General features: G+C 41.4%; 1 protein-coding gene across 1 annotated transcript; it reads right to left on the reverse strand.

Annotated features, from left to right (window-relative positions):
• Positions 1–12789: 12789 nt before the first annotated feature.
• Positions 12790–59100, reverse strand: LOC132891501 (interferon alpha/beta receptor 1a-like). The gene is made up of 7 exons (XM_060929137.1): positions 58843–59100; positions 42530–42665; positions 37661–37851; positions 35228–35388; positions 29347–29491; positions 20831–20988; positions 12790–14697 (listed from the first exon to the last, which is right to left on the reverse strand). Exons 1-7 carry the CDS (start codon positions 58901–58903, stop codon positions 14470–14472), a joined length of 1080 nt encoding a protein of 359 aa, XP_060785120.1. The 5' UTR covers positions 58904–59100; the 3' UTR covers positions 12790–14469.
• Between the last annotated feature and the right edge of the window lie 12989 nt (positions 59101–72089).

Raw genomic sequence — 72089 nt, forward strand, 5'->3', positions numbered from 1 at the left:
CTAGACAGGGACACTCTAACGAGTGCAAACCCCGCCTTTTCCCTATTAAAATACATTGGGCGAAAATTTCGAAGTTCTGCCATGACCTTGACCTTTGACCTCCAAAATTTAATGGTTTCCTTCCTGGATGATTGGCAACACATGTACAAAATTTGGTCCAAATCGATCCATTGGTTCTTGAGATATCTTGCAGACACACAGACAGACAGACAGATACACACACACACAGACTGACGCAGGTGAAAATAATAACCCCTCCGACTACTGTCGGCGGGGTTAACTATAAGGGACCATGAAAAGTCAAATGCACACATCGGTAATATAACATCAAAACCGGCAAAGACGGCTGGTTCACTACAGGACAGCATTGCTTTCAGTCCCTGGCTGTCATGAAGTCAGCTGAGCTGGAGAGGATGGAGCTGCTGTTTAGAAACATTCATGTGATTGGAAAGAAGTTGATCCGCCCCAGCTATCAACTTATGGCCTGCTGGAAGCCTCAGGTCACGAAGACCATTTTTCATGGACCATTCAGACTCATCTGATGATGAATGTAATGAGGACATTTCATGTCTCTCTCTACACATGTTCGTTCACACACACACACACACACACACACTATTAATAGATAATACATAATAATACTTGATAATACACGTAATACTTGCATATCAAAACATCAAATGTTTTTCAATGATAAATGTTTTGAATTGGACTTTTAATATTAGAATCAGTTCAGTTGTACTGAATGTTATTTTTCATATTATACGATATTTCATATTGTAAGGGGCTTGAATTTGAGTTCAATAAACCGAATACTCTGTTTATATTTTTGTCTGAATTGGTTGCATGTTTTCATATAGGGAGCTCCCTTAACAGCACTGAATACTTGAGTGCTACTGTACATTATATGCTGCCATTCATTATTAAATCTAGATCTTCTGAACTTTAACGTATCATGGTGAAGAAAAAACTGCGATTTCCTGGCAACAAAATTGTGGCTAGTGAAAAGGCTGAATGGCTAGTGACTCAGGAAAACCACTAGCCACAGTGGCCAGTGAGCAAAAAAGTTAATGTAAAGCCCTGGTGTGTGTGTGTGTGTGTGTGTGTGTGTGTGTGTATACAGTTAGGTCCATATATATTTGGACACTGACACAAATTTTGGTTTTTTACCTGTTTACTGAAACATATTCAAGTTATAGTTATATAATGGACATAAAGTCCAGAGTTTCAGCTTTCATTTGAGGGTATCCACATTAAAATTGGATGAAGGGTTTAGGAGTTTCAGCTCCTTAACATGTGCCACCCTGTTTTTAAAGGGACCAAAAGTAATTGGACAGTTGACTCAAAGGCTATTTCATGGGCAGGTGTGGGCAATTCCTTCGTTATGTCATTCTCAATTAAGCAGATAAAAGGCCTGGAGTTGATTTGAGGTGTGGTGCTTGCATTTGGAAGATTTTGCTGTGAAGAAAACATGCGGTCAAAGGAGCTCTCCATGCAGGTGAAACAAGCCATCCTTAAGCTGCGAAAACAGAAAAAAAAAACATCCGAGAAATTGCTACAATATTAAGAGTGGCAAAATCTACAGTTTGGTACATCCTGAGAAAGAAAGAAAGCACTGGTGAACTCATCAATGCAAAAAGACCTGGACACCCACAGAAGACAACAGTAGTGGATGATCACAGAATATTTCCATGGTGAAGAGAAACCCCTTCACAACAGCCAACCAAGTGAACAACACTCTCCAGGAGGTAGGCGTATCAATATCCAAATCTACCATAAAGAGAAGACTGTATGAAAGTAAATACAGAGGGTTCACTGCATGGTGCAAGCCACTCATAAGCCTCAAGAATGTCTGTGAAGATTCTCAGTCATCCAGGTCATAGTAAACTGTGGGTAGTAAAAGAGAGCAACTGGACTTGCTTGAAGATTCTTGAAGATGTTTCACCTCTCATCCGAAAGGCTTCTTCAGTTCTGTCTGACTGGTAGGGAGCATCAGGTATTTATCCTCTCATGGATGAAAAGCTCATCTAAGGGGTCATTCACTACGTTTACATGCACATAGAGAGAATTGAATTTCTGCCGTTGCTCGACTGAAATCGAAGTTCAAAATGCCATGTATACACCTTAATTCGGCTGAAATTGAACCGACCTTGATTTCTCGGAATCGAGCTACACGACCTAGTTTATACGATTTCTGCCGAGCTACTTTGTGCATGTATACCCTATCGAGCTAGTTGTCAAGCTACTTCCGGAAGTGACGAGTGACGAGACCACAAGCGGGAAACACAACAGCCTCGGTCGGCATGACAACGAATCATGACAACGGCATGAATCTTTTCTTTTTGTGGCATTGTTTGCACTGTTAAAATTTAGCTCACTTACTGTATCACCAAATATATCTGTACAGCTGTTGCATAGCTGTGAATTGTGTACATAAACAAGTCATTGTATTTGTGTGTGTGTATATATCCAACATCTGAAGAATGTCAATAAAAACAAAACAATTGAACTTTTTGTGTGTTTATTAAGACATAATTTAATTGTAAGCAAAAAAAATATTTTTTTGTAAGCAAAAAATGGACTTTAGAAAAATATTATTGTGCAAAATAAGTTGTCTTACAAAACAGTGGTCTGCGCCGGACAGTTTGTAGCCATAGTCTGTTAGAGCAAGCCTAACAGCTTGAACACGGAACTGCTAGTGTTGCCAGATTGGGGGTTTTAAGTGCATTTTAGCGGATTTGAACATGTTTTGGGCTGGAAAACGTCAGCAGTATCTGGCAATACTATAGCTCTTCTTCATGACGACAACCGGAAGTGTACCAACACGATGGGGCGTGTAGCGCCACGTGTGGCTCAGGTGCACAATGCACCTTGCACAATAGCCCGATTTCACTTGTGCATGTAGGATTGGATTTCTCTGGCACCCCTGCTGGGACCCTTTGCTCGATTACCAACAGCAGCTCGATTTGGACGTGCATGTAAACGTAGTCATTGAGTCATCCTGTTGGTGTGGGTCACTGGGGGCTGGTTGTGAACGGCCTCGAGAGTCGTTAGGATGATCAATGATTTGCCTGTTAGGGTGATCAATGGAATGCTGATTCTCTCTGTCCTCCTGTGAGTCACTGAAAACAGCTGGGTTTTGGTGTGCATTCAGTTGTCTGGGAAGTGTGCCAAGGACTGAATTGTAGGTGGCTGATAAATGATGTCTTAGACCCCCACCTCTGTTCAGTGATGGCCATTCCAGGTTGACAAAAATGGCTTCTTTAACTCCTCGCTCATACCAACGATCCTCTCTGGCTAAAATGTGTACGTTGCAATCCTGAAATGAGTGTCCTTTGTTGTTAAGATGAAGGTAGACAGCAGAGTCCTGGCCTGAGGAACTGTCTCTCCTGTGTTGAGCCATGTGCCTGTGAAGCAGTTGTTTTGCCTCCCCAATATACGAGTCTGTGCATTCCTCACTGTACTGAATGGCATACACTACGTTGTCCTGTTTGTGTCTGGGTATTTTGTCCTTAGGGTGGACCAGTTTCTGCTTCAGAGTGTTACTGGGTCTGAAATGTACTGGAATATTGTGTTTGTAGAAGATCCTCCTGAGTTTCTCAGATAGACCTGAAATGAGTGTCCTTTGTTGTTAAGATGAAGGTAGACAGCAGAGTCCTGGCCTGAGGAACTGTCTCTCCTGTGTTGAGCCATGTGCCTGTGAAGCAGTTGTTTTGTCTCCCCAATATACGAGTCCATGCAACCCTCACTGCATTGAATGGCATACACTACGTTGTCCTGTTTGTGTCTGGGTAAGCACCCCCCTCCAACCTCACCATCCAAGAAAGGAGGGCTCTTACATTGCTTCAAAGAGACCGGAACATCACCATCCTTCCTGCTGACAAAGGGAGATGCACAGTGTTGCTAAACACAGCGGACTACCACTCCAGGTTTACCAGTCTCCTCAGCAACACTACCACCTATGAAACCTTGAGGCAGGACCCCACAAGTTGTTACAAAAAGAAAGTTGTTAGCTGCCTGCAACAACTAGAAAAGGACCAAGCCATCAACCGATCTCTGTACTACAGATTGTACCCTGGGGAAGCCGTTCCTCTCATATACGGACTCCCCAAGATTCACAAGGAAGGAGCTCCACTCAGACCTATCATCAGCAGTATAAACTCTGTTACTTACAACATTGCCAAACACCTAGCCACCATCCTGGCTCCTCTCATTGGGAATACGCCACATCACATCAAAAACTCCCAAGATTTTGCTACTAAAGTTGCAGACCTCAAACTAGACTCAGGTGAAACCATGGTTTCCTATGATGTCACTTCTCTTTTCACCTGCATTCCCACCACAGAAGCAGTTGAATCTGTTAGAAAACGACTCCTTCGAGACAGCACTTTATTGGATAGAACGAACCTCACCACGGACCAGATTTGTACCCTGCTTGACCTATGCCTGACTACCACTTATTTCCAGTTTAAAGAAAGTTTCTACAGACAGAAGCATGGATGCGTCATGGGCTCACCGGTATCCCCTATTGTGGCCAATCTTTTCATGGAGGAAGTGGAACATAAAGCTTTGACCACTTTTTCAGGAGTTGCTCCCAGCCACTGGTTCAGATATGTGGATGACACCTGGGTTAAAATCAAAGCCCATGAGGTGGAAGCCTTCTCTAAGCACATCAATGCAGTGGATATTAACATCAACTTCACTCGGGAGGACGTCAGTGGGAATAATCTAGCCTTCTTGGATTGTGATGTACACATTAGACAAGACAGAAGCCTGAGCATCGAGGTCTACCGGAAACCCCCCCACACACAGACCAGTACCTACTCTTTGACTCTCACCACCCACTGGAACACAAATTGGGGGTCATTAGGACCTTGCAACACAGGGCTCAGAATATCCCTACAATGATAGAGGGAAAAGAGAAGGAGCAGAATCACATCAAGAAAGCACTTCAGAACTGCGGGTATCCCAACTGGTCTTTCCTCAAGAGCAGAAAAAGGAACAGAACAGACAAGGAGGACAACAGGAACAAACGCAAGAACATTGTCATTCCCTACATTTCTGGTCTATCTGAGAAACTCAGGAGGATCTTCTACAAACACAACCTTCTGGTACATTTCAGACCCAGTAACACTCTGAAGCAGAAACTGGTCCACCCTAAGGACAAAATACCTAGACACAAACAGGACAACGTAGTGTATGCCATTTAGTGCAGTGAGGTATGCACGGACTCCTATATTGTGGAGACAAAACAACCGCTTCACAGGTGCATGGCTCAACACAGGAGAGCCAGTTCCTCAGGCCAGGACTCTGCTGTCTACCTTCATCTTAACAACAAAGGACACTCATTTCAGGATTGCAACGTATGCATTTTAGCCAGAGAGGATTGTTGGTATGAGCGAGGAGTTAAAGAAGCAATTTTTGTCAACCTGGAATGGCCATCACTGAACAGAGGTGGGGGTCTAAGACATCATTTATCAGCCACCTACAATTCAGTCCTTGGCACACTTCCCAGACAACTGAATGCACACCAAAACCCAGCTGTTTTCAGTCACTACGCTTACATGCACATAGAGAGAATCGAATTTCTGCCGTTGCTCGACTGAAATCGAAGTTCAAAATGCCATGTATACACCTTAATTCGGCTGAAATTGAACCGAACTTGATTTCTCGGAATCGAGCTACACGACCTAGTTTATGTGATTTCTGCCGAGCTACTTTATGCATGTATACCCTATCGAGCTAGTTGTCGAGCTACTTCCGGAAGTGACGAGTGACGAGACCACAAGCGGGAAACACAACAGCCTCGGTCGGCATGACAACGAATCATGACAACGGCATGAATCTTTTCTTTTCGTGGCATTGTTTGCACTGTTAAAATTTAGCTCACTTACTGTATCACCAAATACATCTGTACAGCTGTTGCATAGCTGTGAATTGTGTACATAAACAAGTCATTGTATTTGTGTGTGTATATATATATATATATATATATATATATATATATATATATATATATATAGATGTCCAACATCTGAAGAATGTCAATAAAAACAAAACAATTGAACTTTTTGTGTGTTTATTAAGACATAAGTTAAATTGTAAGCAAAAAAAAAATATTTTTTTGTAAGCAAAAAATGGACTTTAGAAAAATATTATTGTGCAAAATAAGTTGTCTTACAAAACAGTGGTCTGCGCCGGACAGTTTGTAGCCATAGTCTGTTAGAGCAAGCCTAACAGCTTGAACACGGAACTGCTAGTGTTGCCAGATTGGGAGTTTTAAGTGCATTTTAGCGGATTTGAACATGTTTTGGGCTGGAAAACGTCAGCAGTATCTGGCAACACTATAGCTCTTCTTCATGACGACAACCGGAAGTGTACCAACATGATGGGGCGTGTAGCGCCACGTGTGGCTCGGGTGCACAATGCACCTTGCACAATAGCCCGATTTCACTTGTGCATGTAGGATTGGATTTCTCTGGCACCCCTGCTGGGACCCTTTGCTCGATTACCAACAGCAGCTCGATTTGGACGTGCATGTAAACGTAGTCACTGACTCACAGGAGGACAGAGAGAATCAGCATTCCATTGATCACCCTAATGGGCAATCCATTGATTATCCTAACGACTCTCGAGGCCGTTCACAACCAGCCCCCAGTGACCCACACCAACAGGATGACTCAATGACCCCTTAGATGAGCTTTTCATCCATGAGAGGATAAATACCTGATGCTCCCTACCAGTCAGACAGAACTGAAGAAGCCTTTCGTCTTCAAGAATCTTCAAGCAAGTCCAGTTGCTCTCTTTTACCACCCACAGTAAAGCCTCAAGAATGAAAAGGCTAGATTGGACTTTGCTAAAAAACATCTAAAAAAGCCAGCACAGTTCTGGAAGAACATTCTTTGGACAGATGAAACCAAGATCAACCTCGACCAGAATGAGAAAGAAAAAAGTATGGCAAAGGTGTGGTACAGCTCATGATCCATAGCATACCACATCATCTGTAAAACACGGTGGAGGCAGTGTGATGGCTTGGGCATGCATGGCTGCCAGTGGCACTGGGTCACTAGTGTTTATTGATGATGTGACACAGGACAGAAGCAGCCGGATGAATTCTGAGGTATTCAGAGACATACTGTGTGCTCAAATCCAGCCAAATTCAGCCAAACTGATTGGTCGGCGTTTCATAATACAGATGGACAATGACCCAAAACATAAAGCCAAAGCAACTCAGGAGTTTATTAAAGCAAAGAAATGGAATATTCTTGAATGGCCAAGTCAGTCACCTGATCTCAACCCAATTGAGCATGCATTTCACTTGTTAAAGACTAAACTTCAGACAGAAAGGCCCACAAACAAACAGCAACTGAAAACCGCTGCAGTAAAGGCCTGGCAGAGCATTAAAAAGGAGGAAACACAGTGTCTGGTGATGTCCATGAGTTCAAGACTTCAGGCAGTCATTGCCAACAAAGGGGTTTCAACCAAGTATTAGAAATGAACATTTTATTTACAATTATTTAATTTGTCCAATTACTTTTGAGCCCCAGAAATGAAGGGATTGTGTTTAAAAAATGCTTTAGTTCCTCACATTTTTATGCAATCATTTTGTTCAACCCACTGAATTAAAGCTGAAAGTCTGAAGTTCAACTGCATCTGAATTGTTTTGTTCAAAATTCATTGTGGGCGGCACGGTGGTGTAGTGGTTAGCGCTGTCGCCTCCCAGCAAGAAGGTCCTGGGTTCGAGCCCCGGGGCCAGCGAGGGCCTTTCTGTGCGGAGTTTGCATGTTCTCCCCGTGTCCGCGTGGGTTTCCTCCGGGTGCTCCGGTTTCCCCCACAGTCCAAAGACATGCAGGTTAGGTTAACTGGTGACTCTAAATTGACCGTAGGTGTGAATGGTTGTCTGTGTCTATGTGTCAGCCCTGTGATGACCTGGCGACTTCTCCAGGGTGTACCCTGCCTTTCGCCCGTAGTCAGCTGGGATAGGCTCCAGCTTGCCTGCGACCCTGTAGAAGGATAAAGCGGCTAGAGATAATGAGATGAGATGAAAATTCATTGTGGTAATGTACAGAACCAAAATTAGAAAAATGTCTCTGTCCAAATATTTATGGACCTAACTGTGTGTATATATATATATATATATATACATACAGTTAGGTCCATATATATTTGGACACTGACACAAATTTAGTTTTTTTGCCTGTTTACTGAAACATTCAAGTTATAGTTATATAATGGACATGGACATAAAGTCCAGAGTTTCAGCTTTCATTTGAGGGTATCCACATTAAAATTGGATGAAGGGTTTAGGAGTTTCAGCTCCTTAACATGTGCCACCCTGTTTTTAAAGGGACCAAAAGTAATTGGACAGTTGACTCAAAGGCTATTTCATGGGCAGGTGTGGGCAATTCCTTCGTTATGTCATTCTCAATTAAGCAGATAAAAGGCCTGGAGTTGATTTGAGGTGTGGTGCTTGCATTTGGAAGATTTTGCTGTGAAGAAAACATGCGGTCAAAGGAGCTCTCCATGCAGGTGAAACAAGCCATCCTTAAGCTGCGAAAACAGAAAAAACCCATCCGAGAAATTGCTATAATATTAGGAGTGGCAAAATCTACAGTTTGGTACATCCTGAGAAAGAAAGAAAGCACTGGTGAACTCATCAATGCAAAAAGACCTGGACACTCACAGAAGACAACAGTAGTGGATGATCGCAGAATAATTTCCATGGTGAAGAGAAACCCCTTCACAACAGCCAACCAAGTGAACAACACTCTCCAGGAGGTAGGCCTATCAATATCCAAATCTACCATAAAGAGAAGACTGCATGAAAGTAAATGCAGAGGGTTCACTGCACAGTGCAAGCCACTCATAAGCCTCAAGAATAAAAAGGCTAGATTGGACTTTGCTAAAAAACATCTAAAAAAGCCAGCACAGTTCTGGAAGGACATTCTTTGGACAGATGAAACCAAGATCAACCTCTACCAGAATGATGGAAATAAAAAAGTATGGCAAAGGCGTGGTACAGCTCATGATCCAAAGCATACCACATCATCTGTAAAACATGGCGGAGGCAGCGTGATGGCTTGGGCATGCATGGCTGCCAGTGGCACTGGGTCACTAGTGTTTATTGATGATGTGACACAGGACAGAAGCAGCCGGATGAATTCTGAGGTATTCAGAGACATACTGTGTGCTCAAATCCAGCCAAATTCAGCCAAACTGATTGGTCGGCATTTCATAATACAGATGGACAATGACCCAAAACATAAAGCCAAAGCAACTCAGGAGTTTATTAAAGCAAAGAAATGGAATATTCTTGAATGGCCAAGTCAGTCACCTGATCTCAACCCAATTGAGCATGCATTTCACTTGTTAAAGACTAAACTTCAGACAGAAAGGCCTACAAACAAACAGCAACTGAAAACCGCTGCAGTAAAGGCCTGGCAGAGCATTAAAAAGGAGGAAACACAGTGTCTGGTGATGTCCATGAGTTCAAGACTTCAGGCAGTCATTGCCAACAAAGGGTTTTCAACTAAGTATTAGAAATGAACATTTTATTTACAATTATTTAATTTGTCCAATTACTTTTGAGCCCCAGAAATGAAGGGATTGTGTTTAAAAAATGCTTTAGTTCCTCACATTTTTATGCAATCATTTTGTTCAACCCACTGAATTAAAGCTGAAAGTCTGAACTTCAACTGCATCTGAATTTTGTTCACAATTCATTGTGGTAATGTACAGAACCAAAATTAGAAAAATGTTGCCTCTGTCCAAATATTTATGGACCTAACTGTATATATATTTTGTGTGTGTGTATACAGACATACACTGGTGCTTGAAAGTTTGTGAACCCTTTAGAATTTTCTATATTTCTGCATAAATATGACCTAAAACAACATCAGGTTTTCACACAAGTCCTAAAAGTAGATAAAGAGAACCCAGTTAAACAAATGCGACAAAAATATTATACTTGTTCATTTATTTATTGATCATTTATTGGTCATTTACATATCTGAGTGGCAAAAGTATGTGAACCTTGAGGATTAGCAGTTAATTTGAAGGTGAAATTGGAGTCAGGTGTTTTCAATCAATGGGATGACAATCAGGTGTGAGTGGGCACCCTGTTTTATTTAAAGAACAGGGATCTATCAAAGTCTGATCTTCACAACACGTTTGTGGAAGTGTATCATGGAACGAACAAAGGAGATTTTTGAGGACTTCAGAAAAAGCATTGTTGATGCTCATCAGGCTGGAAAAGGTTACAAAACCATCTCTAAAGAGTTTGGACTCCACCAATCCACAGTCAGACAGATTGTGTAGAAATGGAGGAAATTCAAGACCATTGTTACCCACCCCAGGAGTGGTCGACCAACAAAGGTCACTCCAAGAGCAAGGCGTGTAGTAGTCAGCAAGGTCACAAAGGACCCCAGGGTAACTTCTAAACAACTGAAGGCCTCTCTCACATTGGCTAATGTTAATGTTCAGGAGTCCACCATCAGGAGAACACTGAACAACAATGGTGTGCATGGAAGGGTTGCAAGGAGAAAGCCATTGCTCTCCAAAAAAAGAATATTACTGTTCGTCTGCAGATTGCTAAAGATCACATCGACAAGGCAGAAGGCTATTAGAATAATTCTGTACATCGATGAGACCAAAATAGAACTTTTTGGTTTACATGAGAAGCATTATGTTTGGAGAAAGGAAAACACTGCATTCTAGCATAAGAACCTTATCCCATCTGTGAAACATGGTGGTGGTAGTATCATGGTTTGGGCCTGTTTTGCTGCATCTGGGCCAGGACAGCTTGCCATCATTGATGGAACAATGAATTCTGAATTATACCAGTGAATTCTAAAGGAAAATGTCAGGGCATCTGTCCATGAACTGAATCTCAAGAGAAGGTGGGTCATGCAGCAAGACAACGACCCTAAGCACACAAGTCGTTCTACCAAAGAATGGTTAAAGAAGAATAAAAGTTAATGTTTTGGAATGGCCAAGTCAAAGTCCTGACCTTAATCCAATCAAAATGTTGTGGAAGGACCTGAAGCGAGCAGTTCATGTGAGGAAACCCACCAACATCCCAGAGTTGAAGCTGTTCTGTACGGAGGAATGGGCTAAAATTCCTCCAAGCTGGTGTGCGGGACTGATCAACAGTTACCGCAAACGTTTAGCTGCAGTTATTGCTGCACAAGGGGGTCACACCAGATACTGAAAGCAAAGGTTCACATACTTTTGCCACTCACAGATATGTAATATTGGATCATTTTCCTCAATAAATAAATGGCCAAGTATAATAATTTTGTCTCATTTGTTTAACTGGGTTCTCTTTATCTACTTTTAGGCCTTCTGTGAAAATCTGATGTTTTAGGTCATATTTATGCAGAAATATAGAAAATTCTAAAGGGTTCACACACTTTCAAGCACCACTGTATACACACACGTACACGAGAGTTTGTATATACAGTATATGTGCATCAAATTCAGAATGAGTGCATGTTTACAAAAACATTAAAAACAACTATGAAGTTTATCAGTTTGAGCATGTCTTTGGACTGTATTCAATTGAATATAGGTCGAAAAGGATTTGCAAATCATTGCATTGTTTTTTTTACATTTCATAATTTCACAGCATCCCAACTTTTTTGGAATCGGTGATGTCCATCAGGACTGATTTAAGACTTCATGAGATGTGAAGTCATAGTCACGTCTTAACATTTCTGAAGAATAGGATAGCTTTGTGACCTGAAGTTGAAATGAAGTCATTCTCACAGTCCTAGCATGACATCAGTTTTCCCCCATATACTGTATGTATTTCTTTTTCTGTTGCTTATGTAATTATGATAATTCATGTTCATTTTTCTTTATTTGACCAATAAGCATGAAGTTCTCCATTGACATGTAACCAATCACTAAACACCCATCTTGTGTAGTGTACTTCTACATTTAATTTCATGGAACACTTTGGTAGTTGGAGTTTTCTCCCCGGCTGTGAACAAGAACAAACCTCTTACTCTGGAGTCAACGGTGTCTCTGCGACTCACTCTTTACCCGTCTTCAGAAGGTAACTACTATTTTCCACCACACTCAATATTCTTGAACTTGGAGCACAGAATAAACCCATACTCCAGGGATCACTAACTGGTGGAACATGGTCTGGATGCAAATCCAGCTAAGTATCTCAATGGACTAAACCAAGTATTCAGAAATTACTGTTGCAGAACTGACCAATGTTTGGAGAAAAGAAAAAGAAAAACTGGTTGTATCTTCAATATAAAAGAGTTTGGCTTCTGTAGCAGGTCCTCTGTTGTGGTTTATCCAATCTCATACATTTATGTAAATGTTTTAGCTGAAGACAACTCATCAGACCAGAGATTGGGTACAGAGAGAGAAACAGAGGTCTAATACAAGGAAATTTCTAATTTAATTCACCTTTGTGATCTGATCAGTGAAGTCATAGGATTTGTTGAAAAAAAGTCAACAGTGAAAACAAATCATTTCACTTCAGAAATCAGACCACAGAGGCTAAATGTACATTAAATGCATGCTGATCGGATAAACTGCAACCGAGGATCTACAACAGAAGAGAAACTGGTTAGTTGAGAAGAGTCTCTGAACTACAGCCCACCAATTAATGATCACTGTTCTAATAAAGCAGGTGTTCAAGTGCCATCACTCTGTGGATCAAATGTTCACAGTTTGAATGGATGCCAAACAGAAAGCAGTTGTTCCTCTATGAATCCTTTTTCTGCACTTTAATTTTACATCCCAGGAAAAAGAAAATGACCTCAGTGCTTGGCACAGTGAAAAAAAGTATTTATTGATTATATTGTTTTTGCATGTTAGAGAAAAAAAATGGAACCTTTACATCAGTCAGTCTAACAGCTTTCAACAAGACACATAATAAAACAAGATTTTTTTTTTATATTAAAAAAAAAAAAGAAAAAAAAAAGCGCTACACAGGTGATTATAGGAAATTGCGTGTGCGGATTGAGAAATTTGGACCATTTCTCAATAATCACCTCAAGCGACTCAGCAGTCAGCCAATCGCTTCCTCACCGTGAGGAAGAATTACAATGATGAAAGAAAATGCTGTTCCTAAAAGCACTAAAGATGCTACGAAGTTTGGTCTAAAACTATTCAAAGGTAAGGTGGAATTGTGACTTATTTTATCGATTTCCAAAGTATTTTATGTGAGTCGGCATAGATAAGTGACAAGTCTGCACCGTTATTACATTTGCATGCTGCTTTTGAAGTGTGAAATGATTTTTAAAAAATATATTTATATGTGTATTTATACTAAATCAATTATCTGCTTCAAGCTAAGTGAATAATAACCTCAACTTCATCTTGATTATTATTCACTGATATTCACTTCATCTTCGGTGAGTAATTGTTAAATATCACAACTCAACTCAAAGTTTTGGCCTGTCTTGGCATTTCACCTGTTATTATTACCTCCGCCAAGGAGGTTATGTTTTTGGTAGCGTTGGTTTGTTTGTCTGTTAGCAACATTACAGAAAAAGTAATGAACGGCTTGCTCTGAAATTTTTTCCAGGAGGTGTGACTGGGCACAAGTAACAATCCATTAAATTTTGGCGGTGATCCGGATCACCTTCTGGATCCCGGAATTTTTTAAAGGATTCTTGGTGGAGGTCTGTGCTCTCCGAGTGCTTTTCTCGTTCCATATAATTTCAAAAGTCTTAATTGTATGTATGTATGTATGTATGTATGTATGTATGTATGTACACAAGTTGTCCTCCATTTTTACATCACCTTTGAAACATGATTAAAGGAAAGTAAATGAAGTAAGCTATGATGCTAATAATATCAGATTCTACACGAATCATATTAAAATGAGACTTAACAATTGTGAAACACAATGATTAAATCGAGCTATGAATACACAAAAACCTGAGAAATATTGACAATGTTCATCTCAAAGTGAACATTTTTTATAAAAGCCTATAGTTTATAAACAGTTTCGAAACATACAGTTTGACATCGTGGCTCCAACAGATTTAACAGTTTATAAGCAGCAAACAGTTCCGTCCTTCATATTACACATTCCCTTCTGGGATTTTAATGCCATTTTTCTGCCACATGTTCCATCTATTTCATCAGCCATGTATTGGAAAGTAATACAAGTAACTGCTGGAAGAAAATGTTTTAAACTGGTATGAAATTCAGAATGGGTGGCATAAGTACCTGTTCTTCCAACTTCATATGGAAGAGTTTGATGTAATTGCTCTTAATCCACAGGAAGTGTACAGAGATCAGCTCGTCCTTCTAACAAGGAATTTCTTTGAGTCTTTTTATGTCTCTGTAGGAAGCAGGTGGGGAAGAGATTGCAGTGCAAACCAGTTCGAGGCCGTTCAAACTTCAGCCAGGCTAGACGCTCACGTCCTGCACGCCTTCGTCTAGCTCCTCAATTTGGATCTTCCTTCCCAGTTTTTCCACCGTCACTTCTCCGAGCTAGTTCTGCATCGTACCCGATCCCTCTGTGGAATAAACACCGGAATCACAGCTGCTCTGACGGCTATGTGTTCTGCCCTTTTGCTCCCAGGTCTCAGGTGGCAGGTGAACTTCCAAAATTACTTCAGTGACCGGGGGAAGAAGATCCAGCTTGTCAGAGCAGATCTCCAGCTCCGGATCAGTCCTCAACAAGAATGGCACGTCTGAGCTGCCCGAGTCACACAAGTACTGATGAGACAAAAATAGTAGAACGGACAACAATTAAATCCAAATCCACAAAAGCAGCAGTAAGTGTTTGTTTGAGGCACTGAATATTTTATAAAATAATATATCTTTAGGAGTATAAAGATTCCCACAGACATCCACTGCATAATGATAATCAGCTGGATGCACCAGCGTTATTTTAGCCCAATCTGAATGTTCATGGCTGCTGCTTTCAAACTTGCAGATTATGTCCAGGTCACTAAGTGACATGGTTTCAATGTAAAACTTACACCTACCCTGCAACATTCACCACAACTAAATCTACTCTGTGATTCTGTTCAAATCAACAATATCACCAGGAGCAAACTAAAAAGAGCATTTACTACATGTAATATATGTTTAGTCACTGTCTAAAATTAGAGCTCCCGATGTATGAGCAAAATATTTACAAGGGCAGAAAATTAACCTGAATAGAATAATAATATTAGAACACAATGAATTAGCCATCGAATTGTGTAGTGTTGTGTATTTCACATCAGTAAATTGCTGCATTGTCTTGTAACAGTCATGCCTATAATGAGACACACATCACAATTACAGATACATATTTATTCCCTTCTTTGATACCGCATGCCATACACCAGAAACAACACTACCACATTTATTATGGTGTGACTCTGCTGGGTGCCTGGTGGACAGCAGTGAGCCAGCGCTTTCACTTTACAGCATTACTGTTGAGTTACCATCCAATATCACACTTAATATGTCAAACAGTTTCTAGTTCCATCTGTCACATCCACATGCAGCACCATTAGGACTAATTACCATGCACCTGTTCCTGATTAGAGCGCAATCACAGCGCAGACATATAAGGACTCTCAATAACACACAGACTTTGCAAAAGCTTTGTATTTTGTACCACTTTTCTGGTTTTGACCCTGTTTGTGTTTTTGGACTGGGAGTATTCCATTACTTCTGATTACTTCTATTACTTCACAAACTTCTTGTTTGTGCCTCGTTCGACCACTGCCTGCTTTTTGACTCTGCCTTTGTCTCCATTTTGGATCAGTTTGCAAGCGTGTTTTCAATAACACTCTTCCTGCACTTATGTCCATCTATTGGCCTTACATGACAAGCTGTCAACTGTCCAACAAGCGAGTGAACTAATAAACTGTTTGAACTCGTTTTATATGAAACTGTCATGAATATTTTTCATAAAACATGTTAGTAAATAATCATGTAATTTTTTAAAAAGCAAATAAAAAATAAGCACTGGATTAAAACCCATCTATCTTATGGAAATAAAGATATACATTTTATTGCCCAGTGGTTAAGTGTTTGAGATATGCTGCCTTGCACTTATGATCCTGTGGTGGTACACGTTCGTATGGACGGACATCAAAAATCAGGTCAATGCATTACCATATTCTCTAAGGTATAGCACTCCGTTACAAATCCATGCTGTTTTCTTTGTATTTTTTAAAGAGGATTTCTTTGTGTAGAAATGTAGCCATGCTATATGATCACGGTACATGGACACTTTATAGTAATACAGTTTCTGTAGCATGACGAATAAACACGAGGGATGTGACAGCCAAGACAACAAGCCATTTCCTCAGGAATTGCAAAATTGCAGGTTTTAGTTTACTACCATTAAGAATTGCTGCCTTCAGCAGAACAGAACAAGAGCAGAACAGTCATTAGCCTGTGCTACTTGCTCTTGATAGCACTGGCTTGACGGATTTATTAGCATTTGCAAACACTACTGATGAACGCTACACCGGCTGGAAGGTGACTTCACTGCTGTGCTGACGGCACCAACTAGTGGTTAAGCTCGCGTTGGCCTTCGAGAAGGCTGAGGGTGATAAATTTTTGTTCCCTCCCACTATAAATCATAATCTGATTGGTTAATTCAGATGTCACTTCCTACATAAACATACACTGCCATGGCCTTCTGTCCTGGCAATGAGTGAGCAGCTCTAAACTCTTCTCAGCCCAGAGACAAGAAAAAAAAAAAAAAAAAAATCACTGGATAACTTGATTTTGATGTTTTCAGGACAGTAACCCTTTCATTTCTGAAGCAAATTTCATAGAAAATGAGGCCAAATTAGAATTAGAAGAGAATAATTATCATGAAATTATAAAAGAATGAAAGCAATTACAGATTGAGAGAAATTAAATAGAATATTTGAATTGCTGATATGTTTGGGCCTTCTCTGAAGGTCTAGAAGGCCCTGACGGTTCCCCTCTGGTTACTCTTAATGTATGGTTCAGGGGCGACTTTACATGATTTATGAATGAACTCATTTTCTGCGACAGTAGGCCTTCGGGATCAAAATGAAACCTCTGGTCAAACTGCTATACTTTTTTTTTTTTTCGTGATTTCACATAACGTTTTGTATTATTGTACATGATTATACATAACTGTCTGAATCACACCCTATTCTGAAGAAGAGAGGGTGTAACAGAAAGAATGGGTACATGCCTTTGGGTGGAAACAGTATAAGAGAATACACAGACTGTTCAGGCGATAGAACAGGTTAGAGATATACAGTCGTGTGCGAAAGTCTTAGGCACATGTAAAGAAATGCCGTGACCAAAATTGGCTTAAAGAATAACGAAATGAAATGTTTCAACATCTCATCTCATTATCTCTAGCTGCTTTATCCTGTTCTACAGGGTCGCAGGCAAGCTGGAGCCTATCCCAGCTGAGTATGGGCAAAAGGCAGGGTACACCCTGGACAAGTCGCCAGGTCATCACAGGGCTGACACATAGACACACAACCATTCACACTCATACCTATGGTCAATTTAGAGTCACCAGTTAACCTAACCTGCATGTCTTTGGACTGTGGGGGAAACCGGAGCACCCGGAGGAAACCCACGCAGACATGGGGAGAACATGCAAACTCTGCACAGAAAGGCCCTCGCCGGCCACGGGGCTCGAACCCGGACCTTCTTGCTGTGAGGCGACAGCGCTAACCACTACACCACCGTGTTGCCATGTTTCAACATTTAAAAAAAAAAAAAGTTAGCTATAATAAATGAAACAAAGTCAATGGTGTGAGATGACCCTTTGCTTAAAAAAAAAAAAAGAAAAAAGTCTCAGGTACAGTGAGAGCAGTTTTATAAGGAAATGAGCTGTAGGTTTTACTGAGCATCTTACAGAACCAGCCACAGTTCTTCTGGACACTTTGACCGTCACACTCACTTCTTCATTTGCACCAAAACCCAGTAGCCTTCATTATGTTTTCTTTTTTAAATCTGAAAAGTGCTCTCTTATAGAATATGCTGCTTAGATACAAACTTTTCTGTAATATTTAATTTTGTGCTGGAAAAGAAATGTATGGAACTCTACAATGTTTTTGTACTGACTCGATAATGCAGAAGTCATAAAACAGAAATCTATAACAGTTTGTATAAAAAAATAAAGGGGGCTAAGAGTTTTGCATAGTACTATACATCAATATCAATGTACAATGTGAACATGCAGGTTATTAAAGAATATTTACATCATATTCAGAAAAGGCAATGCTAATTTTTATTTTTTTTTTACCCGAGATGAATGACGCATTTGTTTTTCTATGAATGCATTAAAAATTTATGGTACAGTATTCTTGTTACTGTGATCATGAATATCTGTGGAACCTGACATAATTAATATCTTTAAAACAGATCCCTCACCGGCGGCACGGTGGTATAGTGGTTAGCGCTGTCGCCTCACAGCAAGAAGGTCCTGGGTTCGAGCCCCGGGGCTGGCGAGGGCCTTTCTGTGTGGAGTTTGCATGTTCGCCCCGTGTCCGGGTGCTCCGGTTTCCCCCACAGTCCAAAGACATGCAGGTTAGGTTAACTGGTGACTCTAAATTGACCGTAGGTGTGAATGGTTGTCTGTGTCTATGTGTCAGCCCTGTGATGACCTGGCGACTTGTCCAGGGTGTACCCCGCCTTTCGCCCGTAGTCAGCTGGGATAGGCTCCAGCTTGCCTGCGACCCTGTAGAAGGATAAAGCGGCTAGAGATAATGAGATGAGATCCCTCACCTTCATCTTGTGAGTTAATGGCAATTGATTTTTCTTACCGAATCATTTTAACGAACTAAATCGTTTGAAACATCCTTGAACTCTACACCTTTATGTATACTGTGAAACAGAGCTGCATTTGTGTACGAGAGCAGCTTTCCGATTTTCCTGTCATGCCACTGACTTTGATATTGTGGGTGCAACGTTTTATTCAATGCTTAGTTGCTAGAATAATAAACAGAAGGAATGGTTTTCTGAGAGTCTCGGTCATTTACAGACTCTCAGTGGTTCCAGGAAAAGGAAATACATAATCACCTCAATGCAATGCAGCTGCTTGATCCCCATCTGGTAACTCGGTAATCATAAAAACATTTGTTTGGAAGGTAATATGCTGGATTATACAGTAGTTAGTTGTTGGAGACAAGTCTAAATGACCGTGAGAAGTTCAGGATTTCTAGGAATCAGAATGCACGAGTGTGTTGGTGGTCCTCCAAAAAGAGTATACAGTGGTGCTTGAAAGTTTGTGAACCCTTTAGAATTTTCTATATGTCTGCATAAATATGACCTAAAACATCAAATTTTCACACAAGTCCTAAAAGTAGATGAAGAGAACCCAGTTAAACAAATGAGACAAAATTATTATACTTGGCCATTTATTTATCGAGGAAAATGATCCAATATTACATATCTGTGAGTGGCAAAAGTATGTGAACCTTTGCTTTCAGTATCTGGTGTGACCCCCTTGTACAGCAATAACTGCAACTAAACGTTTCCGATAACTGTTGATCAGTCTCGCACACCGGCTTGGAGGAATTTTAGCCCATTCCTCCATACAGAACAGCTTCAACTCTGGGATGTTGGTGGGTTTCCTCACATGAACTGCTCGCTTCAGGTCCTTCCACAACATTTTGATTGGATTAAGGTCAGGACTTTGACTTGGCCATTCCAAGACATTAACTTTATTCTTCTTTAACCATTCTTTGGTAGAATGACTTGTGTGCTTAGGGTTGTTGTCTTGCTGCATGACCCACCTTCTCTTGAGATTCAGTTCATGGAAAGATGTCCTGACATTTTCCTTTAGAATTCGCTGGTATAATTCAGAATTCATTGTTCCATCAATGATGGCAAGCCGTCCTGGCCCAGATGCAGCAAAATAGGCCCAAACCATGATACTACCACCATGTTTCACAGATGGGATAAGGTTCTTATGCTGGAATGCAGTGTTTTCCTTTCTCCAAACATAACGCTTCTCATTGAAACCAAAAAGTTCTATTTTGGTCTCATCCATCCACAAAACATTTTTCCAATAGCCTTCTGGCTTGTCCACGTGATCTTTAGCAAACTGCAGATGAGCAGCAATGTTCTTTTTGGAGAGCAGTGGCTTTCTCCTTGCAACCCTGCCATGCATACCATTGTTGTTCAGTGTTTTCCTGATGGTGGACTCATTAACATTAGCTAATGTGAGAGAGGCCTTCAGTTGCTTAGAAGTTACCCTGGGGTCCTTTGTGACCTCGCCGACAATTACACGCCTTGCTCTTGGAATGATCTTTGTTGGTCGACCACTCCTGGTCGGCTTTTCCAGCTTGATGAGCAGCAACGCTTTTTCTGAGGTTCTCAGAAATCTCCTTTGTTCATGCCATGATACACTTCCACAAACATGTGTTGTGAAGATCAGACTTTGATAGATCCCTGTTCTTTAAATAAAACAGGGTGCCCACTCACACCTGATTGTCATCCCAATTGATTGAAAACACCTGACTAATTTCACCTTCAAATTAACTGCTAATCCTAGAGGTTCACATACTTTTGCCACTCACAGATATGTAATAATTGTATCATTTTCCTCAATAAATAAATGACCAAGTAGAATATTTTTGTCTCATTTGTTTAACTGGGTTCTCTTTATCTACTTTTAGGACTTGTGTGAAAATCTGATGTTTTAGGTCATATTTATGCAGAAATACAGAAAATTCTAAAGGGTTCACAAACTTTCAAGTAACACTGTACTTCAATTTAGTTATTTTAGGTCTATACAGGTTAGTCATTTCCTCCAAAATAATATCCAGTACCCCAAGTACTCTGAAGCAGGATTATGTGAAAGCAAAATATGAATAAATTTTAATCTAAATTAAAACTGTACCTCTTGGATGGGTGCAGGCAGTGGTACAGAGGGGAAGAAGGTGTTCTTGATGAACTTCACTCCTCTGAAGCTGCATGTGAAAACCCCCAGGAGCACCAGGAAACACAGCATCAGTGACACCAGGAAGTACAGAACAATCTGCCAGTATGGGGTCAGACCTAAAACACAAATTTAATTTGTTGTAGGAAATTCTCTCAACAACACAACAGAAACTCCCAGAATACAAACGACTGAGGCTTATGATGTTGAGTCTGATACTAACTGACCTTTTATGATTCAGCCACACTGTGTTGTTCGAAAAAATCTCAGTATCATTTTAATGCTGTCTTTAATACTATTACAACTCTCATGTTATTATTCTTATTATTTTTTACTATACCAGTGTCTGATGTCTTACTGGTATGTGCAATTCAGGTCTAAACCAGACAGAACCGCTCCACCAGTCAGACTATAAAATCACATGTGAAGTTCATTCACAACTAGATTTTGCACACAAGTCTTTATAAATAGTCCAAATCTGGAAATATTCCTGAAGCATCTGAACTAATTAGTGTTTGTTCTCAGCACTTTGCCCAGTGCAGACTACTGTTGGATTTTAAACAGCACCGCCACCAGGGTACAGGTCTCATCAGACATCATGTTTAGTGTTTATGGTCATTACCGTCTCTTATACCACACTTTTAATATTAGTGCACTCACTCTTTATTGTTTCTATAGTAACAGCTCATTCTCAGGGACCAGGACTTGATATTAATGGTAGTCAGACTGTCTGGGATGACCGAATGTTTGGTCAAATCCGCATCTGCCTGTCTGATGGGAAGCTGAATATTAGTTGAAAATCACAATTTTTATAGTAATTATTCAAGAGTGACATCAATAAAATTCCAACAAAACCAGTTCAGTCCTGTCAGTGATACGGCCGTGTTATTGTTTATGAAATTCCGGGGAAGCCGAGTACAGCAGGTGCGTGTGTAAAAATAACAGTGTCGTAATATCCAATTATAGATTATTATACTCTGAATTCATCGAAATTGGAGAAATGGCGATCAAATACCTCAAGAAAATAAATATCTGTGGTGAATCTTCATTTCATTTGGACATTCATTGTATTTTTCTTTTGTTTGGCTCATGTTAACCATCACAAATATTGTAAAATATTTCGGGGGAATTTTACGACAGTGCAGAACTCACTTATGGTTTGTTTTCATTCACAATGCGATTCTGTCACCCTGATCATGTCCAACTCGTTTTCTATCAGTTTTATTTCTTTAATGTATACTTCAATTTTTACTGGATTAATCAAGATTTAACTTTATTTCCTTCAGAAGCTTTGAATTTGGGTGAGAGTTTACTCTTAAAACTGCAGATCAGGTAATGGGTTATAACACACACCATAATGGGGCATTGGATAGTTTCTGTTTATTGTTACAGTTTTACTGAAAAATTATAAAATCATGAAAGCATAATGATCATAACTATACCTGCTTTTTGATTAACAAAGTTTATCACTTTCCTTTAATTGAACTCGTAAATACATAGGAATAAAAACGTTATGGTCAGGACAAGTGAAAAAGCTTGATACTTGTCCGACTGGACGAGACAATTAAAAAAAAGTAATGCTGAGCCCTGGAGATCTGTATGAAGGATGTGCTACATAAATGGTGGTGTGGTAAAGTTTTATGTGAGGAGGAGAAGTTTAGTACAGGTATCTATAAAAAGAGCCTCCGGTGTCAGCACTTTAGTTTCTTGGTAACAAGACATTGTTTTTGTCTTAACATTAAGAGAGAGACAAAAAAAAAAAGAAACTGGTGAGGGAACGAATGCTTATAACAGCTATAACGCAAGTGATAACAGAAACTAATTAGGATATAGCACAAGATTAAATGTAACTACAAATTCGGGCTCGACTGATGAATCGGCATGCTGATATTATTGGCTGATATGGAGGCAATCAATCATTTATAACAGCTGATAAATGACAAATAAAAAGGAAACAGACAGATGGAAGACTGATAATTTAACCATGCTAAGAGTATCATTGTTGCATAGTTTGTCCACCAGAGAGCAAACTGCACTAACAAGCAGCTGCCCCAAGCAGAGCAGCAACAGCACGTCAAGCAGATGAAAGTGGTAAAATATTTTAAGTATTTTTTAATGGCTTATCTGTACACAATATTTTTTAGTTTTAATTGAAGTTGATTGACAGTTCTGATATAAACGATTTACATATGCTAAAATATTTCTGTTAAATTAACATTACACATATGCTATATTTGAGTGATGAAGATGGATGAAACTTTTTTCTAATTAAAGTAGACTATACCCTGAAAACATAACTAATAAATGTGCACATTTCCAGATGAGAACTTTTGTAATACAGTTAAAGTCTAAAGTCATTCTGTTGTGTACATAGTTCAAAATGTTTTTTCCCCCCCAAGCATGTGTAGGCCTGCTTGACTATTTTTGTAATGACTCACAATAGTTTAATATATTTCTATCTGAATGAAGACATGTTTGTTTCTTTGTTTTTTCAACTGGTGGATATGGGACAATAATGTCGTTATCAGAAATCAAAAGACCGTGACTGTTATCGGTGCCAAATATCCCTTATGAATCAGAACCTACTATAAATTAAAAGTATGACCTCTCATTCTTGAATTAATTATAATAATAATAATAATAAAATTTCTGCTGGGGCGGCATGGTGGTGTAGTGGGTAGCACTGTCGCCTCACAGCAAGAAGGTCCGGGTTCGAGCCCCGTGGCCGGCAAGGGCCTTTCTGTGCGGAGTTTGCATGTTCTCCCCATGTCCGCGTGGGTTTCCTCCGGGTGCTCCGGTTTCCCCCACAATCCAAAGACATGCAGGTTAGGTTAACTGGTGACTCTAAATTGACCGTAGGTGTGAATGTGAGTGTGAATGGTTGTCTGTGTCTATATGTCAGCCCTGTGATGACCTGGCGACTTGTCCAGGGTGTACCCCGCCTTTCGCCCATAGTCAGCTGGGATAGGCTCCAGCTTGCCTGCGACCCTGTAGAAGGATAAAGCGGCTAGAGATAATGAGATGAGATGAAATTTCTGCTGTCTAAGAATAATAAAGCACTTTGAGATGTGCTGTTACAGGAAAATAAATCAACAGTAACTTTGCTTTGTGTCGGGTCGCATCACTTAACCCTTCCATCCATCTTCTACCACTTATCCGGATCTGAGTCGGGGGGGTAGAAGCCTAAGCAGAGCAGCCCAGACTTCCCTCTCCCCAGCCACCTCCACTAGCTCTTCTGGGGGAATACCAAGGCATTCCCAGGCCAGACAAGAGATGTAATCTCTCCAGCATGTCCTGGGTCTGCCCTGGGGTCTCCTCCCGGTGAGGCATGCCCAGAAAACCTCCCTTGGGAGGCATCCGGGGGCATCCTAACAAGGTGCCCAAACCACCTCAACCGACTCCTTTCAATGTGGAGGGGCAGCGGTTCTACTCTGAATCTCTCCCAAATGACCAAGCTTCTCACCCTGTCTCCAAGGGAGAGCCCAGCCACCCTGTGGAAGAAACTCATTTCTACCGCCTGTATCCGCGATCTCATTCTTTCGGTCACTACCCATAGCTTGTGACCATAAGTGAGGTGATCACTTAACCCTGTCTTTGATTATTTTCCAATAACAGCACAATAAAGTGCGTGTTTGTGGATCTATCATGTGTCCTGTATCTAATTTGCATTTGTCCGCAAGTTCCTCCTTCACTGACTGGCAAAGGTGCCTCATGATTTATTTTATATAGAGCCACATGACAATCAGTTCTTGTTCTGAAACGTACCACTGAACATAAAAACGCAAATTGTCCATCATGCAAATCATTGCACAGACCTCCTCATTACACTCTCCAACTATTCACCAAAGCATCTCAGGTGTCTGTTAGTTTCCTCTCTTTATTCATCTGGTGTTCTTTTGATACCTATGGGATTACTGTAATTGTGTACAGTGTCTTGCAAAAGTATTCATCCCCATTCATATTTGTCCTGTTTTGCTGCATTACAAGATGGAATTAAAATGGATTTTTGGAGGGTTAGCGCCATTTCATTGACAACATGCTACCATTTTAAATGTGACAATTGTTGTTTTATTGTGGCACAAACAATAATTAAGATGAAAAAACAGAAATCTGGAGTGTGCATAGGTATCCCCCCCCCAAAGTCAATAGTTTGTAGAGCCACCTTTTGCTGCAATTACAGCTGCAAGTCTCTTGGGGTATGTCTCTATTAGCTTAGCACATCTAGCCACTGGGATTTTTGCCCATTCTTCAAGGCAAAACTGCCCCAACTCCTTCAAGTTAGATGGGTTGCGTTGATGTACAGCAATCTTCAAGTTATGCCACAGATTCTCAATTGGATTGAGGTCTGGGCTTTGATTAGGCCATTCCAAGGCATTTAAAATGTTTCCGTTTAAACCACTCCAGTGTAGCTTTAGCAGTATGTTTAGGGTCATTGTCCTGCTGGACCGTGAACCTTCGTCCCAGTCTCAAACCTCTAGCTGACTCAAAGAGGTTTTCCTCCAGAATTGCCTTGTATTTAGTGCCATCCATCTTTCCTTCAGTCATGACCAGCTTTCCTGTCTCTGCAGATGAAAAATATCCCCACAGCATGATGCTGCCACCACCATGCTTCACTGTAGGAATGATGTTCTCAGGGTGTTGGGTTTGCGGCACACATGGCATTTCCCATGATGGCCAAAAAGTTCGGTTTGAGTCTAATCTGATCAGAGAATCATCTTCCATGCGTTTGGGGAGTCTGCCACATGCTGGGCAAACTCCAAACATGTTTTCTTCAGCAATGGCTTTTTTCTGGCCACTCTTCCATAAAGCCCCACTCTGTGGAGTGTACAGCTTAAAGTGGTCCTATGGACAGATACTCCCATCTCCGCTATGGATCTCTGCAGCTCCTTCAGTGTTATCTTATCTTTGGTGTCTTTGTTGCATCTCTGATTAATGCCCTCCTTGCCCAGTCTGTGAGTTTTGGTGTGCAGCCTTCTCGTCAGGTTTGTAGTGGTGCCATATTCTTTCCATTTTGCTATAATGAATTTAATGGTGCTCCATTAAATTAAATGGGATATTTTTTATAACCCAACCCTGATCTATACTTCTCCACAACTTTGTCTCTGACCTGTTTGGAGGCTCCTTGGTTTTCATGTTGCTTGCTTTGTAGTGTTGCAGAGTCAGGGTCCTTCCAGAACAGGTTGATTTATACAGATATCATGTGACAGATCATGTGACACTTTGATTGCACACAGGTGGATCTTGATCAACCAATTATGTGACTTATGAAGTGAATTGGTTGGACCAGCTCTTATTTAGGGGTTTCATACGAAAGGGGGTGAATACCTATGCACACTTCAGATTTCTGTTTTTTCATCTTATTGTTTGTGTCACAATGTGCACCTTGAAAGTGGTAGGCATGTTGTGTAAATCAAATGGTGCCAACCCCCCCAAAAATCCATTTTAATTCCAGCTTGTAATGCGACAATACAGGACAATACTTTTGCAAGACACTGCATGTATTTGTACACAAGTTTCATAGACAAAAATGAGTCTTGTCCATTAACAGCAAGGTCTCATTGTGTAACAGGAAGCACACCTGAATGAAGCCAGGACACTGTGTCTAGGCAGAACACAAACACCGACATGCCCACATTCCAGGATGATGACTATGGTGCAAAGAGCCAACTGTGTGTGTGTGTGTGTGTGTGTGTGTGTGTGTGTGTGTGTGAGAGAGAGAGAGAGACTTCACTGGAGTCCCATAGAAGACTTGTGAAATATGGAATAGCAGGTGAAATGCCAAGACAGGCTAAAACTTGAGTAATGGATATTTAACAACTACTCACTAAAGGTGAAGTGAATATCAGCAAATAATAATCCAGACAAAGTCAAAGTTATTATTCACTGATATTCACCGAGCCTGAGAATTGTTTTAGTATAAATACACAGGTGATTTAAAAATAAATAAACTTTAAAAATATTATTTATTTCAGTCTTCAAAAGCAGCATGCAAATGTAATAACGGCACGGCGCAGACTTATCAGACCTGCACGCTTTGGCACATGCACCAGAAGGACTCTCGGGCGCGCTCTGGACTGTGCGTGTGCCAAGCGGAGTCTCACACGCACATGGTTAACAAGGCACACCTGCACAGGATCAAGACGCATCAGCGTGCCTATATAAAGACTGTGCCAATGCCCACTCAGTGCGAAGTATTGCATTACGTTTTGTACACATTATCGAGCCTTATTTTCCTGGTTTCCATTCCTGTTCCACGTTTCCGTTTTTTCTGTGCCTTTGACACTCAGTGTCTCGCCCGACCCTTTGCTTCTTCCACGTTTATTATTTTGCCTGCCGATTTGGATTACTTGCCTGTTGTCTCTTTTATAAATAAAATCATCTTCTGCACCTACATCCGTCTCCAACCCCATCCCTGACATTGTGTCACTTATCTATGCTGACTCACATAAAATATATTTTATCGATTTCAAAATAAAGTCACTCACAATTCCACCTTATCTTTGAATAGTTTTAGACCAAACTTCATAGCATCTTTAGTGCTTTTAATAACAGTATTTTCTTCCATAATTTGTAATTGTTCCTCACTTATGGTGACAAAGCGATTGGCCGTCATTTTGCCAAGTCGCTCGAGGTGATTACTGAAAAATAGTCTGAATTTCTCGACCAATCAGCACGCACAATTTTCTATAAATCACCTCCATGTTTATACTAATTCATAATACAAAAAAGTATTCCACTAGTGTCTGAAGTGACTTTAGTATAAATATGCAGGTGATTATAGGAAATCGCGCGTGCTGATTATCGAGAAATAGTCCGACTCTCTCGACCAATCACCTCGAGCGACTTGGCAAAATGACGGCCAATTGCTTTGTCACTGTAAGTGAGGAAGGATTACAAATTATGGAAGAAAAGTACTGTTCCTAAAAGCACTAAAGATGCGATGAAGTTTGGTCTAAAACTGTTCAAAAGGTAAGGTGGAATTGAGATTTATTTTAGCGATTTCAGAATAAAAGTTATGTGAGTCGGTGTAGATAAGTAACAAGTCTGCGCTGTGCTGTTATTACATTTACATGCCGCTTTTGAAGTTGGAAATAAATAATTTTGATAAGATTTTTTTTTAAATAAAATCACCTGTGTATTTATACTAAAATAATTATCCACCTCAGACTCAGTGAATAATAACCTCAAATTTGCCTTGAGCAAATAACTTAAATATGAAGGTATAACCATTTTATTAAGGTATTAGGAGGGGAAAAAAAACCCCCTCACCATTTCATCCACAGAGCTTTTTTTTTTTTTTTTTAAACAAATATGAATTGTTATTTTAGGTTGTATATTATTCAGGCACTGGAGGATGGATTTAAAGCTTCCTCTTTGAAGGGTGTCATCAATTATGTAAAGTTTGGTGTGTTGTTTGGGCAGGTGAGTCCACAGCAGTTGCACATTCTGGTGTGGAGCAAAACAACTTGCTCAGACTGTTTCCAAATGCAGTTCAACCTTGAATCAACCCAACTCCAGGAGGTGAACCGAAAGTGCCATGGGTTTGCAGTAGTTTTTGTACGTACGAGTTTGTAAACAGACAGGACGGAGCTGAAGCAATGTGATGTGTTCTAGAGATTTGGACCAAGTCACACAAAGGGACAATAAAACACTGGATGCAGTACATAAACCGTTTGTTATTCATTTCATTTATCCAGTCGTTTATTTAGTGTCAGGTCAGTACTTGGAAATTTTAATGACTTCTACACGTACTGGTCAAAGGTTTATTTACCTTTTTCTCTCGTCTCATTTCTGCTCAATGGATGAACAAGTTTAATGAACTGAACAAGTTTACTGAACTTGTTCAGTTCCAGGTCTGCATGTCTCTCAACCTCTCAGGTTTTATTTGCTTTTTCATTTAACAAATGTTCAATGTGAAACCAAAACCTATTTGTATAGCAAACAAAAAGTATCAATTGACTTGGCCTCAAAAAAACAAATAAACAAACAAACAAAAAAACTAATAGCTGTGAAATCACCTTTTACAAAAGGACATTACATTTCTTAGATTATTAAACCAGGATTTCCAAAATTTATACAAATGATTATCTGGATTTTGGGGCATTAACCCTTTGGCGCTGGACCCTTTAAATATCATTCCTCTAGGAACGATGACATAATGGTTGCTGTGACAAAAAAAAAAAAAATCTCGATATCTTTCAAGCAGAGAAGAGAGTTTGATTTGGACAAAAGGTATTGTTAAATAAATAAATACTGCCAAAGATAGTGCAGCTGTTTAGCTTATTTATTAAGCTTTAAAATGGTATATAGCATGATGGCTATCCTGATGTCCAGCCTCAAGCTATTTTTGCTTGAATAGGCACTGGTGAAAATCGGGGAATTTTGGGCAGGCACCAAAGGGTTAATTTTCATACTTTGAAAAAGTAACCCCTGCAACCATAAAACTATTTCTGTTTCTTTACTTGTTGTAAACGTACCGTCTGTCCGTACGCAGTAAACGGGACTGAAAACACTGGTCTTCTTGTAATAGTCATCGACAGACTTCACTCTCACACAGTACCATGTCCAGCTCTCCAGCTTAGGCAGAATCACCAGATTATTGGCACTTGTTAGATTAACCTTCTGTACAGAAGAGAGAGAGAGAGAGAGAGAGAGAGAGAGAGAGAGAGAGAGAGAGAGAGAGTTTATGGAGGTGAGACAGAGAAAAAACAGAAGTTCATTATCAAAACCTTCTTTCCCAGAAGATTTATTTAATGATAAAATGCCTGATCATGATCATTAATATCGTTAAAGGGGAACTGAAGGCAAATTTATCATCAAAATTCTATTTCTCTCATTTTATTAAATATAGGAATGCATTTTCGATAGGTATTTTGTCACTACTATAGCAAGTTGCGAGTGTTTGAAATATGCAATGTAATACATCAGTCCATATGTCAAAGCAACGGCCGTAAACAAGATTCGTTGAGACCCGTGTGAGGCGTTGTAGTACAGAAGTAAAACGTACAGCGGAAATCAAAGTGACCAACATCTGCCAATGTTGTCCAACGTGCGTGCCCTCTTTTGAATGCTGATGTAATCCAGCCGGAAGTTGTGTTTGTTTTGATAGCGATCAGGAAAGTTTGAAGAAAGTAGGCAGTAATCATTTTAAACTCGTTTTTGTGCCACATTTCATTTGGAAAACAAACAGTTTTCAAAATGGCGGCACCGACACTTCATGCTTTGAAGTCTTGCACAAGTCTCATGAAGATCGTGCGGATAAGCGACGCCTACCGTGGACCAAACGAACTAAAATTAAACATGGCTAAAAACCGACTAGGCCGATAAGTACAATATTTAATTGCAATTAGTTGCCAATACAAGTCATGATATAAGGTTACTAAAACCAAAAACGTCATTGAATAACACGTTAATTAAGAAATAAAGCAAGTTTAAAAATGACTTCAGTTCTCCTTTAACATCATAACCCTTTAAATGAGATTATATCTGCATCTTTCTGATTAAGGAATGTACCTCAGGGCCTACAAGAAAAGCAAACAAAAGTGATTTCAGACCAAACCAAAGCTCAGATTTACATTTACAACTCAGGACATCATGGTGTTTGAAAACAGAAACGAAATTGAAATGTGATGGTGTTTTATGATTTAAATTACTGAGATGAAGTGTTTACATTCCATAATCAAACCACACTCCAGCTCAGCCAGCTTGATGAGTGAAAAAATGAGGAAAAGTATCAGAAGGGACTGCGATAAGAACTAAAGGAACTATATACCAAATGCAGTGGTGTTGGTTTGTTTGAATAACATTACATATAGGGCTCGACATTAAGGACTGCCCGATTGCCCGGGGCGAGTGAAATATGCATTCGGGCAAGTGGGACATGTCCTCAACATGCCCGACCGGGCAAGTTGGAATGAGCATGTATTACAAACTAGCACCACAAAAATTAGGCTTTTTGATCTTTTATTTCAGTTCCTAAAAGCATCCCTCACTACACATCTGCCATTTATGTCTTGGCTGTTTTCCTAGTCTCGGTTTCATTTACTTCTTTGCAAGTTATTTTATATACCCTCGCTGTTGTAGTATGGTACACATACTGTTTATAGACCCCTTGTGCATGATGTCACGCATCACGTGATAATTACAACTGGGGTCAGACAGACATCGTCTTTCATGTAAGCAAGGCTTAATCTGTCTTATGGTCAATTTTTTTGCACCGTTTTTGCTTGTTCAAACAGAGAACTAGATAAAAAGGCATTATCGTCTCCCTGCGATCAAGAAAAATGTTAACAAATAGAAGCAAATGCTTCAACAACAACGAGGAAATGAGTGGTTAAAGAATACGAAGAGAGGAGCTCATCCTGAAAACTCCAGAGAAATTCACGATTGTATTTAAAATGTATTTTGCAAAAACAAAGTCAGAAGTGAAAATGGAAGAGTTTGCTGAGGAATCTCGTTTTTTTTTTTTTTCCCTGCTCGCATTCGAGTTAGCGCCTTCATAAAAGTGATTTTCTTACAGGTGAAGCTGCTACCTTATTCGACACAGAAAACCCAGATTGGTTTCAAACAACTTGGGCATAAAAAACTCAACAAGGAGTGATCTGTGCGATACATCCTGAAAGAACAGAACAGATTAAGAGCAGAGAGAGCTGGAGCTTTGATTCTGTTATCAGAGGAACACAGTCCTGTGCAAAATATTTATACAGGGTTAGTCAAAATTATGTTAACATTAATGGATTATTTTTCTTGTGAATGTGGTGAAATGTGTGTCCGGGCTTTAAATGGTACTGTTGCTCGAACAGGTTGAGACCGTCCTGTAAATCATCTTGCACATATGATGCATGTTTTGTGAATAAATGGTTTTATCTTTTTTTTTTGTATCATCCACCTCCAGGTTTAATCTTCATAAAATCAACATAAATCTTCATTTTATGTTGCAATTCACAACTATTCTATTGTTTTCCTTAAATAAATAAATAGTAGTACTTGCAAAATAGGGTGCAAGTGATAATTAACCAATTTAAAAGTTAAAATGTCGAGCCCTGACATAGCATAATATTAGCATAACAACATAGCATAGCATACAGAGATGCCAGCATTGACAAATGAAAAAGACTAGCATCTCTGAACGCAGCAAGGCTTCCTATTAGGCTGGGGGTCTGGGGTCTGCCGAGGGCCCCAGAAACCAAATTTCAGGGAAGCTCAGAGATGCAATCTAGGCCATTTTGAGGAAAATAAATGCAGGGTTTACTGTACAGTTTAAGCTCAATAATCCAAACTTTCTGGGGAAAAAAAAAAAAAAAAAGTTTGACTAACTAAGAGGATGTTCAGATAAAAGGGGTCCAGATAACTGAGCTTGTACTGTAATGGAGTGTTTCAGTAGTTTCATCATGATCAACAAGAAAAGCCAGAGTAAAAGACTTATGTATAGGTCTCTTGATAACAAAATTAATGCTGCATTTGTTTCCTGAACTGTGCGCCAGTCTAATATTGGACTTAAAATCAATACTGCCCATCCATATAACATTTAATTAAACTGAACATGTTGAAATTACTTAGATAATTTCTTGTATGTAGCTGACTTTGCTTTCTTCAGTGTATTTCTGTTGTATGACTCATGGAAGCACACTGAACCTTTGGCAATCATGAATTGCCTGTGTATGACTAAGCTGCTCACAGTCTTGGTTTTCTGTTTGGTTACAAGAAGGAACACTCACTTGCACTCTGCATTGGAGTGAAATAGCCATAGTACTGACAGCAGTACCTTGGACAATGCTCATCCATGTATTCAGCTAGAAATTGCTGTTCACATACAGTGGATAAAGAGAACCCAGTTAAACAAATGAAACAAAAATATTATACTTGGTCATTTATCTCATCTCATTATCTCTAGCCGCTTTATCATGTTCTACAGGGTCGCAGGCAAGCTGGAGCCCATCCCAGCTGACAAGTGAAAGGCGGGGTACACCCTGGACAAGTTGCCAGGTCATCACAGGGCTGAGATATAGACACAGACAACCATTCACACCTACGGTCAATTTAGAGGTCACCAGTTAACCTAACCTGCATGTCTTTGGACTGTGGGGGAAACCGGAGCACCCGGAGGAAACCCATGCGGACACGGGGAGAACATGCAAACTCCGCACAGAAAGGCCCTCGCCGGCCACGGGGCTCGAACCCGGACCTTCTTGCTGTGAGGCGACAGCGCTAACCACTACACCACCGTGCCGCCCGCGGTCATTTATTTATTGAGGAAAATTTTCCAATATTACATATCTGTGAGTGGCAAAAGTATGTGAAGCTTTGCTTTCAGTATCTGGTGTGACCCCCTTGTGCAGCAATAACTGCAACTAAACGTTTCCGGTAACTGTTGATCAGTCCTGCACACCGGCTTGGAGGAATTTTAGCCCATTCCTCTGTACAGAACAGCTTCAACTCTGGGATGTGGGTGGGTTTCCTCACATGAACTGCTCGCTTCAGGTCCTTCCACAATATTTCGATTGGATTAAGGTCAGGACTTTGACTTGGCCATTCCAAAACATTAACTTTATTCTTCTTTAACCATTCTTTGGTAGATCGACTTGTGTGCTTAGGGTCGTTGTCTTGCTGCATGAGCCACCTTCTCTTGAGATTCAGTTCATGGACAGATGTCCTGACATTTTCCTTTAGAATTTGCTAGTGTAATTCAGATTCAATGATGGCAAGCTGTCCTGGCCCAGATGCAGCAAAACAGGCCCAAACCATTATACTACCACCACCATGTTTCACAGATGGGATGATGTTCTTATGCTGGAATGCAGTGTTTTCCTTTCTCCAAACATAACGCTTCTCATTGAAACACCAAAAAGTTCTATTTTGGTCTCATCCATCCACAAAACATTTTTCCAATAGCCTTCTGGCTTGTCCACGTGATCTTTACCAATCTACAGACGAGCAGCAATGTTCTTTTTGGAGAGCAGTGGCTTTCTCCTTGCAACCCTGCCACGCACACCATTGTTGTTCAGTGTTCTCCTGATGGTGGACTCATGAACATTAGCCAATGTGAGAGAGGCCTTCAGTTGCTTAGAAGTTACCCTAGGGTCCTTTGTGACCTTGCAGACTATTACACGCCTTGCTCTTGGAGTGACCTTTGTTGGTTGACCACTCCTGGGGAGGGTAACAATGGTCTTGAATTTCCTCCATTTGTACACAATCTGTCTGACTGTGGATTGGTGGAGTCCAAACTCTTTGGAGATGGTTTTGTAACCTTTTCCAGCCTGATGAGCATCAACAATGCTTTTTCTGAGGTCCTCAGAAATCTCCTTTGTTCGTACCATGTTACACTTCCACAAACATGTGTTGTGAAGATCAGACTTTGATAGATCCCTGTTCTTTAAATAAAACAGGGTGCCCACTCACACCTGATTGTCATCCCATTGATGGAAGACACCTGACTCTAATTTCACCTTCAAATTAACTGCCAACCCTAGATGTTCACATACTTTTGCCACTCACAGATATGTAATATTGGATCATTTTCCTCAATAAATAAATGACCAAGTAGAATATTTTTTGCCTCATTTGTTTAACTGGGTTCTCTCTATCTACTTTTAGGACTTGTGTGAAAACCTGATGATGTTTTAGGTCACATTTATTCAGAAATATAGAAAATTCTACAGGGTTCACAAACTTTCAAGCACCATTGTAACATATAATAGCACAGCAATAAAACTAAAATCAAAAAGTCTTTCCCATGCTACAACGCACATCAGGTGGCGCTGATCTCCGTGTCTGTAGCCCTTGGCCCCTCGCCTATTACATATCTAAGATTACAGTGGGGGGGGCCGGTCCGGTCCTCTGGTAAGTACAAGAGTTTGACTCCATAATCACATCTATATTGTGGCACCTAACCAGATGGCAGTAGGTACCATTTTGATAAAACTTTTAGTTGGTAATAAAACTAAATTAAAGCTGTAATGCTCACATTAAATTATGAGTCGAGTTTCACCTGAAGGGAGAAAAGTAAAGAAATCTAAGTGCTTTGTAAACAATTTCTAAAAAGATGTGTGCACAGGTAAGGAGGTTGTGTTATGGAAAATAAAGATCAAAGAAAATGTCAACTGGGTGCAGCTGTGTTTGTTTTTAAGGCTGTGGTCAGGTTACAGGGAGGACAGGTGGATTGTTTTTTAACCAAATCTGAGAAGTGAAACAGGAAAAGACCCAGACAGAGAAAAACAAATGAATTCAATAATCATCAGCATCATCTCCTTTAAACGTCCTCCTCGAGCTCTACTTTTAAAACTCGGTTCTTCAACGGTCTGTAGATGAAGTCTATTGTGAGGTACAGATATGTGCAAGGAGTGTACGGTGTGTGTGTACCTGTGTTGAAGAGCTCTTCTCCCAGTACTGTATAAAGTAGTACATGTTGGGAAGCCACTCCTTCATGGAGCCGTTGGTGATGGACAGAGGGTCAGAGATCGCGACCTGCAGGAAGCTGTTAATAGGGGTGATGTTCACGGCAGAAGGGGGCCCGAGGATAGCTGCAGGGGGTTAAAAACAACGTTGTGCTTTAAGGGTGAAGGCAGAGTCGCTGAGATAATGCAGGAATAATATCCACATGTTGTCGTAAAGCCTGTGCAAGTTCAAAAGTCAGGTTAAAGATCGTCAGCTTCTGTTACTCAGCTATAGCATTAATGAGCTGATAAAGAGATTCACCTGTGCGTCTGATTTATATTTACGCATTACACACCGACACTGCTATCGTTCAAGTTTCATGTGTGTGTAGTTGACTTCTTACGTTATAATTATTGAGGAGATTGATTTTGATGATTTACCTGCAAATCACGTGCTTTTTTTCGTTTGTTAAAATCTCTTCCTCTCTCTCTCTCTCTCACACACACAGTGAACTGGGAGTATGATCATACAGGTAAAGATAAAACTGATAAATGACGATACTGATGGTGGAATTTGTGAACACCTGTTTAATAAAAATCAGCCCTGACTAACTGGATGGAGTAAAAGCCAGTGTGTGCTAGATGTACAGTGTATATCTGAAATACTGAATGTATGCATGAATAGGGAACTAATTATGTAGCAAATCGTGGTGATGGGTTTCTTCCCTATGAGATCCAAAACTATTTTAAAAGTTGTTTTGTATGTAAGCAGTGACAACAGTGGAGTCAGGCTGCGCAATACACAACGTGCTATAATCATGATGGCCGGTGTATGAATTATATGAGATTTAAAAAAGTATAATGTCAGTTATGCATTACCAAAAACGCAACAGCGAAACCTAAAAGAGGAAACGTGACAAAGCCAAAAATGTAACAAACCTAAAATGTAAAACGTGACAACAAAACAAAAACCCAGTGTTGTAGTCAATTCACTAAACCTTGAGTCTGAGTCCAGTTTTGAGTCCCCGGTGTTCAAGTCCCCGGTGTTCAAGTCCAAGTCGTTAAAAAAAAAATTTGAGTCGAGTCCACTATTGATCCGAGTCGAGTCCGAGAACAAGACTCCAACCGCACCATTTGACTGTGGCTGTTTTTGCGCAATTAACATCAGTTTAAGGTGAATGTGCTTCTCTTTATCAGGGAGTGTGACGTATTCTGTCAGAGATGGTTGGGAGATGGATGTAAGTGCAGAAAGTGTCTTTATTAATACAAGTGAAGACAGGCAAACGATCCAGAACGGCAGGCAAAATCGTAAAACAGTGAAACAGGCAACAGGTTGAGCGAGGCACAAACAGGCTACTGTAGACTAGGCAGAATCAAAGACGAGAAACAGGAAGTCAGGAAATCAAACAAGGAAATAAGGCTCGGTAATCTTTTGTCAGCAGTGAAACTCAATACTTTGCAAAGTAATTGTGCTTTCATAGTTTTTATATACTATAGGTACGCTGATTGCGCCTTAATCCCGTGCAGGTGCGAGCCATTTACGGCACACATGCGAAAATCCACTTGGCACAGGTGTCCGGAATGCGCCCGAGATTCTATCAGATGCACACACTAAGGTGCACAGGTGTGACACTCTTACATCAAATTAGTACAAAAAATTAATGTAGATGTAAATATATCTTATGCCAAATTATGGCATGTTACAAAAAATCCGAGTCCTCGTCTCCAATTTACGAGTCCTAATGCAGTTAATGCACAAGTCCAAGTCAGTGCTCAAGTCCAAGTCGAGTCAGATTTGAGTCCAAGTCCTGGACTCAAGTACCACAAGCCTACAAAAACCTCACAAAACCTGAAACATGGCTAGACGTGACTGCTAAACCAAAAACATGACAGCAAAACCTAAAATGTGAAACGTGACAAAGCCAAAACCATTTAACTTTTTTACCCAGGGCATTCATCTCATGTTATTTTAGAGACGATGTGAACTTTGCGCTGTATTAATATGAGAACGTGAAACTGAAAAGCCTCCGAAAGGACACCAGCTGATTCAGAAGAATGAATTACTCCTCACCATAACTACAGCATTAAATCACTTTCACTGCTAATGAGATGAAAAAAAAAGTGTATTTCCACTGCAAGTGTCATACACCATGTCCAATCAGCAGTGAGCAGGTGATGTTTACTGTAGACGTATCCTTTACTTTGTGTTGGTGTGTTTGGGTAAAATTAGCATCCGACAGGATTCCTGACTGAAGACAATGGAAAAGCTTTTAAAAGCTGGAACAATAACTTTGGACAACTTGTGCTTTAAAAAGTTTCCCCTCAAGTCTGGAGCCAAACTCACAGCAATATTCCAGCTCACTGATATTTTCCCCTCTGAATGACGAGATAAGTTTTGAATAAGTGAGGGAAATCTTACCATCTTTGTCAGGACAGAACTCCACCTTGACCCAGGATGAAACGTTCCGGCCACTCTGAGCCCTCAGACGCAGCATCCACATACCCAGATAATGCAGCTGTGCTGAGGAGAAGTCGCAGAAGTGTTCAGGCGTTGACTTGCACACCGACTTCCAGTCCTGCTTGTTCTTGGGTTTTCTCAGCTTGAACAGCCTGAAGAAAGTTTGCATTGAGAAGGAGAAACGATCACACTGATGCGCAATTTTCCAGGGACTGTTACTAAAACACGTTAATTCAGAGAAAGGCAGTTAGCTATACTACAAGCTTTATGCTAAGACACAAGGACTATTAACCACTAAAGATAAAACACTGCCATTCATTTATTTAAAAAAAAAAAAAACAAAAAAACAAACAAAAAAAAAAACTAGCCCACGTTACCTGTTATACTTGGTTATATTTGATGAAATTGTGAATAGGAAACTATTTGAGATTCAGCTAAATAGATTTTTATGTTAAAAAAAACACTCAAAGATCAAGCTAAATATCAGGAATAAGTAAACATTACTGAGGGTAAATCAACTGCATTTTGAAACACTCTGTAAATCTGCCAGAAAATGGACTTTTGTAAATCTAGCAGTTTACTACTCAAGACTGCTTTGCTGTTCTATACAAGTGTTTTCTTTCACTTGTGATAATTCTAAGAGCTGGATGATTTTAAGCTCCATCTAATGCCATGACTAACTAATGTCATATACAACTCGCTTTGCAAGTGATAATTTGCAAGTTGCAATGACGTCATTTTCCACCTTGGCACATTCTACTTGCAAAGTGGGGGAAAAAAAAAAACAAGACGACAGAGGCATCTACTGTATATCCCCCACCCTATATAGCAACTATATACCAAGTTTCAAAATATTGTCACATTTTAACATGTTAAAAATTTACATTTCTCACATTTCTTAGTATCAAAAGGCACATATACATTACTTAAATCAACACATATACCAACTTTCAAGACCATACCACTCAGTTTTCAAGTTATGCTCCGGAAACAAAACCTACCCCTAAGACTAACCTGAGAGACTAAGTCTGAAATTATTTCCATGGAAACATCCATCCATTACAGTGGGGCAAAAAAGTATTGTCAGTCACTAATTGTGCAAGTTCTCCCACTTAAAAAGATGAGAGGCCTGTAATTTTCATCATAGGTACACTTCAACTATGAGAGACAGAATGGGGGGAAAGAATCCAGGAAATCACATTGTAGGATTTTTAATGAATTAATTGGTAAATTCCTCGGTAAAATGAGTCTTTGGTCACCTACAAACAAGCAAGATTTCTGGCTCTCACAGACCTGTAACTTCAAGAGGCTCCTCTGTCCTTCACTCGTTACCTGTATTAATGGCACCTGTTTGAACTCGTTATCAGTATAAAAGACACCTGTCCACAACCTCAAACAGTCACACTCCAAACTCCACTATGGCCAAAACCAAAGAGCTGTCAAAGGACACCAGAAACAAAATTGTAGACCTGCACCAGGCTGGAAAGGCTGAATCTGCAATAGGTAAGCAGCTTGGTGTGAAGAAATCAACTGTGGGAGCAATTATTAGAAAATGGAAGACATACTGTACAAGACCACTGATAATCTCCCTCGATCTGGGGCTCCACGCAAGATCTCACCCCGTGGGGTCAAAATGATCACAAGAATGGTGAGCAAAAATCCCAGAACCACACGGGGGGACCTAGTGAATGACCTGCAGAAAGCTGGGACCAAAGTAACAAAGGCTACCATCAGTAACACACTACGCCGCCAGGGACTCAAATCCTGCAGTGCCAGACGTGTCCCCCTGCTTAAGCCAGTACATGTCCAGGCCCGTCTGAAGTTTGCTAGAGAGCATTTGGATGATCCAGAAGAGGATTGGGAGAATGTCATATGGTCAAATGAAACCAAAATAGAACTTTTTGGTAAAAACTCAACTTGTCGTGTTTGGAGGAGAAAGAATGCTGAGTTGCATCCAAAGAACACCATACCTACTGTGAAGCACAAGGGTGGAAACATCATGCTTTGGGGCTGTTTTTCTGCAAAGGGACCAGGACGACTGATCCGTGTAAAGGAAAGAATGAATGGGGCCATGTATCGTGAGATTTTGAGTGAAAACCTCCTTCCATCAGCAAGGGCATTGAAGATGAAACGTGGCTGGGCCTTTCAGCATGACAATGATCCCAAACACACCGCCCGAGCAACGAAGGAGTGGCTTCGTAAGAAGCATTTCAAGGTCCTGGAGTGGCCTAGCCAGTCTCCAGATCTCAACCCCATAGAAAATCTTTGGAGGGAGTTGAAAGTCGATGTTGCCCAGCGACAGCCCCAAAACATCACTGCTCTAGAGGAGATCTGCATGGAGGAATGGGCCAAAATACCAGCAACAGTGTGTGAAAACCTTGTGAAGACTTACAGAAAACATTTGACCTCAGTCATTGCCAACAAAGGGTATATAACAAAGTACTGAGATGAACTTTTGTTATTGACCAAATACTCATTTTCCACCATAATTTGCAAATAAATTCTTTAAAAATCAGACAGACAATGTGATTTTCTGGATTTTTTTCCCCCCTCATTTTGTCTCTCACAGTTGAGGTATACCCATGATGAAAATTACAGGCCTCTCTGATCTTTTTAAGTGGGAGAACTTGCACAGTTGGTGACTAAATACTTTTTTACCCCACTGTATCTGTAGCCGCTTATCCTGTTCTACAGGGTCGCAGGCAAGCTGGAGCCCATCCCAGCTGACTGTGTGAGAGGCAGGGTACACCCTGGACAAGTCGCCAGGTCATCACAGGGCTGACACAGACAACCATTCACACTCACATTCACACCTACGGTCAATTTAGAGTCACCAGTTAACCTAACCTGACCTCGCTGACTATTACACACCTTGCTGTTGGTTGACCACTCCTGGGGAGGGTTACAATCGTCTTGAATTTCCTCCATTTGTACACAATCTGTCTGACTGTGGATTGTTGGAGTCCAAACTCTTTAGAGATGGTTTTGTAACCTTTTCCAGCCTGATGAGCATTAACAACGCTTTTTCTGAGGTCCTCAGAGATCTCCTTTGTTTGTGCCATTATACACTTCCACAAACATGTGTTGTGAAGATCAGACTTTGATATATCCCTGTTCTTTAAATAAAACAGGGTGCCCACTCACACCTGATTGTCATCCCATTGATGGAAAACACCTGACCCTAATTTCACCTTCAAATTAACTGCTAATCCTAGAGGTTCACATACTTTTGCCACTCACAGATATGTAATATTGGATCATTTTCCTCAGTAAATAACCAAGGATAATATTTTTGTCTCATTTGTTTAACTGGGTTCTCTTTATCTACTTTTAGGACTTGTATGAAAATCTGATGTTTGTCATACTTATGCAGAAATATAGAAAATTCTAAAGGGTTCACAAACTTTCAAGCACTACTGTAAAATCAAGAATAAGTTCCTATTAAAGTGGCCGGGGGGCGGCACGGTGGTGTAGTGGTTAACACTGTCACCTCACAGCAAGAAGGTCCAGGGTTCGAGCCTAGCGGCCGACTAGGGCCTTTGTGTGGAGTTTGCATGTTCTCCCCGTGTCCGCGTGGGTTTCCTCCGGGTGCTCTAGTTTCCCCCACAGTCCAAAGACATGCAGGTTAGGTTAACTGGTGACTCTAAATTGACCGTAGGTGTGAATGTGAGTGTGAATGGTTGTCTGTGTATTTGTGTCAGCCCTGTGATGACCTGGCGACTTGTCCAGGGTGTACCCCGCCTTTCACCTGTAGTCAGCTGGGATAGGCTCCAGCTTGCCTGCGACCCTGTAGAACAGGATAAGCAGCTACAAATAATGGATAAAGTGGTCGGTGAGTGTGTATGATCTTCAGAAATGGTAACCAGTGCATATATTCCATGTTTCTAAGCCATTTAGAGTTGCAAGTGCATGCAGTCTGTGCTCGTTATCAGACATTGTACATCTGTAAAGAAATTAAATCAATACACTGGTGGTTTGTGATACCACATGAATATGATATCATAGCCCAAGAATCTGATAATGGATGCAAAAAGGACTGTCTGTTAGCATTATTCATAAACGCAATTATTAAAGGAGAACTGAAGGCAAATTTATCATCAAAATTCTCTTTTTATTAAAAATATAGGAACGTGTTTCTCATAGCGATTTTGTCACTGCTATAGCAAGTTATGAGTGTTTGAAATATGCTCTGTAATATCAGTCCATATGTCAAAGCAATGGCCATAAACGAGATTCGTTGAGACCTGTGCGAGACATCGTAGGACAGAAGTAAAACGTACAGCAGAAATCAAAGTGACCAACATCTGCCAACGCCATCAAAAGATGCGTGTGCCCTCTTTCGAATGCTGATGTAATCAAGCCGGAAGTTTTGTTTGCTTTGATAACAATCAGGAAAGTTTGAAGAAAGTAGGCAGTAATCGTCATTTAAACTTGTTTTTGTGCAATATTTTGTTTGAAAAACAGTTCATTTGGTGGAATAAATGTGACGCAAGATGCTGAGGACACCTGGCTGACACTTCACGTTTCGAAGTCTCACGCGGATAAGTGACGCCTGCCGTGGACCAAACGAACTAAATTCAACATGGCTAAAAACCGACCAGGCCGATATTTAATTGCACTTAGTTGCCAATACAAGTCACGATATAAAGGTTACTAAAACCGCAAGCATAATTGAATAACACATGAATTAAGAAATAAAGCAAGTTTAAAAATGACTTCAGTTCTCCTTTAAAAAAAAAAAAAAAAAAAAAAAAAAAAACAGTATGTGGTAATTAGAAAGGCAGATGACATGGCAGATTAATTAGGTGCAGTGTGCAGATATCATCTTACGCCAGATACTGTGCAGTGAACGTAACGTTGTGTGAGCTGTCTGCCACCTGATCCGGATCCCAATCCCATTTCAGCACATAATTCATGTTGAGCGTCTGAATGACGATATTCTTCGGGGCAGGTAATACAGCACACACTGCAGACACAAACAGACATTTACATTAAGATGAATGCAGTCATGGCATATTAGGACCCTGGTAGTAACAACAATTCCTCCGCAGTAACAAAACGAGTAATTTAACAATGGTGTTAGATCACTACATCACATATAAACAAGTACAGACCTGTGGTGCACTAAAGCAGGTAATAAGAGACAAGAATATATTCACAAGTTGAAAATGTCCAAGTCGAGTTCTGATTCTGGTGGAAAAACATCCAATGAATTCCCAGAGCAAGTTCGTTTGTAAGCTCAGTTTTTGAATTTGATCAACTTTTTATAAAAGATTTACATGAACTCACAAAGAGAAATGACAATCTACACAGAGTACCCATCAAAGGTTTGCACACCCCCTACCCTACTCATTCATAGGTTTTCCCCTATTTTGTATTTTCTATATTGTAGAACACTGAAGACATCAAAACTGTGAAATAACATCTGGAACATATGGAATTATGCTGGAAACAAACAAAAAATATAATTGATATTTTAGATTCTTCAAAGTATCCAGCGGGCGGCACAGTGGTGTAGTTGGTTAGCACTGTCGCCTCACAGCAAGAAGGTCCTGGGTTTCTGTGTGGAGTTTGCATGTTCTCCCCGTGTCTGCGTGGGTTTCCTCCGAGTGCTCCGGTTTCCCCCACAGTCCAAAAGACATGCAGGTTAGGCTAACTGGTGGCTCTAAATTGACCGTAGGTGTGAATGGTTGTTTGTCTCTGTGTCAGCCCTGCGATGACCTGGCGACTTGTCCAGGGTGTACCCCGCCTCTCACCCATAGTCAGCTGGAATAGGCGCCAGCTTGCCTGCGACCCTGTAGAACAGGATAAGCGGCTACAGATAACGGATGGAAAGTATCCAGTGTTTCCCTTGATGACCCTTTGCACACCATTGGCATTATCTTAACCAGCTTCATGAGGTAGTCACCTTTTCAATGAACAGGTGTGTCTCATGAGGCGGCACGGTGGTGTAGTGGTTAGCACTGTCGCCTCACAGCAAGAAGGTCCTGGGTTCAAGCCCAGCGGCCGACGAGGGCCTTTCTGTATGGAGTTTGCATGTTCTCCCCGTGTCCACGTGGGTTTCCTCTGGGTGCTTCGGTTTCCCCCACAGTCCAAAGACATGCAGGTGAGGCTAACTGGTGGCTCTAAATTAACCATAGGTGTGAATGGCTGTTTGTCTCGGTGTCAGCCCTGCGATGACCTGGCGACTTGTCCAGGGTGTACCCTGCCTCTCACCCATAGTCAGCTGGGATAGGCGCCAGCTTGCCTGCAACCCTGTAGAACAGGATAAGCGGCTACAGATAATGGATGGATGGATGTGTCGCATCAAAATTTAATTCATAGATGAGTTTCTTGCCTTCTTAAATTTGCCTGAGATCAAACAGTAATCAAATATACCATGCACTGAAAGGCTCCAGTTGAAATGATGGATTATCATAGTGCTATACCAGTCACCTCAGAGAAACCATAATTACCAGAGCCTCTCAGCACATAGTATATTTGATTTATATCCCTCATCAAAAATTCCAAACTAAAAGTGTTAAGATTGAATCTCGACATAAACTCACTGGAGGCAGTCATGTTTGTTGTTTACATCAGAGTGACATTCGACCTGCACATGTGTAATGTACCATGCTATCGCCTGCCTCCCTAGGCATGATCATAATACGTACCGTAGCCACACACACACACACGCAAATGCTCACAGAGCCACAGCTGTGAGTTGAGTCAGCTGTATAGCTTGAAATTGTGACATCAGTTCATGGTATATCCAGGGTATCCCATGACTGACTCACACCATATCTATTTATTTATTTTTTTTTAATTTTTGGACGTCACAAGATACATTGCTTAATCATGGTGGAACCATTTTATGTCACGTGAGCCCTCCTTGGCCAATCCCTGCACAGGAATTTCTTCATATCAACTCTAGCCGCTTTATCCTGTTCTACAGGGTCGCAGGCAAGCTGAAGCCTATCCCAGCTGACTACGGGCGAAAGGCGGGGTACACCCTGGACAAGTCGCCAGGTCATCACAGGGCTGACATATAGACACAGACAACCATTCACACACACCTACGGTCAATTTAGAGTCACCAGTTAACCTAACCTGCATGTCTTTGGACTGTGGGGGAAACCAGAGCACCCGGAGGAAACCCACGCGGACACGGGGAGAACATGCAAACTCCGCACAGAAAGGCCCTCGCCGGCCACGGGGCTTGAACCCGGACCTTCTTGCTGTGAGGTGACAGCGCTAACCACTACACCACTGTGCCACCCCCGGGAATTTCTTGATGAGGGATATAGTAAATAATAAAAATACAGTAAATAACCTTATTCCACAACTGTAGTAATCCATATTATGTCAATAACTGCTCAACTAAGTAAAGAGAAATGACGTCCATCATTATTTTGAGCCATGGAGTGACTTATTAGAAGGTGTGTCCAAACTTTTTACCATTACTGTAGGTCAACTGCTTTGTTTATCTTTGCTCATAAAAATGATTCCTGTTCCAGTCAGTGGAATCACGTTACAAATCGAAACTTAATAAGATCTTAAAAAACACCTTTTCACAAAAGAGAAGCTGAACTCAATTTTCATCAAGTGGAAAATACAAGAGGGAAATCTGTTTACTGTGTGTGTATGCACCACCCTATAGACCCTTCCCGCATGACGTCACCGCGCCGCGAGATTTCGGTAGTCGCCATATTGAAAGACCAAGTACACATCTATGCAAGTACATACATACATAAAACAAACTACACCTGAAATGTAGCCAGGGCCGGTTCTGCCCTAATCTGGACCCGGGTGCAACATCGCGCAACCCCCCCCCCCCCCCAAAAAAAAAAAAAAAAAAAAAAAACCCCACACACCAGTCTAAATCAGGACAACCAGTGTTCAAACTGGGGGTACTCGGGGGGATCCGAGATCCCCTGAAACAGACATGAGATCCCTTGAAAACATGATTTAGGAAATGTTGGGGGGTCTCTAAAATATTGGCAAAATGATGTTTATTGACACAGCAATCGTGTGTAACGGGAAGCATTTGCATATCCGAAGTATTGTGTTTACATCAAAGATAAAATAAACCGATATGACAACGACTGCTGCTGCCAGGTTGGTTGTTGAGTAGCCTGACTGTTTTTTTTTTTCTTGCGTGTGGTATCATTGTTGACGCGAGGTTGTTTTTTGAACATGCCAATGCGGACACGATTTCCCCGATGAGTTATGACTTCAGACGCGATGCGTGTGTGGAGGTGTGGAGTCCGCGTGATATGTGCGTAAGATAGGCTTCTCATGTGTTTGGAGATCCGCGCTCCGAGACAAGCGCAAGCACCCCCCCCGGGAAAAAAAGGGGCCCCCCGAAAATATCGGCATAGTTCAAACACTGAGGACAACCATCACATAACTAAACATTTTATATCAACTATTTTAACTAAATGGGCTATAATAAATAAGCCTGCAGGCAGCCACGGCGGGCTGCCTCAGAAAAGTAACCATTCAATGACAACTGAAAGCCTGCAGCCACGGCGGGCTGCCTCAGAAAAGTAACCATTTGTCCTACCTTAACTCGTTTTGCTTTTTCTGCCTCCTTTTTTGTATTTTCGACCCTGCGTTTATTTTCTTTCCTTTTCTGAAAACCCGATTTGTGTCCAGACATTTTGTTCTGCTATTTTATTCTCTGTCTCCTGGCAGAAAGTTCCTTGGTTTGCTTGTGTCTCAATCACAGCTGGTATTCTGTAGAAAGACTTCTTTTCACCTTTCCCATCAGCTTTATTGGAACACCCTAACACAGCACAAAAGTTTACCATTGTAGGTTTATGATGAATCAAGTGCCTCGTGGGTTTAAATTCCACGCGCTGCCGTTATTTCCCCCTGATCACGAGTTTGTTGGTCTTCCAATATGGCGCAGGGTCTGTTTACTTCCGGTTTCCGGTGACGTCAGTGGGAAGGGTCTATTGTTGTGATAATAGGTTTATTGGCCCTTTTCCACTACCCTTTTTCAGCTCACTTCAGCCCGACACGGCTCGCGTTTCGACTATCTAAGAACAGCACGACTCAGCTCGCTTCAGCCCTGCTCAGCCCCCAAAACTCGCACGGTTTTGGAGTGGGGCTGAAGTGAGCCAAACCGAGCCGAGTGGGGCTAGGGGCGTGAGGAGACACTCCCCTGTGCACTGATTGGTGAGGAGGAGTGTCCTCACATGCCCACACACGCCCCGCGAGCACGCTGGGATCTGTAAACACCGTAAACCCGGAAGAAGGAGAATTACGAATTACGAGAATTCTGAAGCCTTATGTGCCTCGCCTCATCTATACGCTCTTGCCAGTATCTGTTGGCGTTGTCGGTGACAACAAGCCACAGCACCAAGACCAGCAACACTAACGACTCCATGTCCTCCATGTGTATTGTTTACTATCCGGGTTGTGAGACTACCGCTTAAAAGATCACTGAGGTCACTGTTTGCGCCGCCTAACGACATCACCTGACGTCCACCCACTTTCGCTAACTCCACCCAACGTGTCCACCCACTTCCAGCCAGCACGGTTCAGTGCGGTTGTAGTCGAAACGCAACTCCAACAGCCCCACTCAGCTCGACTCAGCACGGCACGGCTCAGCCCAACTCAGCCGCGTTGGTAGTGGAAAAGCAGCATATGTAACACTGGTATTGGCCGAGTTTCTGACCTGGAATTCAGAGTTGAATGACTGATCCGCTGCACTTTTCCATGTTAAAGGTTGGACTTTCTGTACCAAAGTTCTGAGTACGATGCACTGATAACACATTTGCCAACAAAGTGTTTTAATTTCAGAAAATAATGGACAAGTCAAAAGCCAGGCAGAAATGTTTAAATACAATGTCTCTTCCTGTGCACATGTTGGTAGGTTACTATTGCACAAAGGGATATTTACATTAAGATGGATGTAGTCATGGCATATTAGGACCCTGGTAATAACAATTCCTCCGCAGTAACAAAACAAGTAATTTAACCGGTGTTAGATCACATACAAACAAATACAGACCTGTGGTGCCCTAAAGCAGGCAGAAATGTTTAAATACAAGGTCTCTTCCTGTGCACATGTTAATCGGTTATTGTGTTGCTATGGTTACGTCGTTATTTGGTGCAGTTTCAGGTGCTTTTAACAAAACATTCTCACGTTGTCACATACACAGATTTCCATTCTGCACGAATGCGTCATTGACTTATTGTTTTCATTTAGCACATGATAGCAAAGTGACATTATGGTAAACTCCAGAGTTACTGGCATCCTTCAAAACCGAAAACAAAACAATGTGCAAAAAAATGACTAATCATTAAACAATTCAAATTTTCTCGACTCTAACAATCAAAGAAAATATGACTTTCCCTCTTAGAGAAATGTCATGTAGCAAAACTGACACCTTTAAAGAATACTTCAAATAAATTTAGGCAAATTATGACCCTTTAAAATGATTTTGCTTGCATTATTTATATATTCTGTGTACAATTGGTCTGTCATCCATCACCATGGGAGGAAAAGTTAACAGAAAACAGACAGAGAAATCAGGTAATGGACAGAAAATACCGCCAAGCTTAATAAAACAAACAAAGAGGTTTCTAGGACTCCAAGTGGCTGACTGAATGTGTTTTACACATATTATTCCTATCATTGTTATTGTGTGTGTGTGTGTGTGTGTGTGTGTGTGTGTGTGTGTGAGTGAGAGAGAATTGCTCCTGCTTTTACACAATAACAATGATCGGAATAATAGCAAGTAGATCATATAAATCTAATACTTTTTGAAAAACAGAAATTGACAAAATTGTGTTGGCTTCTCAGAAGTAATAAAACACAAACGTGTATGAATGTGGCTTCCTGCAAGAAAAAAAAAAAAACCTGCTCAGCAAGAAGAAGCGAAACTAAACACGTTTACAGTCGAGACTCGTGAAGCCATGAGTAACACCCTGAAAAACTGCATGCTAAAAAAAAAAAAAAAAGTCAGGCTCCTGACATTTTCTGCATCTACTTTTGTACATCTTGTGACTCTGTGTTTGAGGTTTCACAATCACGTGCGTGCACTTTCCACAACTGAAGGATGTGGTTATCTGTGAGTTGGGCAGGCTGCTTCATCTCCAACACAGATGTGAGTGCAGAATGCAGCCTAACAGTCTGTTACTTTACATAGCTGTTGTAGTAATAACAGTAGTAATAGCGGTAGCAATAAGTGTAGAAATAGTAATAACAGTACGAAGTGGTAGTAATAACAGTACCAACAGGAGTAGTGAGATTAGATATAGCAGATGTAATAGTGGTAATAATAGTAATAATAGTTGCTGTGGTGATAATAGTACAGGGCTCGACATCAGGGGCGTCACTAGGAATCAAGCTTTACTGGGGCACTGCCCCCCCGACACACACACACACACACACAAAATGCTCCCCCCCGCACAATGCACCTTAACGTTCCTGTCTCCAACCTATGCAAAGTGGATAATTCTCATGCTCTCGTGGATGAAGTTATGCGAGGAATAGGTCAACGAGACGGAAAACACATCCCAGTCCCCAAAAAATTTATTGTTGGCATTTGGGCTTTTAATGCATGCTGATGCTAAACGTGTCACCTCAACTCTCATGATTCACGAACTTAGCTGGTTAGTTATGACTGACTAGCACATGGCCTACAACCTTAATCTTACCTCCCTCATCCTCCTCCTCATCTGTCACTGTTTCCCTGCCCCTGTCTCTGCTTCGTGAAAAGAATTGTCTGATATCCATCTGGAAAAGTAATTTAATATCGTTTAATTCGATGTAGTTTAATGGGTTTGTTAGAACATGGTTTGCTTAGTTTTGTTACAAAAACTTTGCGCTACCTTAACTCATCCAGAGCCCGTTCTCTGACTCATCCAAAGAGTAGACTCATCTCTCCAGTAGGCTAAATGGACTCATGGCACGCCACATGCACGCTATGTTTATAGTGAGAATCTCCCAGACCAATCAGAAAATTAGTTAGAAAGAAGAGGCGATAGAAGTTTGAAACACACTCTGTCCTACAACTTACAGTAGATAAATGATCTGCCAAAGAAACTAGTTTGTTACAAAAATCTTTCAACATTTTCTTACTGGGGCACAGCTGATTTTTACTGGGGCACGTGCCCCAGTAAAAAAGGCCGAGTGACACCCCTGCTCGACATTAACTTTTAAACCCACTTGCCCTGGGGGAGGAAGTGGGGGTTAATTTCCACTTGCCACCCAATATTATCACTTTCCTCCCATTTTGCAAGTACTACTTTTTTTTTTTTTAGGAAAACCACAGAATAGTTGTGAATTGCAACATAAAATGAAGATCCCACATTGAGTTGAAGTTTGGTTACTGATTAAGTTTATTATTAAAAGTTTGGTTATTGGTTACTTTTACTTGTAATGGACTAACAATTTTATCCAAAATAGTTTTTCCTGCCTTAGTCGATTTATTTCCATTTCACATGCATGCAGCTGTTGTAAAGTTCAGGGTTTGCGTAGAACTCTCTCAGACTGTAGGTTCGTTACTCGATAATGTAGAAATCAGAAAATAGAAATCTATAACAAAAGTTTGTGGGAAGAAAACAATAGGGTGTCAAAACATTTGAACAAGACAGTGTTTGAGAATATTTATATATTGTTTATTACATTATTCATCTCCAAGTTTAAAAAAAAAAAAAAAAAAAAAAAACAACATGCTGCCTCATGACAGACAGGATAATGTTTGAGTTTAAAATAACTGTTTAGTGTGTGGGCGGCACGGTGGTGTAGTGGTTAGCGCTGTTGCCTCACAGCAAGAAGGTCCTGGGTTCGAGCCCCGGGGCCGGCGAGGGCCTTTCTGTGTGGAGTTTGCATGTTCTCCCCGTGTCCGCGTGGGTTTCCTCCGGGTGCTCCGGTTTCCCCCACAGTCCAAAGACATGCAGGTTAGGTTAACTGGTGACTCTAAATTGAGCGTAGGTGTGAATGTGAGTGTGAATGGTTGTCTGTGTCTATGTGTCAGCCCTGTGATGACCTGGCGACTTGTCCAGGGTGTACCCCGCCTTTCGCCCGTAGTCAGCTGGGATAGGCTCCAGCTTGCCTGCGACCCTGTAGAAGGATAAAGCGGCTAGAGATAATGAGATGAGATGTTTAGTGTGTTGGTTGTGGGTGTTTTATACAGACCTGGCAACCTATAACTGAATTAGGGTAGCTGTGTTATGACGCAGCATGGTGTTTTTTTGTTTGTTGTTTTTTTTTTTTTTAAATAAACCTAGAGGTGGATGAAAGAACAAAAAAAAACCACCACACGATATATAAATATTTTGCACAGGACTGTGTTCCTCTGATAACAGAAACAAAGCTCCAGCTCTCTCTGATCTTAATCTGTTCTTTTCTTTCAGGACATATTGTGCAGGTTGCTCCTTGTTGAGTTTTTTTTTTTACGCCCGAGTTGTTTGAAACCAATTTGGGTTTTCTGTGTCGAATAAGGAAGCGGCTTCACCTGTAAGATGATCAAACACCTTCATGAAGGAGCTAACTTCATGAGAGCAGAAAACAAAACAAAACACGAGATTCTTAAGCAAACTCTTCCATCCTCACTTCCGACTTTCCATTTTTCTAAAATACATTTTAAATACAATCATGAATTTCTCTGGAGTTTTCTGACTGAGCTCATCTCCTCGTATTCTTTAACCACTCATTTCCTCATTGCTCTTGAAGCATTTGCTTCTATTTGTTCACATTTTTCTTGATAGCAGGGAGACGGTAATGCCTTTTATCTATTTCTCTGTTTGAACAAGCAAAAACAGCACAAAAATTAACCATACTGAAGACAGATTAAGCCTTCCTTACATTAAAGACGGAGTCTGTCTGATCCCAGCTGTAATTATCATGTGATGCATGACGTCATGCACAAGTGGTCTATAAACAGTACGCGTCCCATACTACAACAGCAGGGGTATATAAAAATTTGCAAAGCAGTAAATAAAACCGAGACTAAGAAAACAGCCAAGACATAAATGGCAGATATGTAGTGAGGGACGCTTTTAGGAACTGAAAAAGATTAAAAAAAAAAAAAAAAGCCTAATTTTTGTTGTGCTAGTTCGCAATACATGCTCATTCCAACTTGCCCGGTCGGCCACGTCAGGGACATATCCCACTGCCCAAATGCATGTTTCACTTGCCCCGGGCAATCCTTAAATGTCAAGCCCTGTAGTAGTAAGATGAGTAAGTTAGTTGAGATTAGTGTTGCACCGATACCATTTTTTTGGCCCCGATACCGATACCTGGCTGTGCAGTACCGGCCGATACCGATACCATACCGATACCACTCCGTTTGAAATGTGTGTGTATATATATATATATATATATATATATATATATATATATATATATATATATATATATATATATGAAGAGCTGCATACTTGGATGTAAAATCATTGCTATCATGGCTTTGTCAGGCTGCTGCTTACCTTTGTGAAACAGGAAAAAGACTAATACAAAGTGAATCCAGTAGAAACTCTGTGTTCGTTCACATGTTTCGTCTTCAAATGTTTTATCAGGTTCGAGGTATTGAAACTGGCCGATTTAACTCCACCTCTCGAAACTTTCAGGCCGCAAATCTTGCATGTAGCCATTGTACTCGCCGGAGTTTCTATGCTGAAATATATCCAGACCGCCGACATTTTCTTCTCGTGGTTTGTTTTTCCTCCGCATGAAAAAGCTGCCCCTGTATTGGTTAAGAGCGGCTATTGGCCGAAGAGCGGCTATTGGCCCGCTCTCATTGGTCTGGAGCAGGTCTATAGCAATAGCTGCTTGGCGTGCTTGTCAGGCATGCACAGTGATCACGTGTGATCACACAACACAGAGTGTAGTGAGTGTCGGGAGAGAGAAGGCTGCGTTCAAGTGTCATACTAGCATCGGTAAATGGTATCGGCGCCCTATTTCTTGCTACTCGCCAATACCGATACCACCATTTTAGTGCCAGATCGGGGCCCCGCCCGATACTGGTATCGGTATCGGTGCAACACTAGTTGAGATGGAAATTAACTGCACAGAATTTCAGTAATAGAAACAGCAACAGTAATAGCAACCATAGTAATATTGGAAGCAACAGTAGTAGTGGGAATAGTAGTAACAGTAGTAATGGCAAATGGTAGTAATAGTAGTAATAGCAGTTGTAACAGCAATAGTAGTAGTAACAGTGGTAATAGTAGTAGTAATAACAGTTGTAGTAGTAATTTGTAGTAAATAAAGTAGATAAAGAGAACCCAGTTAAACAAATGAGACAAAAAATATTATACTTGGTCATTTATTTATTGAGGAAAATGATTCAATATTACATATCTGTGAGTGGCAAAAGTATGTGAACCTCTAGGACTAGCAGTTAATTTGAAGGTGAAATTAGAGTCAGGTGTTTTCCATCAATGGGATGGCAATCAGGTGTGAGTGAGCACCCTGTTTTATTTAAAGAACAGGGATCTGATCTTCACAACAAACGTTTGCGGAAGTGCATCATGGAACGAACAAAGATTTCTGAGGACCTCAGAAAAAGCATTGTTGATGCTCATCAGGCTGGAAAAGGTTACAAAACCATCTCTAAAGAGTTTGGACTCCACCAATCCACAGTCAGGCAGACTGTGTACAAATGGAGGAAATTCAAGACCATTGTTACCCTCCCCAGGAGTGGTCGGGCCAACAAAGATCACTCCAAGAGCAAGGCGTGTAATAGTCGGCAAGGTCCCCAAGGACTCCAGGGTAACTTCTAAGCAACTGAAGGCCTCTCTCACATTGGCTAATGTTAACGTTCATGAGTCCACCATCAGGAAAACACTGAACGACAGTGGTATGCATGGCAGGGTTGCAAGAGAAAACCACTGCTCTCCAAAAAGTACATTGCTGCTTGTCTGCAGTTTGCTAAAGATCACATGGACAAGCCAGAAGGCTATTGGAAAAATGTTTTGTGGACAGATGAGACCAAAATAGAACTTTTTGGTTTCAATGAGAAGCGTTATGTTTGGAGAAAGGAAAACACTGCATTCCAGCATAAGAACCTTATCCCATCTGTGAAACATGGTGGTGGTAGTATAATGGTTTGGGCCTGTTTTGCTGCATCTGGGCCAGGACGGCTTGCCATCATTGATGGAACAATGAATTCTGAATTATACCAGCGAATTCTAAAGGAAAGTGTCCGGACGTCTGTCCATGACCTGAATCTCAAGAGAAGGTGGGGCATGCAGCAAGACAACAACCCTAAGCACACAAGTCATTCTACCAAACAATGGTTAATGTTTTGGAATGGCCAAGTCCTGACCTTAAGACAATCGAAATGTTGCGGAAGGACCTGAAGTGAGCAGTTCATGTGAGGAAACCCACAAACATCGCAAAGTTGAAGCTGTTCTGTACGGAGGAATGGGCTAAAATTCTTCCAAGCCGGTGTGCAGGACTGATCAACAGTTATCGGAAACTTTTAGTTGCAGTTATTGCTGCACAAGGGGGTCACACCAGATACTGAAAGCAAAGGTTCACATACTTTTGCCACTCACAGATATGTAATATCGGATCATTTTCCTCAATAAATAAATGACCAAGTATTATATTTTTGTCATTGGTTTAACTGGGTTCTCTTTATCTACTTTTAGGACTTGTGTGAAAATCTGATGTTTTAGGTCATATTTATGCAGAGATATAGAAATTCTAAAGGGTTCACAAACTTTCAAGCACCACTGTAGAATTACATTTTTAAGCAGTTCTTGTATTGATATGTTTATCTTTTTGCTTGAATGTTTATCTTGTACAGATCTAACATCCTCCCCCCCCCTTTTTTTCCCTTAATACTAAGTGTTTGTATGAATACACCAACTGGATTGCTTGCTTCAATTTCACTGTACTGTACAGTGCAGTGACAAAGGAATCTTGAACTACAGAGATCCAAGAAGCTCAGTCCAACATAGCTCTTTTCTTTATAGAACTGCACAAACTGTCCCTGAGACAACTGATGACTTTACAAAACAAAGGGATGGCAGGCTAAATACCAACGTTGCTCATTTTATTAGTTTACTACTCTTTATTGTAGATTCTTTTATACAGAAATGTTTATGTTCAGTAATTTCAAATGCATCATTGTTTACAGAAATTCTAAGACTTTTGCATAGCAATACTGTATGTATACACATATACTGGACATTAGTACATTCTATTATTATACGGAGAACAACAATGAAACAAGCAGAAGAAAGGAATAAAAGAGGAAGGAAGTACTATATACAGGTGGGATAGTTTTCAAACAAGGACCCCTCATTTTTTTCCCATACAAACTTTGCTATAGATTTCTATTTTATGACTTATACATTAATTAATTCATTTATTTTAATTCATTTATTTTAATTAATTTATTTTAATTAATTTAGCTTTTGCCATAGGAAGATCTATATATATGTGTACACATACATCATGGCATGGGAAACCACAACAGCCTGCGCCAATTACAGTGGCCCCATTGTACCGAATCTGCACGTCTTTAAACTATGGGGGAAACCGGAGCACCCGGATGAAACCCACGCGGACAGGGGGAGAACATGCAAACTCCACACAGAAAGGCCCCTGTCGGCCGTGAGGTTCGAACCCGGACCTTCTTGCTGTGAGGCGACAGCGCTAACCACTACACCACCGTGCCGCCCTAAATTATCACGTCAGTACAAAAACCATTTGAGAGTTCCAAACATTCGTTTTCCAGCACAAAATTAATTTTTACAGGGAAAAAAAATAAAAAATTGTATCTGAGCAGCATATTCAATAAGAGAGTGCTTTTCAGATTAAAAAAATAAATAAATAAAGAAAACATCATGAAGGCTACTGGGTTTTGGTGCAAGATTAAGAAGCAAGCGTGACAGTGTCCAGAAGAACTGTGGCTGGTTCTGCAAGATGCTCAGTAAAACCTACAGCTCATTTCCTTATAAAACTGCACTCATTGTACCGGAGACTACTATTATTTTTTTTAAGCAAAGGGTCGGCTCACACCAAATATTGACTTCATTTCATTTATTACAGCTTACTGCTGTTTATAGTATGCTTTTTTAATGTTGAAACATTTCATTTCATTATTTTTAAGCCAATTTTGGTCACAGCATTTCTTTACATGTGACTAAGACTTTTGCACATGACTGTACATCTCCACACTAATTTCAAATGCATCATTGTTTACAGAAATTCTAAGACTTTTGCATAGCAATACTGCATGTATACACATATACTGGACATTAGTACATTCTATTATTCTACAGAGAACAACAATGAAACAAGCAGAAGAAAGGAATAAAAGAGGAAGGAAGCACTATATACAGGCGGGATGGTTTTCAAACAAGGACCCCTCACTGAGCCTAAAGCCTAACATTCCTAACCCACTTAACCACATAACATATGAAAAGTCTTAGTGTTCACTAACAAACACCTCAATCAGAATAAAAAGACCAAAACCTACTGAAATTTAAAGTCAGGTGCAGATGGATAGTGCAATGATTTAATCTGATTACTTCCTGTCTGCGTTCTTTCTGCACATGCTCTCCGTCTTGACATAAAATCATGGTGACATACATTTCTCGAAATGGTTCAAGCTCAACTGGACCACAGTGGAGAACTTGTTTTCAATGTGAACTATGACAGAACTTAAAAGTAAAGTGTGTATGTAAATATAGCTATTGAACAGCCCCAAGCTAGTACAACTTCCCTCTGAAGAGCGCCTGTAACGTAATATGGGGAAGTCATGGCTGAAAGGTTAGAGAAGTAGCTTTGGGAACAAAAGGTCATCAGTTCAACTACCTGGACTGAGAGGAATGGCTGAAATGCCCTTGAGTAACTACTCCCCAGGCTGCCCACTGCTGTGGGTATGTCACGGTCCTGTCGCACATTGCTCGGGATAAGAGCTTCTGCTAAATGCTTGTAATGTATTAACCGCCAACTTCCACTACGCCAGCTTCAAAATGAATAAACTGAAACCAGTTTTTCTCCAACTATGGGATAACTGGAAAAGGGAATAATGTGCAGAAAACTCAGTCAATAACACACTGTCGAGCAGTGTTTGCTGCTAATGAGCTGCTCCTGCAGACCTCCCAGGGGCGGGACTTATACATTCTACAGAGCTTTTAATTGGAGGAACACAAGACTAGTACAGGATGAGTCGCTGCAAAATGGACTCTCAATAAAATGAAAGTGAGGATAACTCCACAAATATTTTATATTATTATTATTATTATTATACATACAGGACACTTTTTTGATGGAATAAAGACATGTATTCTATTCCCTTCTAGCAGGTTTCTTTCATTTGGTTTGATAGCATGAAATATCATTGCATCACTCTACCCAATGGAGAATGAGCGTTAAATATGGTTTACGATATTGCATGGTTGTCGAGACAACATGATGTCACACATCGGAGACGTAAAACTTCCATGCTAGCGAGTGTTTGTGACAATTTGTAAACAAACATGGCCACCAGGTTTCCTTTGTTAAATATGGAAGACAGAGAATTTTGAAAGACAGACGCGTTGAACACCTTAAAGGAATGTATAATAATAATAATAGGCTTTTTTTCATGGTATATCAGATATATTCCATTCAGCTATCATGATACTGAACTCGTCTTTGACTCATATTTGATATACCACTCAACACCAGCCAATATGTATGTGCACAAGCACTGAAAAAGCACAACACAATTTCATGCTGTAATTTAAAACAGAAAACATGAACATCCACAAAAGAAATGGTTTGAAAGGAATGGGGTGTAAACCTCACTCCAGACACTTATCCCTGTGCTTGCAATAAGAGGGGGAAATTCTTGATTGTTGCTCCATGTTAGAACAGAGGGTTAATTTATGATCAAGAAAGTAGCAGTGTGTGTGTGTGTGGGGGGGGGGGGGGATAGTAACATGCCAGTATTAAAAAAAAAAAATTCCCATTTAAAAAAAAAAAAAAATTACCATTTGCCTAAATGCAGACTATTTTTATCCTTTTTTAAACAGTACCAGACATAAAACCTACATTTTGCCTGAAATACACTGTACTGCCTTTGGTTGTGCCTCATGATACATTTTTATTCTTCTTTCTGTCACTTTGCAGTAGCCTTCCTGGCTGGTTGGGTCATCAGCGCTGTGCTGGTGGGATTGTGTTTTCTGAGTTTCATATTCAGCCTCATCTATACTGGCTTTCTGTGCAAGCCCAGTTTCAGACTTCCTAAAGCACTAGTAAGAACTACAAGACTATAAAACCTTTACAGACCTGCTGTACCCAGTATCTCATCTCATTATCTCTAGCCGCTTTATCCTGTTCTACAGGGTCACAGGCAAGCTGGAGCCTATCCCAGCTGACTACGGGCGAAAGGCGGGGTACACCCTGGACAAGTCGCCAGGTCATCATAGGGCTGACACATAGACACAGACAACCATTCACACTCACATTCACACCTACGGTCAATTTAGAGTCACCAGTTAACCTAACCTGCATGTCTTTGGACTGTGGGGGAAACCGGAGCACCCGGAGGAAACCCACGCGGACACGGGGAGAACATGCAAACTCCGCACAGAAAGGCCCTCGCCGACCACAGGGCTCGAACCCGGACCTTCTTGCTGTGAGGTGACAGCGCTAACCACTACAGTATAAACACTGTAAATATGAATGGACACTGTACATCCCCCCCACCCACTTAACCACATAACATATGAAATGGTGTTTATCAGTTCATTATTTATGAATAGACTTAATAAACCAGAACTCCCTGGATATACATAACATAATATAAATATAATGTTGGTGTCTATAACACAAAGGAACGTGTACAAAAAGCTCTAAACTGATTTTTGAGCCACTTTAACAAAGCAGTGATAGAGTTTATGGTAGGAATCGTAGAATACCCAAGAATTAGGTATTTTTTTGAACTCTAATCTCTGTGTGTGTGTGTGGTGACAGGAAGTCCTGCAGCAGTATAAAGTGCATAATTAAGCTACTCAGATCTTAAAGTACTCCATCAGTGTTTACAACAATACCTTTACACTTCTAGTTGCTGTTTTATTTTTGTCCCATTATGTTTACATTAATTATGTTTACTTTCACTCGCCTCGGGCACTTTCCTGTTTTTCAAAAGACAGTTAACTCTGCAGAAATGCACTATATCTAATAAAACTGAACTTACCGACTGACATGCAGCTCAACAACACCACAACAGAAACACGCAACACACCGAGCAACTCCATGTTCACTCGGTGAAATCCTGCTAAAAGTCACTTGCTGATTAACTTCTAAATGTAGCCAAACATCTCCTTTATGGATCACTCAAACAAACAAACAAACAAAAACACAAACTGTCGGATCATGGAGGAAAAACGTCACTTCGGAGAGCGTGTTATTTTAGCCTCCGCCCAACAGTATGTTTTCCCCATCCGCATTCCGACCGAGCTCATTCCCTGCAATATGATTGGTTTATATTTCATACAGCAAACATGGCGGACTGCATGTCAGTCTGTACCACGAGCCAATCACAGCGCAGAGGGGCGGGATTTGTCAGAATTTTTTTTTTTAATTAAACAAAGGGAAATGTATAAACTCTCAGGGAGGATATGGATTAAAATTACAGATTAAGGGGATACATGTAAGAGAAAAAAAAACATATAAACTGCATGTAAATTACATTTTTAAATTAGGCAATCAGCCGTTTCACGGATACCGCCATTTTGGATTTGGCGCGGTGCACTCTGGGACCGTTTGGGAACAAACAACGCATCCCATGCGAGATGGCAGCCTACGCGAATTTCTTGTAGACGTGTTAGTAATGTGTACTCATTTGTCCTGCCAGTGTGCGTTTTACTCCGAGAGTGAAATGGACAACTCCATCGTTTAGTGAACCATAACTTTCAGTATTGCTAAATATTATGCGTTCATTATATTGATTACTGAAAGCAAAGCTTCACATACTTTTGCCACTCACAGATATGTAATATTGGAAAATTTTCCTCAATAAATAAATGACCGCGGGCGGCACAGTGGTGTAGTGGTTAGCACTGTCGCCTTACAGCAAGAAGGTCCTGGGTTCGAGCCCCGGGGCCGGCGAGGGCCTTTCTGTGTGGAGTTTGCATGTTGTCCGCGTGGGTTTCCTCCGGGTGCTCCGGTTTCCCCCACAGTCCAAAGACATGCAGGTTAGGTTGACTGGTGACTCTAAATTGACCGTAGGTGTGAATGGTTGTCTGTGTCTATGTGTCAGCCCTGCGATGACCTGGCGACTTGTCCAGGGTGTACCCCGCCTTTCGCCCGTAGTCAGCTGGGATAGGCTCCAGCTTGCCTGCGACCCTGTAGAAGGATAAAGTGGCTAGAGATGATGAGATGAGATATTGATTCATGACTTAATGCTAAAGGATTAATCTTTAGTGCTGTAATTATGATATTGCTCTAAGGAAGGTTAGAACTTGATTGTGGGGTGAATGAAAATTGAGAGTTTAAGAATCACACATTTTATACCAATAAATGCAGCTTTATTAATTGCCTGCGTTTCTTTAACTTTAGGCAAAATACAGTTAGGTCCATAAATATTTGGACAGAGACAACATTTTTCTAATTTTGGTTCTGTACATTACCACAATGAATTTTGAACAAAACAATTCAGATGCAGTTGAAGTTCAGACTTTCAGCTTTAATTCAGTGGGTTGAACAAAATGATTGCATAAAAATGTGAGGAACTAAAGCATTTTTAAAACACAATCCCTTCATTTCAGGGGCTCAAAAGTCTCATCTCATTATCTCTAGCCGCTTTATCCTTCTACAGGGTCGCAGGCAAGCTGGAGCCTATCCCAGCTGACTACGGGCGAAAGGCAGGGTACACCCTGGACAAGTCACCAGGTCATCACAGGACTGACACATAGACACAGATAACCATTCACACTCACATTCACACCTACAGTCAATTTAGAGTCACCAGTTAACCTAACCTGCATGTCTTTGGACTGTGGGGGAAACCGGAGCAACCGGAGGAAACCCACGCGGACACGGGGAGAACATGCAAACTCCGCACAGAAAGGCCCTTGCCGGCCACGGGGCTCGAACCCGGACCTTCTTGCTGTGAGGCAACAGCGCTAACCACTACACCACCGTGCCACCCCGGGGCTCAAAAGTAATTGGACAAATTAAATAATTGTAAATAAAATGCTCATTTCTAATACTTGGTTGAAAACCCTTTGTTAGCAATGACTGCCTGAAGTCTTGAACTCATGGACATCACCAGACGCTGTGTTTCCTCCTTTTTAATGTTCTGCCAGGCCTTTAGTGCAGCGGTTTTCAGTTGCTGTTTGTTTGTGGGCCTTTCTGTCTGAAGTTTAGTCTTTAACAAGTGAAATGCATGCTCAATTAGGTTGAGATCAGGTGACTGACTTGGCCATTCAAGAATATTCCACTTCTTTGCTTTAATAAACTCCTGGGTTGCTTTGGCATCTGTATTATGAAACGCCGACCATTCAGTTTGGCTGCATTTGGCTGGATTTGAGCACACAGTACGTCTCTGAATACCTCAGAATTCATCCGGCTGCTTCTGTCCTGTATCACATCATCAATAAACACTAGTGACCCAGTGCCACTGGCAGCCATGCATGCCCGAGCCATCACACTGCCTCCACCGTGTTTTACAGATGATGTGGTATGCTTTGGATCATGAGCTGTACCACGCTTTTGCCATACTTTTTTCTTGCCATCATTCTGGTAGAGGTTGATCTTGGTTTCATCTGTCCAAAGAATGTTCTTCCAGAACTGTGCTGGCTTTTTTAGATGTTTTTAGCAAAGTCCAATCTAGCCTTTTTATTCTTGAGGCTTATGAGTGGCTCGCACCGTGCAGTGAACCCTCTGTATTTACTTTCATGCAGTCTTCTCTTTATGGTAGATTTGGATATTGATACGCCTACCTCCTGGAGAGTGTTGTTCACTTGGTTGGCTGTTGTGAAGGGGTTTCTCTTCACCATGGAAATTATTCTGCGATCATCCACCACTGTTGTCTTCTGTGGGTGTCCAGGTCTTTTTGCATTGATGAGTTCACCAGTGCTTTCTTTCTTTCTCAGGATGTACCAAACTGTAGATTTTACCACTCCTAATATTGTAGCAATTTCTCAGATGGGTTTTTTTTCTGTTTTCGCAGCTTAAGGATGGCTTGTTTCACCTGCATGGAGAGCTCCTTTGACCGCATGTTTTCTTTACAGCAGAATCTTCCAAATGCAAGCACCACACCTCAAATCAACTCCAGGCCTTTTATCTGCTTAATTGAGAATGACATAACGAAGGAATTTCCCACACCTGCCCATGAAATAGCCTTTGAGTCAACTGTCCAATTACTTTTGGTCCCTTTAAAAACAGGGTGGCACATGTTAAGGAGCTGAAACTCCTAAACCCTTCATCCAATTTTAATGTGGCTACCCTCAAATGAAAGCTGAAAGTCTGGACTTTATGTCCATGTCCATTATATAACTATAACTTGAATATATTTCAGTAAACAGGTAAAAAAACAAAATTTGTGTCAGTGGACCTAACTGTAGGCCATTTAATAAATTTTGAAAATGCTTTGTTTAAAGTGCCCGGAGTTACCAAATTAGAACCCTGCCAAGTTATCCCTCTGCAATAATCATTAAACACTTTGGATTTCAAAACATTACTAATGAACTTATTATTACATTTTTTATCAGTCAGATTATATTCTCCAGTCAATAAATTTGGGGCGGCACGGTGGTGTAGTGGTTAGCGCTGTCGCCTCACAGCAAGAAGGTCTGGGTTCGAGCCCCATGGCCGGCGAGGGCCTTTCTGTGCAGAGTTTGCATGTTCTCCCCGTGTCCGCGTGGGTTTCCTCCGGGTGCTCCGGTTTCCCCCACAGTCCAAAGACATGCAGGTTAGGTTAACTGGTGACTCTAAATTGACCGTAGGTGTGAATGTGAGTGTGAATGGTTGTCTGTGTCTATGTGTCAGCCCTGTGATGACCTGGCGACTTGTCCAGGGTGTACCCCGCCTTTCGCCCGTAGTCAGCTGGGATAGGCTCCAGCTTGCCTGCGACCCTGTAGAACAGGATAAAGCGGCTAGAGATAATGAGATGAGATGAGATAAATTTGGTAGTACTATTAAAGGATTATTGTGTACTAAATAATTGTGAATCAACTGGGTCAAAGGTAAAGGAATCACATTACATATTTTGTTATATTCTCTTTGAGTACAATTTAAGTTATATTTTTCTATAAAGTCTGTGTAACTTAAAATAATACTATTACAACCCATTAAATCAGTTACAAATAATGCCTCTTTCAAACCAATTGCTTTTGAAGACTGATTTCCTTTTTATTGTGATTACTCTGTTGTTCCATAAAGTTGAACTATGAGGAGAAAAATTGTGGGTAAATATAATTTTCCAAAAACGAAGAATCTGTTTATGAAAATTAGACAGCTTTATAGGGATCCTGTTCACATCAAAATCACACTTCAAAATAAAATCTAAACTTCCTATTTTCTTAGACAAAGACCTTGGGATGTGAAACCACATTGAATTTGGCTGTGACAGACAAGATTTTATCCAGTTTATTCTAAAGGTGCCGATCATTGATTCAAATTCTGGAGCTTTAATACCACCCTTGTCATACTCCTTAACGAGTTGGGACCTTCTAATATAGTGAGTTTTATTCCTCCATAAAAACTGGAAAATAACTGTGTTGGCTTTCTTAATATTTTCTGAGGAAATATACAGGGAGTGGCAAGGATAAATCAGTTTGGAAATACCTTCTGCTTTAGCTAAAGTCGTTCTGCCAAAAATAGTGAGGTCTCTGGTTAACCAGTGACTGAGTGATTTCTTCATATCTAATATAGGCTTAGAAATAGTGTCTTCTCTTCTAATTAAATTTTTAGATATCGTTAATCCTAAATATTTAACTTCAGATTCAACTCTAATTGAAGCAATAGAGGAGTCAGAGCTTGTGTGGATAGGGAGTAGTTCACATTTTTTAATATTAAGAGATAACCCGGATGCTTTGGAGAAGACTGAGATCGTATTGAGAGTTTTATCCACCATTGATTTATCTTTTAAAAAAATAGATGTATCATCCGCAAACTGACTTATTTTAAACTCTTTGTTGAAAATTGCAATTCCTTGTATATCATTGGAATTATTGATAAGCAATGTTAATAGTTGTGTTGCCAATATAAAAAGCTTCGGGAAAATAGGGCATCCCTGTCGAATACCACATAGCACCTTAAATCTAGGAGTCACTCCAGGGTTCAGAGAGACAGAGCTACTGATATCAGTGGAGAGCAGGGGTTTTCAAAGTGTGGGAGAGTCAGCCCCCCCCCTCAGAGAGCAAATAAACAACAGCGCCCCCCTTACAATTTTTGTTGTTGCTATACTTAATGCTCCATTCGTATTTTTAAAAAATGGTTGTTGTACACATTTAAATTTTTTTCTTTTACACATTTTAAACATCTGTGCTTTTTGAAAACATATTTTTACACATTTAAAACATAAGCTTTATTAAAACATCTTTTTTACACATTTTAAACATCTGTGCTATTTTAAAACCTCTTTTTTACACATTTTAAACATCTGTGCTTTTTAAAAACATCTCGTTTTACACATTTTAAACATCTGTGCTTTTTTAAAACATCTCGGTTTACACATTTTAAACATCTGTGCTTTTTTTTAAAAAAAAACATCTCGTTTTACACATTTTAAAGATCTGTGCTTTTTTAAAACATCCTGTTTTACACATTTTAAACATCTGTGCTTTTTTTTAAAAAACATCTCGTTTTACACATTTTAAACATCTGTGCTTTTTTTAAAAAAACATCAAGTTTTACATATTTTAAACATCTGTGCTTTTTTAAAACCTCTTTTTTTACACATTTTAAACATCTGTGCTTATTTAAAACCTCTTTTTTACACATTTTAAACATCTGTGCTTTTTTAAAACATTTTTTACACATTTTAAACATCTGTGCTTTTTAAAAACATCTCGTTTTACACATTTTAAACATCTGTGCTTTTTTAAAAAAACATCTCGTTTTACACATTTTAAACATCTGTGCTTTTTTAAAACATCTCGTTTTACACATTTTAAACGTCTGTGCTTTTTAAAAAACATCGAGTTTTACACATTTTAAACATCTGTGCTTTTTAAAAAACATCAAGTTTTACACATTTTAAACATCTGTGCTTTTTAAAAACATCTCGTTTTACACATTTTAAACATCTGTGCTTTTTTTAAAAAACATCTCATTTTACACATTTTAAACATCTGTGCTTTTTTAAAACATCTCGTTTTACACATTTTAAACATCTGTGCTTTTTAAAAAAACATCAAGTTTTACACATTTTAAACATCTGTGCTTTTTTAAAACCTCTTTTTTTTTTACACATTTTAAACATCTGTGCTTTTTTAAAACATCCTGTTTTACACATTTTAAACATCTGAGCTTTTTAAAACATCTTCTTTTACACATTTTAAACATCTGTGCTTTTTTAAAACCTCTTTTTTTACACATTTTAAACATCTGTGCTTTTTTAAAACCTCTTTTTTACACATTTTAAACATCTGTACTTTTTTAAAACCTCTTTTTTTACACATTTTAAACATCTGTGCTTTTTTAAAACCTCTTTTTTACCCATTTTAAACATCTGTGCTTTTTTAAAAACATCTTGTTTTACACATTTTAAACATCTCATAGCATCGTTAGCTAGCACCTCTTGGCAGACAACACACTGTGGCAGTGGAGCATCTTCAGATCCAGTCTATGAAAATCCAAACTTTAAATAATCGTGGTCATACTTCCTTCTTTTTTTGCTTGGCCCAGACTCTGTCTCCTCACTCACTGTAGCTTTAGGTACTAAAAATTGATCCATTTTGTCTCTGGCAAAGGCTAGCTGAAGTTCGCTAAATGTCCGCAATAGTAACTTATTTCTGGTTTATTTTTCCTCACGTTGCGCCCCCCCTGAAGAACTCTGGCGCCCCCTAGGGGAGGCGCGCCCCACACTTTGAAAAGCCCTGGTGTAGAGCATCTCAACAACATTACAGAACTTAACCCCAAAACCCAAGAAGTGAAGCATTTTCCACAAAAAGGGATGTTCAATGGTATCAAACGCCTTAAAAAAAAAACGAGAAACAACACATAACTATCTGTTTTAATATAATCTCTATAATCTAACAAATCTAAAATCAGCCGGGTATGGTTATGTATTGTAATGAGACTGCAACCTACTCCATTGCATGCTAGATAGCAATGCCTTTATTGAAATGATAACATCCCATACAACTGCTATTAGAGTGTGAATATTCAATATACAACAGTGCCCTCTTGAGTCCTGGAGATCTTATCATATCATTACATCTCCCCTTTTCTAAAGTGATTCAACTGAAATGTAGGGCAACATTACTGCGTTGGGTTAAACTTAGAACAGCAACATATAAACATCAGGAAGCTCTCTGTAACTTCCTCCTGTAAAGAATAATGTTTATAAGATGCAACATTTACGAGAGCATTGTTTAAAGTAGGAAGGTTCACAGGTAACCTGTAAGGGAATAACAACGTTAGTATTAACACCGTTCTTGGGTATCTGTAATTCAGTTAAGTTCATTCTCTCTGTTACAAGTTCAGTCTTTCTTTGGGTTTGGGTTTTCTGAATGTGTATCATCTTTCTTTTGTCTCTGTGTTCTGTCCTTTCCCCTCTGCAGGGGTGTCTTCTTCTGCATTCTGTCCTTTCCCCCCTGTACATGTAGGGGTATCTTCCTGAGTTTTGATGAGCTCCCTTCTATTTCGCCTGTACTGTTCTCCGTCTGCTTCCACTATGTATGACCGTGGCTCAGATGTTGGTTTAATTACTTTAGCTGGTCTCCACTGCTTGCCTTCCCTTAACCTTACTGTGTCACCTGGGCTGAGGGCTGGCAGCACGTGTGATCCTCTGTCATAGTAATGTTTCTCTCTGTCTTGGTTGGCCCTCATTCTATCCTGCACCCCTTCCAATGTTGTTGGTTGCAGCAGTTTTTGTGCTATGGGCAGTCTTGTCTTTGTTCTGTGGCCCATAAGCAGCTGTGCAGGTGATGGTAGTCCATCCAGGGGTGTATTTCGATAGTCCAGGAGGGCGAGGTGAGGGTCTTGCTTGTCAGCCTTGGCTTTCCTGAGAAGTTTTTTTGCTATCTGTACTCCCTTTTCAGCTTTCCCGTTGGATTGGGGGTATGTGGGAGATGATGTGGTACGTTTGAATCCGTACTTCCCACTAAACATCCTGAATTCAGCAGAGGAATACTGTGTGCCGTTGTCAAAGCAGACTTCATCAGGTATGCCATTTCGGGAGAACTGCTATTTGCAGATGTTGATGACTGCCTGGCTTGTTGTGGTGTTGAGTTTGCTTATCTCAATGAAGTTCGAATAGTAGTCGACCAGGATGAGGTAGTTTTCTCCATCAAATTCAAATATATCGGTAGTTACTTTTTGCCATGGCCTTTCTGGTCTGTCATGGCCAATCATGGGCTCCTTTCTATTCTGCCTTCTGTATGTGTTGCATATGGCACATCTTGAGACTGTGTCAGCTATCTGGGCTTGCATCCCTGGCCAGAATATGACATCCCTTGCTAGCCTCTTTGTTTTCTCGATCCCTTGGTGGCTGGAATGTACTTTTTTAAGCATCATCCTTCTCAGTGTGTTTGGTATCACTAGTTTGTTGCCTTTGAATATCAGTCCATCTTCTACTGTCATTTCACTCTTGTAGTCCCAGTACACTTTGGCATTGTCTGGTGTTTCTGATCTTTTATCTGGCCAGCCCTGGAGGATGAACTTTTTTACTGCATTCAGGGTTGGATCCTTCTCTGTTTCTGTGAGTATTTCCTGGAGTCTATCGGGTGCTATGGGTAAGCACATTACTGCACACACTTGTACGTCATCCTTATTTTCGTCTTTTAAGAAGTTCCTGCTCAGGGCATTAGCCACATAAAGTTCCTTTCCTTTTTTGTATTTCTGGAGCCTGAGGAGCATTTTCTGAAGCCTTAATGGGGTCTCAGCCAAGGGTTTTTTCATTATAGCCTCCAAAGGTTTGTGATCTGTTTCGACTTCAAATTCACGTCCGAACAGATACTGGTAGTGTTATGCTGGGATTTGCTGGTGTGATAATCCAGCAAACCCCCACTAGGCCACCAGGGGGATGACTCAAGTGCAGAGGCGTGAGGCGAAAGTAGAGTATCAAAAAACAGTTTATTTACACTATATACAATCCAACGGAAAAAACAAAAAGAAAATCCAAAAGCTCAGAAGATAAACCAAAATAAAAATATCCAAAGGTTAAATGTCCAAAAACAAAAGGAAAGGCAAAATGCTGAACGCTCAGAAGATCAAAAAGGTATAAAGTCCAAAGAAAGCAAAAAATATCAAAAAACACAAGGGCACAGGCAAGATACGTGAGACAGAGGAAACTAGCACAAGACAGCATAGCATAAAGACTCCATGACAAGGGAACAAACAGAGGGGTATTTATACACAAAACAATTAAGGAACAGGGCGGGGCAGGAAACAGGTAATCAAGACAAACACAAAACACAGTGGCGGCCTCTAGAGGCCAAAACAAACACGACAAGATAAACATAACAGCGGCCTCTAGAGGCCAAAACAGTCCCAGTCCTAACAGGACCCCCCCCCCAGGAGCGTCTCCTGACGTTCCCAGGGTGATCCGGATGGGCCGAATGGAAGTCCCGACAAAGTCCTTTATCTAAAATGTCCCGGGCAGGGACCCAACAGCATTCCTCAGGGCCATAGCCCTCCCAGTCTACCAGATATTGAAGCCTGCCACGGACCCGGCGGGAGTCAAGCAGGCGATGCACAGTGAACACAGTCTGACCCTGGAAGATGCGGGGGGGGGGGGATTCCTAGGGGCAGGGGCATACGTGGACGTCAGTACGGGCCGCAACAGGGAAACATGGAATGTGGGGTTGATCCTCAGAGTCCGGGGCAACTGGAGCCGGTAGCCGACAGGGTTCACCCTGCGCACCACCTTGAAGGGGCCAATGTAGCGAGGAGCAAGCTTGCGGTTCTCCACCCACAGCGGAAGGTCCTTGGTGGATAGCCAAACCTGCTGCCCAGGGCGGAAAGCGTGGGCAGGTCTTTTATGGCGGTTGGCCTGAGTCTGGTTGGTTCTGGAGGTCTGGATGAGGGTCCTCCTGACCTTGCTCCAAGTCTTGCAACACCATCTCACATATTGGTTGACCAAGGGCACCCCCGCGTCCTCCTCTTGGTCTGGGAACAGAGGTGGCTGGAACCCAAATTGGCACTGGAATGACGACAGCTTGGTAGCCGATGACTGCAGGATGTTGTGGGCGTACTCTGCCCATGGCAGCCAGGTGCTCCACGATGTCGGGTTATCCATAGCCAGGCCTCGCAGGGTGGTTTCCAGGTCCTGGTTGAGCCTCTCTGTCTGGCCATTGGACTGTGGGTGGAACCCAGAGGAGAGGCTGGCAGTGGCTCCGATGAGCTTGCAAAACCCGTGCCACACTCGGGAGGAGAACTGGGGCCCCCAGTCTGAGACGATATCCTGAGGGAGACCAAAGACTCGGAAGACGTGATTAAACATTAGTTTAGCAGTTTCAAGGGCAGAAGGGAGCTTGCACAGTGGTATAAAGTGGCAGGCCTTGGAGAATCTGTCCACTATGACCAAAATGACAGTGTTACCTTGTGACTCCGGGAGACCCCTGATGAAGTCGACTGTCACATGGGACCAGGGATGCCGGGGAATGGTCAGAGGATGCAGGAGGCCCTGGGGATGCTGTCGTGGGTTCTTGCTTCTGGTGCACACCTCGCAGGAAAGGACGAATGACCTCACTTCCTTCTCCATGCTTGGCCACCAGAAGCATCTTCTCAGGAAATCCAGGGTCCTTCAAGCTCCCGGGTGGGCGGTGAGAGGGGACGAGTGACCCCACTGGAGAACCTTGGCCCGGGCTTGATGTGGGACGTACAAGAGGCCTGGTGGCCCCGTCCCAGGACCAGGGTCCTGGCGTTGGGCTCGTCGGACAGTCTCCTCAATACCCCAGCGGACAGGGGCCACAATCCGGGACACAGGGATAATAGGCCCAACTTCTCTCTCCCTGTTGGTGGGAGCGAACAGCCTGGACAGCGCGTCAGGTTTGGTGTTTTTGGAGCCGGGGCGGTATGATAGGGTAAAGTCGAACCGACTGAAAAACAAGGCCCACCTAGCCTGTTGTGGATTGAGTCTCTTTGCTTGCTGGAGGTACTCCAGGTTCTTGTGGTCCGTCCAGACCAAAAATGGATGTTGCGCTCCCTCCAGCCAGTGCCTCCACTCCTCAAGGGCCAGTTTAACTGCTAGCAGTTCTCGATCCCCGACGTCATACCAGGACTCCACAGAACTCAGGCGGTGGGAGAAGTATGCGCAGGGGTGCAACCTTCCTTCCGAGCATTGAGAGAGGACCGCGCCGACGCCGCTGTCCGAGGCATCCACCTCGACAATGAAGGGTTGCGAAGGGTCCGGGAGGACCAGAATGGGTGCCGTGCAGAAGCGGTGCTTGAGGACTTTGAACGCCTTTTCTGCCTGAGGAGACCAGACATACGATCCACCTGTCCCTTTGGTGAGGTCCGATATGGGCGCTGCTACAGAACTAAAGTTCCTGATAAACTTGCGGTAGAAGTTCGCAAATCCTAAGAACCGCTGAACCTCTTTGACGGACTTGGGGGTGGGCCAGTCCTGGACGGCCAGGGTCTTGGCTGGATCCATCTGGAGTTGGCCTGTCTGTACAATAAAACCCAGAAAGGAGACCTCGGGAACATGAAATTCGCATTTCTGGGCCTTAGCGAACAGATTGTTCTGTAGCAGCCTCTGGAGAACCTGGCGGACATGGTGGCGGTGCTCCTGCACGGTCTTGGAAAAGATAAGGATGTCGTCGAGGTAGACAAAAACGTACTGGGTAATCATGTCCCTCAAGACGTCGTTGATTAGGGCCTGAAAAACAGCTGATGCGTTGGTGAGTCCCAAGGGCATCACCTGGTACTCGTAGTGCCCAGACGGGGTGTTAAAGGCAGTCTTCCACTCATCTCCCTGTTGGATACGGATGAGGTGGTATGCGTTCCGTAAGTCCAATTTGGTGAAGACAGTGGCGCCTTGGAGCAGATCGAACGCTGTGGACATCAGCGGAAGGGGATAGCGGTTGCATACAGTGATCTTGTTCAGACCCCTGTAATCAATACATGGCCGGAGCCCCCCATCCTTCTTGCCGACAAAGAAGAAGCCGGCACCAGTGGGTGAAGTGGATGGTCAAATGAACCCAGAAGCCAAGGCATCCTTGATGTACTCCTCCATGGCCTTGCGTTCTGGCTGAGAGAGGGAAAACAGTCTGCCACAAGGAGGGGTAGTCCCAGGGAGCAAGTCGATGGCACAGTCGTAGGCATGGTACGGAGGAAGAACGGTGGCCCTGCTCTTGCTGAAAACTTCCTTGAGATCCCAGTACTCTGTGGGAACTTGAGATAACTCGGTGAGATCAGGAGGCTCGGCAGGAGACACAGGAGAGCTAGAGAGCAGACAAGAGACATGGCACGCAGGGCCCCATTCCACAACCTGGCTTGTTACCCAGTCTATGCAAGGGTTGTGGCGTGTAAGCCAAGGAAGGCCTAGAATCACTGGGAACTCTGGTGAAGGGATCAGGTGCAGGGATATTTCTTCCTTGTGACCTTGAGACTGGAGGAAGACTGGAGAACTTACTCAGGTGACTCTTCCGTTACCTAAGGCCTGGCCATCCAGGGCAGACACAGACAGTGGGACTTCAAGAGGTGCAGTCGGGACATTGATACTTTGGGCGAAGTGAACATCCATAAAGTTTCCAGCCGCCCCGGAGTCTAACAAGGCCTGACAAGAGTGGACGGACTCACCCCAGGAGATGGAGACCAGGATGTAGACTCCTTGGCCAGGGAGCTCAGGAGAGAGGGTAGGCCCCGTCACAACCCTCCCTCGGCTGGACGGGGCGGTCCTTTTCCCGAGAGCTCGGGACATGATGCTCGGAAATGGCCAGGCTTGCCACAGTAGATGCAGCACTTGTCCCTCCTTCTGTGCTCCCTTTCAGCTGCGGAGAGACGAGTACGGCCAACTTGCATAGGCTCTGGACAGTCACTGGAGGAGGTAGACGGGCTCCAGGTCGAGGCAGTGAGGCTGGGGAAGCTCAGGACTCGGCGGCGCTTTCTAATCCTGTTGTCAAGATGAATAGAATGTGAGATCAGAGTTTCGAGGTCACTTGGGCATCCGATAGAGGCCAGGCCGTCTTTGATAGGGTCAGACAAACCATGGTGAAAGGCTGAAACCAGGGCTGCTTCGTTCCATCCGCTGACAGCTGCGAGCATCCGGAACGCGATGGCGTAGTCCGCGACGCTTCCTTCTTGCCGGATGGACATGAGCTTCCT

Source organism: Neoarius graeffei, chromosome 9 (genome assembly GCF_027579695.1).
Source record: "Neoarius graeffei isolate fNeoGra1 chromosome 9, fNeoGra1.pri, whole genome shotgun sequence".
NCBI classification, from domain to species: Eukaryota; Metazoa; Chordata; class Actinopteri; order Siluriformes; family Ariidae; genus Neoarius; species Neoarius graeffei.

Excerpts from the sequence above, each read along its gene's own strand:
- LOC132891501 (XM_060929137.1), bottom strand. The coding sequence starts at position 58,903 with ATGGAGTTGCTCGGTGTGTTGCGTGTTTCTGTTGTGGTGTTGTTGAGC. Across the intron at positions 42,666-58,842 it reads GTTGAGCTGCATGTCAGTCG|TGTGTGCTGTATTACCTGCC; the intron begins GTAAGTTCAGTT and ends TTGTGTCTGCAG. Across the intron at positions 37,852-42,529 it reads TTCACTGCACAGTATCTGGC|GCTGTTCAAGCTGAGAAAAC; the intron begins GTAAGATGATAT and ends AACTTTCTTCAG.